Source organism: Schistocerca nitens, chromosome 6, assembly GCF_023898315.1.
Source record: "Schistocerca nitens isolate TAMUIC-IGC-003100 chromosome 6, iqSchNite1.1, whole genome shotgun sequence".
NCBI classification, from domain to species: domain Eukaryota; kingdom Metazoa; phylum Arthropoda; class Insecta; order Orthoptera; family Acrididae; genus Schistocerca; species Schistocerca nitens.
The window spans coordinates 306,529,296-306,601,384 of NC_064619.1; positions in this window are offsets into that span (position 1 = coordinate 306,529,296).

Sequence of the window (72,089 nt, forward strand, 5' to 3'; positions counted from 1 at the left end):
ACGCACGCTATCTGGCGGTGTCAGTACTACACAAATGTGTTTGGGTTTCCCTTAATTATAGGGCCAGCGTGTTTTCGGACGGCCGCAGCGCCCGGGGCGACCGACCCGTACCTGCCACCCCTCCAACTTCCCCCCACCCACCCCCACGCCCCGCCAGATAACGCGACCACTGCCGCCGTATCGCTTCGGGAGTACTGTAGCTACCGGCTCCACGACAGCCGCTATCAGCGGAAGATAACGGCGGGGCCCCCCGAGCAACTGTAGTTCACTCGCTGACCCTGACAATCGTCGAGGTCTTCAGCCGTCCTCATACGGGACGAGCTTGTCATCGGGAAGCACGCCAAACGTCAATCTTAACGTGCTTGGTGCGCTCAGAAACCTGCTCGTAAACCACATCACTCTTCATCGTGATTTGCGTGCTCAGCGTTCTTCGGCGGTAGTTGTCTGGTATATCTGATGCGCTGGTGCAGGGGCAAGTGTTTTGGAATACATAGTTCAGCGCACATTGTTGAATGTGGGGTTCCACAGCAGACGACTCCTATGTATTATTGATCCAACGACATCGTCATTTACGATTGTAGTGGGTACGTGATCGTCGATACTGGACCTTGGGTCGGTGCAAACGAGTGGCTTGGTCGGATGAATCTCGTTTCTTGCTACGCCAGGTCTCGTCGTTTCAAGATACGCTGTAATCGAGACGAGGGGCTGCTAGAAACGGACTCTGCACCACGGACATAGGTCTGATGCTATGAAGGACAATCACCTGGACTTCCAAGGGAGCTGTAGTACTAATCGAAGGTACGATGACTACTGTGGACCACCTGCATCCCTTCGTGCCGCATGTCTTCCCCGATGACCATAACACCTAGTGGCAAGATGTCACAAGGCCGAAATTGTACTACATTGGACTGAGGTACCTCAAAGAAACATGATAGTGGACGGATGTCTTAGCCGCTAAATTCATCTGCTCTGGTACCGATGAAACTCACATGAGGCACTTTCTGGAGCCAGCTTCCGTAACTTACAGGAGCAGTGTGCGTGACTTGTGCATAGCAGTCTGGTGGCACATGCATGTAAAATTCACGACACGCAGAGTCGCTCATTTTTAACTATGAAAGTGAGCACATGCAATGTCTAACAACGTGATAGTAGTTCCATGGTGACTGTTAACGTACACTACTGGCCATTAAAATTGCTACACCAAGAAGAAATGCAGATGATAAACGGGTATTCATTGGACAAATATATTATACTAGACCTGACATGTGATTACATCTTCACGCAATTTGGGTGCATAGATCTGAGAAATCAGTACCCGGAACAACCACCCCTGGAGAATATTCTGGCCAGGGCAGCAGTCGAACATTTTCTGTATCCAGAAAGGCCCGTATAGGACCTGCAACATGCGGTCGTGCATTATCCTGCTGAAATGTAGGGTTTCGCAGGGATCGAATGAAGGGTAGAGTCACGGGTCGTAACGCATCTGAACTGTAACGTCTACTGTTCAAAGTGCGGTCAATGCGAACAAGAGGTGACCGAGACGTGTAACCAATGGCACCCCATACCATCACGACGGGTGATACGCCAGTATGGCGATGACGAATACACGCTTCCAATGTGCGTTCACCGCGATGTCGCCAAACACGGATGTGACCATCATGATGCTGTAAACAGAACCTGGATTCATCCCAAAAAATGACGTTTTGCCATTCGTGCACCCAGATTCGTCGTTGAGTGCACCATCACAGGCACTCCTGTCTGTGATGCAGCGTCAAGGGTAACCACAGCCATGGTCTCCGAGATGATAGTCCATGCTGCTGCAAACGTCGTCGAACTGTTCGCGCAGACGGTTGTTGCCTTGCAAACGTCCCCATCTGTTGACTCAGGGATCGAGACGTGGCTGTACGATCCGTTACAGGCATGTGGATAAGATGCCTGGCATCTCGACTCCTAGTGATACGAGGCTGTTGGGATCCAGCACGGCTTTCCGTATTACCTTCCTAAACCCACCGATTCCCTATTCTGCTAACAGTCATTGGATCTCGACCAAGGCGAACAGAAATGTCGCGATACGACAAACTGCAATCGCGAAAGGCTACAATCCGACCTTTATCAAAGTCGGGAACGTGATGGTACGCATTTCTCCTCCTTAGTCGAGGCATCACGACAACATTTCACCAGGCAACGCCGGTCAACTGCTGTTTGTGTATGGGAAATCGGTTGTAAACTTTCCTCATGTCAGCACGTTGTAGGTGTCATCACCGGCGCCAACCTTGTGTGAGTATTGTGAAAAGCTAATCATTTGCATATCACAGCATCTTCTTCCTGTCGGTTAAATTTCGTGTCTGTAGCACGTCTTCTTCATGGTGTAGCAATTTTAATGGCCAGTAGTGTTAGGTAAACATTTTGTTTGAAATTTGACGTTTGCTTGTATATGTGCTCGTTTCCGGAACTGACATGTCCGATATTAAATATTCGGATATAGTGCGACATGCTGGTGACTGCAGCACTTGAGAATGGCCCGTAAGGCCGCAATTGGCCAATCGTGTGACACTAAACGAAATACAGAGGCCTACGTGTAAACAACAGCCGGAATACCACCATAATTATGACCTTCAGTTCTTTGAAACAATTCTTCCATCTCATCCGCGGAATTTCCACGGTGTCGCGCGAAGTCCCAGGCGAGTTGAAGCCAGAACCTGTGCGCTCTTAAGTAGTTCAATCAGAGAACGTGTTTCTCATCGTGAAGCACGTCATAAATTGTTTTCTTTGCGGTTGGTACAGGATGGTTACAATTACAGTGCAGCTACTGACAGAAGTCAGTTCTGGACTGTAATTAGCGTACGGCTGTGAAACTTGGCAGATACGCTAATGCGTTAACGCGTAATCGATTTACGCTGGAACTTTGGCCTCCAAGTGCAAAACTGGCGCAATGAATGCAAGAAAGAGATATAGAAATTTTTGCTAGTGTAATGAATTAGGAGTGGTGCGTGGGCAGAAAAGATCAAACAACTGAGAAAGGCACAATGTTGATTTTATTATTAACCGCTGCTTTCACAGTTTGTTCAGAATGACCATCGGAGACGTCGACAATATGCCGGATCCGTAAAACGGCTTGATAAACAGTTGCTCGCAGCCAAACTGAACTCCGTCCGAACAGGCCTTGGAAGGTCCAAAGGTACCGACTGGCCGCCGTGTCATCCTCAGCCCGCAGGCGTCACTGGAAGCGGATATGGAGGTGCATGTGGTCAGCACACCGCTCTCCTGGTCGTATGTCAGTTTACAAGGCCGCTTACAGCCGAAAGTCAGATGAATTTAGATCAGTTGATTTTGCAGGCCATGCATCTGGAAAGCGTCTGGCAGGTTCCATTACGTAGGTATTTCACTGAATGAGCAACGTGAAGTGTTCCCCATCTTACATGAAAAAAGGTTTCACGCAGTTGCGCTCTTCCAAGGCGGGAGTCACACGCCGCATGAGGCGGTCTAGATTACGTGCGGAAATCACGGTACACTTGACAGCTTCTTTGGGTGTATTCACTTCAAAGGACAACGCATCCACAATAAATGTGCTTGTGAAGCCACACCACATAGGCGCTACAGTCTGGAACCGCGCGACCGCTACGGTCGCAGGTTCGAATCCTGCCTCGGGCATGGATGTGTGTGATGTTATTAGGTTAGTTAGGTTTAAGTAGTTCTAAGTTCTAGGAGACTGATGACCTCAGAAGTTAAGTCCCATAGTGCTCAGACATTTGAACCTAACGTATGTGCCAAGTTTCGCTGACATACGACAATTACCGTCTACCCTAGTCCTCCGTGAGTAGCTGCTCTTTAATCATAGGCAACTGATACATCACACGGAACGTGTTTCGCATCATGATATGCGCCCGCAGCGCTATTCAGTTACAGTTGTCCGTATCTGACGCGTGAAACACACAGTTTATCCGGGAAAATGAACGAGCGTTGAATAGCTGTGTCTGCTTTCTTAGCGAACGTCAAATATGAGCAGAAAATCGCGACTAAGGATAGAAGAACGACGTTTTAGGCAAGTAAAAAAAAAACTACTTAGGCATTCCTTTGGAGCCGTTATTTACTTTCAAAATACGTGGAAATCATCTAGGCTAAACAACGCTTATTATCATAATAGTTACTTTTAACGTCATACAAGCACTGTTCGTTTTTCACAGAGGCTATTACGGCGTACGTTTGGTACATTGTCCAAATAGTAGCCACGTTATTCTGTCTGTGGTATACCCTGTAGTGAATCGCAGGAGATCAACTAGTGACTTAAACAGCAGTCTGGCATTTCGTTGTTCCATGTTCCCTGGTTCGTTCCCAAACTGGAACAAATTTACTTCTTTATATGTAACAGCAAACATTCCAGAACATACCAATATCAAATTAGTAAGAAAGTACCAGGACTTTTACAAAACGAAAGGGTGAGTAAAAATATATTTTAAGAAAGCAACAAACGTTATTTATGTCTTGGGTCTTACATGACCTGAGGGACTTAAGCACGGATATGTCATTAGTTATAACAAACCGTACCAAAATTAAAACGGTTTTGAGATACTCTCAATTCGCTGATGCTTCGAAACAGCAGTTATTCATTGTAGGAATTTATATTATAAAAACCACCGAATACAGGTATCAGCCGCAAACGACGTAATCCAATATGGCGTGTTCAAAGTTCTGCATCTGACGGGGACAGTAGTATTGCATTGCACAGGCCACGTTCCTTTCCACGAAGCAAAAATCGGACGTGTCTAATTCCGCGCTTGGGAATGTTCCGTAACGTGAACGCTCCGACAGCACAAAACTTTACCAGCTACACGTCCTTTCGTTTTCAAGCCCATTGTGAGGATGGCTATAAGGCCCCTTCACAACGAAGGCCGCTTACCCAGCTGCAGAAAGCCGAAGCGATTCACCTTACGATGGAGCTTATGCGTCCTTTCAGACGAGAAGAGCATAGCTTCGTCTTCAGCCGTCGATAGCTTCTCAAATACAAGAGGTCTTCAATACGTAGTGTAACACAATTCAGTTCTGAAAGGAGGCTGTTTATTCAGGATTCCATTACACCATATTTTCCCACTCTTTTGGCTACAAAACCCTTCTTTTCAACATAAGCTCCGTTCAGTGTGACGGCATTACGCCACCTTACTGGAAAGGCCTATATGCCCGCATGGTACCACTCTACTGATCGATGTCGGAGCCAACATCTTGCTGCATCAGTAACCTCCTAATTATCCCGTAGAATGAGTACTCCATTGGGCCAACAGATGGAAGTCGGAAGGTGGCTGTAGGGTAGATGAAGATGAACAGTCCAGTGGAGTCTGGTGAGCTCCTCTCGGGTGTGCAGAGAGAAGACTCTGATTTGCATATTTGTGGCGACGAAAACACTGAAATCGTTTCCTTAGTTTCCTGACAATAGCACAACACGAGGGTGGATATCAAACAGAATAACTTCTTCAGAGCCCCAGTAGACCCTCGGCAAGACTTTACTGGCTGAGACTGCGGCGATAAACCCATGTTTCATTTCCTGTAACTCTGTTCGACAAAAATTGTTACGTCAGTCTTGTAAAGTGCAAATGGTTCCACACAGATGATCCTTCGTTGCTCTATGAGGTCTTCCGTTAGGGTACGAGGAACCAAACGAGTACACACCTTTGAGTACCCCAACTGGTGGGCGAGTATGTCAGCACTACCAACAGAGACGTCCAGTTGAGAAGTAAGGTCTTCGATTCTGATCCATCGATCACCGCGAATGAGAGTGTCGGTACGTTTCAACATTGCAGGTGTCACAGCAGTGTGCGGCTGACCCGCACGCGGGAGGTCGGACAGGTTTACGCGAGTTTGTTGTGATGATGATAGACGCCTCGCCCAACGACTCACCATGCTTTTGTTCACTGCCAGGTCTTCGTAGACATTCTGCAGCGCCTATTTATATCGGCGACGCTCTGGTTTTCCGCCAAAAGGAACTTAACGACAGCTCTGCTTGGAACGCACCTCCATTACTGACGCCATTTTGAAGGCTGTGTATAGTGTCGCCATCAGTCGGAACTTCATGTAACTACAGTAGTTGAAACGGGAATATTCCATGAGGTCCCTCAAAAAATTTCACATAAAGTGGCGAAGAAAAAAAAACTATTGCATTATTTATTGAACGTCCCTCTTAAATCGCCGTTACTCGTTTACGCCGAACCAGGTGGGAGTCTGTAGGTGGCAGGTGGTAAGCTGCTTGCTGCCAGTCATATGCGCCACATTTCGCCCTGATGCGGTGTTTTCGGTGCACCCGTTTTGCTTCTGCTCATAGTCTACTGTCAATTGCAGTAAAGTTTAGTGAAGTGTTTCCCTGCATATCTCATTTTGGCGAAAATAGTGATTATATTCAACGTAGAGCGTTCCATTGCGGTAATGCGAAGTAGGTCAGTATTTCACGACTGTTATACACTTGACTATGCAAACGAATTAAAAAGATGATGATTGAAATGAAATATTTGGTATAAAAGGAATTTTGTAATGTTACCGCCAAAGGACAGAAAAATAATTGGTAAATATAGTAAAAAAACAATTAATCTGTAGCATGATATTTACCGGACGAACAGGCGTAAATGATATACTGCATTGCAATTATTTCCACGGTGAGTGACAACAAGTCACAAGTGTGTCAAGAGGTGTCAAATATAGATTGATAAATCGTTAAGGGTCTCTCTGAGGTGTCTCGTGAAGGCAAAGGCCAATTCCTAAACGTAAAACGATAAATAGTTACTCGACGACACCAAATTTTTTTCTCATTTTGCGTTTCTTCACAATGAAATCACTTGCAGAAACAATAACGATTTCCTCTGTGGGAGACATTTTGTGGGTGAGCAGTTCTATATCTCGCCTATAGGAGGCCGTTCAGATACCATAAGCGTGACTTCGGCTCTGTGCACCAAAAGCTGGGTGCAGGAAGCGTCTGATTACATCCAGATGCACAACCTACAGTGTGAAAGGGGCCTGCTGTCAATGTACAGCTCCTGAGACTGCAGTCCGACGTGGAAATTGCAAATGCTGGTCGTAGAAGCGAAAGCACTGCAGTTTATACGAGTATATGCATTAACGATCTAATACTTTCACAAGACGATCATGCACCCAGTATCTGTAATGCAAAATATTAAAGTCTCACCATCTTCCAGAGGTCAACATTATGAGCGGATGCTGAATCAGTTTTTGAGACAAAGACGTTGTAAGACATGGAGACGTAGCACAGGAGTGGCAGCGTGGTAGTGATCGTGAAGCCTTCTGTCAGTGTGTCTAGAGCGGCCAGTGATCCATGTTGAGAAAGGCAGTAAACAGGATATAACTATTTTACATGTTACTAAACTAAGTTGTTCCAAACAAGAGTTTTCATACACTATCTGTGAGTCGAATAAGTTAGTGCAGTTGTGAAGAAACTGACCGTAGATCCAGGAAGATGGTACTCATGATTTGACTGATTTTCCGCGGTTTTCCTAAACCATTTTAGACAAATGCCGCGATGGTTCCTTCAGCAAGGTGACGACCGACCACTGTCCTCGTTAAACACATCTGTATAAATTTATACTCATGTAAAAATGACATAAGAATGAAGTACACAAATCCTGTGAGATAGTACGAGTAATAATGAGCTCTAATCCTACATATTACGATATTACAGTCTCCTTAATCAATACGCCATATTTAACAAGGTTTCTGGTGCTCTTCATACCTGTCATACAAACGCCTTACGAACAGGCCTTGAAGGCCCAACGGTAACGACAGGCAGCCGTGTCAACCTCAGCCCTTAGGCGTCACCGTATGTGGATAGGGGGGCGCATGTAGTCAGTACACCACTATCCCGGTCGTTGTCAGTTTTGGTGACCGCTGCTGCTACTTCTCAATGAAGCAGCTCCTTAATTGGCCTCACAAGGGCTGAGCACATGCCGCTTGCCTACAGTACTCAGCAGACCTGGACGGTGACCCATCCAAGTACTGCAGCCATTTTGCGAGGTATGTTTGGTAGAAATCCTTATGTTCCCTGCCTCTTATATGGACGTTTTCCTTTGGAATTTTAATAGTAATTCTGTCCGTATGCATAACAGCTCTCTTCTGCCGACTGCCATTAGAATTTGAACAGCTCTCTTCTGCCGACTGCCATTAGAATTTGACATTATCCAAGTAAGCATATCGTGAAAGGTAACGCCCCTATAATCTTCACGTTCAGTAACCTCGAAGTTACTTTTACACCTGACGATTCCCCCCCCCCCTCCCCCACCCCCACTGACAACGACGTATTGGCTTCTGTCTGCTAGGGGGCCCCAAATCCAATGACTTATCTCGTTCGATAATCCGTAAGCTCAAATTACATTCACTAAGCGGAAGTGCGGAACTGTTTGTGTTTTGTTTTCTTTCTTTTCCTATCTGGTTTGATGTACCCGCCACGCAGTCCTCTCCTATGCCAACCCTTTCATCTCAGAGAAAGACTTCCAACCTATGTCCTCAACTATTTGCTGAATGAATTCAAAAATGGTTCAAATGGCTCTGAGCACTACTGGACTCAACATCTGAGGTCATCAGTCCCCTAGAACTTAGAACTACTTAAACCTAACTAACCTAAGGACATCACACACATCCATGTCGAAGGCAGGATTCGAACCTGCGACAGTATCAGTCGCGCGGTTCCGGACTGAAGCGCCTAGAACCGCTCGGCTGAATGAATTCAAACCTCTGTCTTCCTACACAGGATTTACCTACTACAGTTCCGTCTAGTACAATGCAAGTTATTCCCTGATGTCTGAACAAATGTCCGATCATCCTGTTCCTTTTTCTTGCCGTATTTTATATATATTTCTCTTCTCACCAATTCTCCGGGTACCTTCTCAGTCCTCATCTTATCAGTCCACCTAGTTTTCGACGTTCTTGTTCAGTACAACTTCTCAACTGCTTTGATTTCCTTTTGTTTCGGTTTTCTCACAGTCCACGTTCACTACCATAGGATACTGTGTTCTAAACGTACATTCTCAGTAATTTCTTCCGCAAATGAAGACCTGTGTTTGATACGAGTAGACTTTTCTTGACCAGGAATGCCCTTTCGCAACTGTTTGTCTACTTTTTATGTCCTCTTTGCTCCGTCGATCATGCGTTATTTTACTGCCTAAGTAGGAGAATTCCATGATTTCATCTACTTCGCCATCACCAATTCTGATATTAAGTTTCTCACTGTTCTCATTTCTCCCACTTCTCATTACTTTCGTCTTTCTTCGATTTACTCTCAATCCATATTCTGTACTGATTAGACTGTTCACTCCATTCAGCAGGTTATTTAATTCTTCTTCACTTTCACTGAAGATATCAACGTCATCAGTGAAACTTGTCACTGACGTCCTTTTACCCTGAAATTTGTTCCCACTCTTGAACCTTTCTTTTATTCCCGTCATTGCTTCTTCGATGTATAGCATTAGTATCTAGATTATTAGAACGTTATGATTTGCACGGTAAAAAGTCGTACCGAGCATACTCTTAAGATAGTGTACCTTATAAGCGGCATTAACATGGCGATCCCTATACGGTCAAATAATGAATATGATGTTCTTGACAAGTAACACGATGTACAGTGAAATTAATTACAGTAATTCCATGGTGATTTCCATATTGCGTTATCTTGCTGAAAGATAATGTGCGGGAGTCATTTAATGAACGGCGCAGCCGCCTGCCTCATCAGCTCAGTACCGTAACGGCTGCTGCGCAAATTACCGGCTATGTTCCCACAAGCTATATTATTGTGTACTTAACGGCACTTCACACTATCACACCAGCTGCTGGGCCACTGTAACAAAAATAAATGCAGTCTGGTATCGTTCGTTCTTGTCTGGGCTTCCAAACACGGATTTGTCCATCGTGAGGCTGTACGTAGAATTGGGACTAGTCTGAAGAAACGACGTGATGGCGCACCATTTGCGGTGTACCTCTCGCTCTGTTACCGCATGTACAGAATGGGCAACGATGGTGGCGGAATGGCGGTCCGTGGTGCTCCAGACGTCATCGCACTGTCTTGTGGGAGCTTGTACTGCTGCAAACAAGTCCATTTCCTGAGTCAAGGTACTTAACGTGACGCCGAGGGGAAGAGGACAATGTCTGTCCTCTCGGGCGCTAGTCTAGTGGATCCACTGAGATCCTGCATGACACTGAGTACGGCCCCCTGAACCCATGGACTCCACGTTCACGTGACAGTCGTAATAGCCCGACCTATGCGAGCAGCAATATCGCGGGACGATAAACCGTAATCTCGAAAAGCCACGATCCTGCATCCGTCGGATTCCTTTGTAGGCAGACGTTTCTCATTCTACAAGAGGCGTAACACGATCTTCGTACAAACAACCTACGCTGAAGTGAGATTTCTGAATGAGAAATCCGCTGCGTACTCTTTCCTTACAGATTTAGAAGACGTTATTTCCACTTATCTAGAGCGATTGCGCTAAACGCTAATCATTTGCATAGCCTATACAAGCATGCAATTCACTTCATGATAATTTTACGTTTGTTGCGTGCTGTCTCTATGGTGTTGCAGTTTAAATGGACATCACTGAAATTCAACAGTATGACCTCATTAAAAATTTAATTTATGTATTCAGCACTATGATTCATGTAACGTTCTATGTGTGTCTACACTGTAATGGTCTATGTGGCTGTGGACATCTGATTCCGTGTTTGCCATTCAAAAAATCGTTGGTCCGAAAACCGACATCCAGCGGTCTGTAAATAAGGTGTTCCGATGCTAAAGGGGCTAGGCGATTGTGTTTTCTGCTTCGTTAGGTAGTATGTGAACAGGGATTTTACCTGACAAGAGGGCTATCTCCAATGGCAGTTGATGTAGGTGCTACGAAGTCCAGTAGATGACATGAGAGGTAACTCCTACGGCTTGCTCATACTAAATGGGGTAAATGCAGAATGTGTTTCACCCAATGGCTATACTGGATATAGAGATTATATACTTTCGCTTGCTCCCTTCGTTTGGCAGCCCGTCTCTTCCGTTTCTTCATTGGCGATAGTATGGATAGTCGAGATAATATGAATAATTCAGCAAAGTACGTAACAGAAAAACTGGTAACGCTAAAAGGTGTCAGTTGTTGAAGAAAGAGCAAAGGTGGGGAAGCATCTTGTACCTGATATTGTAGTGAACAGCAGCTCACAATAAGCAACGTTTTAATGCTTTTCGGATAAGAAGCAGTTATTTAGTAGATTTTTCAGCAGGCAGCTGATATGATCACTAATACAACTAAGGTTAATATAAGTTCTGCCTCATGGATTAAAATCAGCACGCCTTGGTAATTCCGATAAAAAGACATTTGGTGAAATAGATAGGTGGGAAGTGATAAGGGTTTGGAAAAATGGTGGCGAAGTAAAGATCTCAATACGATCACATTCAGTAAGGTCACTGTTGCAAAAGAATCGTCTTCAGACAAAAGAGACCTCAAAGATACGGTATTATGGAATACCTACCAGAGGTGCACAAACTGTTTTACAGTCAGTTGCACCTAGTTTTAACAATAAAACGATTACTGGAAGTATAAATATTAGAAAACTAGTTTGATGGATGTAGCCCCTTTATCATTTCACTGCAGGTTTATTCAGAAGCGTCAGTGGTTACTTGGCATTTTTAGATCATGCCAAGTGATAACTTGCTATGCTGAAGTCAAAGAGTTAAAGCATATTTATGTTCAAGTTATTTTAATTAAATTTATTCTGTCTAAGCTAGAAACTATATTTTGTTGCTTTAGCCCCTTAGCATGATAATGCTAATGCAAATAAGCCCGTTCGTGCTGTTCCATCGGATCAGACGTTGGTGAAAACTTGCGAAAAATTATTTTCCAGTGATATAGCTTCAGCATCGTCCGTTTCCAGTTGGATTTTTACTTGAAGATTCATTTCTTATTTAACGGTAATAAAGAATATTTCTTGCTTAAAGTTGAATAGAAACAGCCACAACAAGCTAAAAAGGGTAGTTTTGATGCAAATTAATCTGAAAAATTCCGACGGAGACAAATGTATTGAACGAGAACGTTAACCTGTAACCGGTATGGTGAAGCTTTTGTTGCACTATCAGTATGGTGGCTTCACCAGGACACCAGTATTTCACATCAGAGCTAGGGGAGTGAAAATAAAACAAACAGTTACAATCATCTTAATCTTAACGGCTGATAATATTTCAAGGGAAGCACACTTAAAAAAAACCTGTATTAGAGCTTTACAGTGATCTTATAGAATACAGATCAAGATTTGTGTTAGGGTTGCAGCAGAATTCACTCTCTGCTTCACTAAGGACTGACTGTACCCATTCATCGAATTTAGGGTCACTTTCTTTGATTTCATTACAAGAACGTAAAGCCAACTCAAAGTAGGATGGCACAAAATATCTCATTAGAAAAAATCTGGTACTCGTTACGGCGGGGCCAGTCCCCAACAGGAGGAAAAATTGGTCTACGACCACAAACTTAAGTTCTATACACACAACCACTTGGTTCAACAACTCACAGCACACCGTCCGAAACGTAGTGAGACTTGCAGCGCTACAAACATTCAGACTGAACAAAACAGCTTTCCTCCGGTCGGCATGAGCACAACATACCATTTACGGTATAAACAAGGAGATATCAGTTTCCTCGTCAGATTACAAATTATTTGGAATTACCCCTCAACTTGCAATGCGGGGCAGCACGCTAATGTGAGATGAAATATGACCGAACATTTCAGCCTAAGTTGTGTTGTTAAGATACAGAAAATGAGTCAATATATAAAAGATAAATAGGTTCCTTCTCATTAATATATGTATATATTTTAAAATCAACTTTAGGTCTGTGATTTACAGTGTCGTGTATGAACACTTGAATCGAGGAAGCTATTGTTTCCGGCGGCTGCGACTGAAATACGAAACTGTTGGTTGCAGCTTATTGTCCCAACGCTATTACTTTTGTTGTATTTGTTACCCAATAGTGCATCTCTTGTTTCCAAACCATGGTCTTCCGTATCATCAATTAGCAATGTCGGCACAACCGTGAAGCTGTTTAGTCAGTGTGAACTGAACGGAAAATGTTCTGATTTCGGAGACAGATGACTTGTATCCGTTTCACGCTGTTCTCATTACAAAAAAGACAATTCGCTTAATTCAGTGCACTTATCCAGCATGTTTTGTTCAATAAATCGTGTATTTACACGAAAACGTTACATCCAGACCAACACGTCAGGACAAATTGGAATATTTGGTTCTCTTTGTTTTATTTCTACCGTTCAACGAATAAAATAGTACTCGATTTGCATTTCTACGGTCAGATTAGCTCTGAAAGTGATGATAGTCATTAATTTGTATTGGAAAATGTTTTGAGATGTACATTGTAAGTCATTTACAGTTCGATTAGTTTTTATTGCGTGTGGCTGGCTGCCGAATCGATTCATCACAGTACGGCGGAGCTGGTAATACATATATTTACTTCGGGTTTGGTAGTTAAAGGATTTAAGAAATGGGAGCAAGAGAGAGGCTTATCGAATAACTTCGAAAGAAATGACAGAGCCAACACCCATTTCAGAAAGTCGATTTGAGCTCGTTACGGCTAGGAACTTTATCGCAGCATTACACAGGGACAGGATAATTGTCAGCGTCCTCCTTACTCAACAGCGTAATATAAGAAGTGACAAATATGAAGTAACACGCGGCTAATATTTATCTCCGTAGGATGTCTCCAGTGCATTAATGCCCACTGGATTTCCTGGCACATCTTCCGTACCGCGTGTAGTAGCTCATTTTTCCGGAATTAAACAACCTACTGTACAAATTGACACTCTTCGTGGAACTATAGACTAAGAATATTGAATGATAAACCTTATAACACAATTTTACAGACAAACTATCAGAGGTGGTAGTGTGGACCTAAACAAGAGAAATTGCCTAGTGAGCTTTGGGTCTACGATAAATTGTTCCTTTTCTATACAGTGAAATAGAAATCTGCTGATGCAAGGTCTTTGCTTTCCGTATTTTTGGAGGGGGTAGTATGGACCAAAACAAGAAAACAATACCCAGTAAACATGGGTCCTAAAATGCAATATATATTAAAATCTATGAGCATGTGTATAGTAGCGAAGATGAACAAGTGCTCGTAGTTCTTAAGGAAGTCATTTCAGAACCCACGTTTACTAGACTTCTTTTTTCTTGTTTGGGACCAAGTTCGAAATGTATAGAAAAACTGGAACACCCAAAAAACATGGTCGAATGTCAGTGTAACCTCGTACACGCGCACATCTACATCTACATCTGCATCTACGTGGATACTCTGCAAATCAAATTTAAGTTCCTGGCAGAGGGTCCATCGAACCACATTCACAATTCTCTATTATTCCAGTCTCGTATAGCACGCTGAAAGAATGAACACCTATATCTTTCCGTACGAGCTCTGATTTCCCTTATTTTATCGTGGTGATCGTTCCTCCCTATATAGGTCGGTGTCTACACATTATTTTCGCATTCGAAGGAGAAAGTTGGTGATTGGAATTCCGTGAGAAGATTTCGTCGCAACGAAAAACGCCTTTCTTTTAATGATGTCCAGCCTAAATCCTGTATCATTTCTGTGACACTCTCCGATATTTCGCGACAATACAAAACGTGATGCCTTTCTTAGAACTTTTTCTATTTACTCTGTCAGTCCTATCTAGTAAGGATCCCACACCGGTCAGCAGTATTCTAAAAGAGGACGGACAAGGGTAGTGAAGGCAGTCTCCTTAGTAGGTCTGTTACATTTTCGAAGTGTCCTGCCAATAAAACGCAGCCTTTGGTTAGCCTTCCTCACAACATTTTCTATGTGTTCCTTCCAATTTAAGTTGTTCGTAATTGTAATACCTAGGTATTTAGTTGAATTTACGGCTTTTAAATTAGACTGATTTATCGTGTACCTGAAGTTTGACGAGTTCCTTTTAGCACTCATGTGGATGACTTCACACTTTTCGTTATTTAGGGTCAACTGCCACTTTTCGCACCATTCAGATATCTTTTCTAAATCGTTTTGCAGTTTGTTTTGATCTTCTGACGACTTTATTAGTCGATAAAAGACAACGTCATCTGCAAACAACCGAAGACGGCTGTTCAGATTGTCTCCCAAATCGTTTATATAGATAAGGAACAGCAAAGGACCTATAACACTACCTTGTGGAACGCCAGAAATCACTTCTGGTTTACTCGATGACTTTCCGTCAATTACTATGAACTGTGACCTCTCTGACAGGAAATCACAAATCCAGTCACATAACTGAGACGATATTCCATAAGCACGCAATTTCACTACGAGCCGCTTGTGTGACACATCCTCGGTGGGATTGTAAATGTTTGGAGATGCAATCCCCTGTGACGCCTAGATCAGCTACCAGAGTGAATTAGTGTTCGTGTTTAGTGTTGTTACCAGACGTGGTAGCATATATCAGAAGTGCGAACATCAGATTTTCAGTGGTTACTGTAAGTACGCGGTAATTCCGCGTACTCGTGTGAGACAGCATTGTTAGCACGTTAAAAAGTTTGAATTAAGGCCTATTGTTGGTCATCATTTTGCCTGCCGGTCGAATCTTGCTGTATTCAAATTAATGAAGCGCTCGGATGTGACAGTGGTCCGATGTTGGCTTCCATGGGAGCGCGAGGTCAGGAGTACTCGTTGTGAAGGTCCATGTCGACCACGTCTACAGCACGAGAGAGTACCGTCATACCGTGCACGAATCGCAACGTGAGTCCGCCACAACTGCGTCTGTCGTCCGAGAACAAGTAATAAATCCCAGCAACATTTTGCGTCATCCCGCACCATTGTCGTACACTTGTGCGAAACTCCGTTAACGAGCGCGTGACGGAGTTGAAAGGAGCTTCAGCGTGATTCTAGAATGACCGGTTGATCGGAATATGCAACATCTAGATATGTACGTCACACGGATGTGACAATGGCTCCATGTTGGACAGTAGAGGAACACAAGGAAAACCCCATGTGTTGTCAACGTTATGGTCGACATAGTCCGACCACTTCAAGGGAGGATGTTGGAATGCGTATCAAACCGTCATATCTAGCTGCAGTCAGACTAAGGTATTAGACCGGTGCGTACGCTGCCATTAACACCACACAACAAGTGGCTGCGTCTGGAGGGGTACGGTGACCGGGGGCCATGGACTGCTGATGAATGGCGTCGCATTGTGTTTATCGACGAATTAGGATTCCCCAACTCTTAGACGATCGAGTGCTGCTATTTTTCAATATCGTAATGCTTGATTACACATGGCATGTGTCACTACGAACAGTGTTCGACGTTGTGAAGTACTCCTGTGCCCAGAAATAGGCTCAGATCTGTCCCTAACAGAACATATTGCAGATGTCTGCGCTTCCCAGAATGAACTCAGTGGGCGTGAAAATCCCCACAGATTATTGCCCTGATAAAAATACTCCCTTTCCTCCACGTATGTTGACCCATATAATAATTCTGCAATGTGATCTGACTTCAAGTATAGTTTTAGCACAGATAAATGCACATAGCGCAACCGTTAATTTGTCATTGTTACTTTAAAGTGCATATATTCCTTTGCAGTGCAGATAAAACAAGTACATAATTCATTAGCTTCAGTGCATTATAGAAGTGCACGTAGCTCCATCTCCTTCAAACACATAGGTCACAAAAAATGTATTGTTGCACTTAATCTGCTTTGGGAACGACGTGTAAATACACTGAAGCGTCAAAGAAATTAGTATAGGAATGCATATGCAAATACAGAGAATAGTAAACAGGCAGAATACGGCGCTGCGGTCGGCAACGCCTATATAAGACAACAAGTGACTGGTGCGGTTCTTAGATCGGTTACTGCTACTACAATGGCATGTTACCAATATTTAAGTGACTTTGAACATGGTGTTATAGTCGGCGTACAGGCGATGGGACACAGGATCTCCGAGGCAGCGATGAAGTGGCGATTCTCCCGCACGACCATTTCACGAGTGCACCGTGAATATCAAGAACGCGGTAACAATCAAATCTCCAACATCCCTGCGGCCGGAAAAACTTCCTGCGAAAACGGGACTAACGACGACTGAAGGAATCGTTCAACGTGACAGAAGTGCAACCCTTCAGCAAATTTCTGTGGATTTCAATGCCGGACCATCAAAAAGTGTCAACGTGTGAACCATTCAACGAAACATCATCGATATGGGCTTTCCCAGCTGAAGACCCGCTCGTGTACCCTAGGTGACTGCACCACACAAAGCTTTACGCCTCGCCTGGGCCCGTCAACATCGACGTTGGACTGTTGATGACTGGAAACATGTTGCTTGGTCGGACGAGTCTCGTTTCAATTTGTATCGAGTGGATGGACGTGCACGGGTATGGAGACAACCTCATGAATCCATGGACCCTGCTGACCGCTGTGGCCGAGCGGTTCTAGTCACCTCAATCCGGAATTACGCTGCTGCTAGCTCGCAGGTTCGAAACCTGCTTCGCGAATGGATGTGTGTGATGTCCTTAGGTTAGTTAGGTATAAGTAGTTCTAAGTCTAGGGGACTGATGACCTCAGATGCTAAGTCCCATAGTGCTTAGGGGCATTCGAACCATAGACCTTGATTGTGAGCAGGTGACTGTTCAAGTTTGTGGAGGCTCTGTAATGGTGTGGGGCGGGTGCAGTTGGAGTGATATGGACCCCTGATACGTCGAGATCCGATTCTGACAGGTAACACATACGTAAGTATCCTGTCTGATCATCTACATCTATTCGTGTCCATTGTGCATTCCGACGGACTTGGACTATTCCAGGAGGGCAATGCGACATCCCACACGTCCAGAACTGTTTCAGAGTGGCTCCAGGAACACTCTTCTGACTTTAAACACTTCCGCTGGCCACCAAACTCCACAGACATGAACATTATTGAGCATATCCGGGATACCTTGCTACATGCAGTTCGGAAGATTTCTTCATCCCCTCGTATTCTTACAAATTTATGGACATTCTTGCAGGATTCATGGTGTCATTTCCCTCCAGCATTTCTTCAGACATTAGTAGGGTCCTTCTCACGTTGTGTTGCGGCACTCCTGCGTGGTCGAGGGGATCTTACACGATATTAGCCAGGTGTAATAGTATCTTTGGCTCTTCAGTCTAAACTAAAGAGATTTTGTGTTAACGAAATTAACTGAAAAGCCGCAAGATAAAAGTATTTTACAGGAATCATCGTAGTTAAAAAGACATAAGCCACATGTCATTTATGTGTATGAGCAAAGACTTCTACCACGAAGTAGTGTAAGTAGGCTGTTTAGGTTTTTTTGGTAACGCCACCTCTGTATGAAAATCACTGGCTGTGCTGTGTGCAGTCTGTGGCTGCTTTGCATTGTTGTAATACTCGCCATTGTAGTGTTAGGCAGCTGGCTCTGAACAGCGCGTAGCGTTGCCCAGTTGGAGGTGAGCCGCCAGCAGTGGTGGATGTGGGGAGAGAGATGGCGGAGTTTTGAAATTTGTCATGAACTGCTATATTTATATATGATGATATCAAGGTAAATACATTGTTTGTTCTCTATTAATATCTTTCATTTGCTAACTATCCCTATCAGTAGTTAGTGCCTTCCATAGTTTGAATCTTTTATTTAGCTGGCAGTAGTGGCGCTTGCTGTATTGCAGTAGTGGGAGAAACGAAGATTATTGTGAGGTAAGTGATTTAGTGATTTGTGAAAGGTATAGTTTAATGTTAGTCAGGGCCCATTCTTTTGTAGGGATTATTGAAAGTCAGATTGCGTTGCGCTAACAAAAAATTGTGTGTCAGGTTAAGCAGTCTTGTATAAATTTTTCAAAGGGGACGTTTCATATGTCGACCCTTAGCCGAGGATACCTCACTGGAATCTTCTGATTTTTTTCTTGTGGTTTGTGTAATTAGCGTAGCTTTTGTTTATTGCTAGCGCGTAATTATAGAGAGAATTTCCTTTGTAGTTGTAGTATTTCATTGTTGTACAGTAAAACAGTTGTGGCATGCATGTAGATTTGCAGCAAGTATTGCGCAGCTGCGCTTGCAATTAACTAGATATTATTTTAAGTGCTATGTTAATGTGTTCTCTTATTTTTGCTCTTCAAATTGTGCTTTTCTGTGTTATCGTGTGAAATATTGTGACAATAATGGCGTGTGAAAAACGTAACACTAGGCTCCAAAGTAAACTGAGAAATAATAGTGACGACGAGCGTAGCTTGCCAGCACCACTGTGTAATGAATTAACAGACATTCAAAGTAGTAATTTGGTAACTGTGCATAGGGAAATGGAGCGGGCGTCAAATAATGGGGTAGACAATGAAACAAGTAGTGAACAGGGAAGTATTATCGATCGATCGGTCGGCAATTACTCGCCTCAGGAATCCGAAATGACTCGACACGATCTCGCAAATACTGTAGATTCAAGTTTTGGATCCTCACCGTTTTCTCAAATAAGTCAAGACACATTTTCTGCTTGTCAAAATGTGAATGTTTCCGGTGCAAATTCACTGCCGAAAAGCACTGAGGAACATGTTCCAGACACCAGTGCATTGTTATTACAATTAATACAACAAATGGGACAAACACAACAAAAGCTTCAAAAGTTAGACACAATGGAACAAAATCTTCAAAAGTTAGACACAATGGAACAACACCAGAGACAAACACAGCAACAGTTAGACGCAATGGAACAAAATCTTCAAAAGTTAGACTCATTGGAGCAAACTCTTGAACAAACACGTGAGGATTTAACTAATGAGTTACATCACATTGAATCGAAATGTCAAAAAGTCTGCAATGACGTAAAAACACAAATTTGTGAGCATTTTCAACCTATTTTTTCGCGGCATGAAAATGCATTACAGAATCACGAAGCAGCCATAAAAGAACTGCAAACCATTGTTCATGAAAATCATGAGAACTTGTGGGCTAAAATTGACTCAGTTGCATCTACCGATTCGGTTACGCAACTTGCAAAAACTCAGGAAAACTTGAAGGACACAGTAGTTTCGATTTCAACACAAATGGACACTCTGAAACTTGGTTCAGAAAAACACACTGAGGAAATGTGTTCACTATCGGAGAAAGTAGCCGAACTTTCGGATCAGGTCACTAACTTATCTACAAAGGTAGATGATGATCTGAATGACACAAGACCTGTAGCCTTCACTGACACAGAAGAGTATGAACAAATTAGAAAATTCAAACCAAATCAAAATCAAATCAATACACAGTACAAAAGAGAAATCTGGGAAGTACAAGATCATTTGGCACAAGTAATACAAGAATTACATATTTCAGAGGACACTCGCGCTCCAGTACGGGAAGAGGGACATAGAAATACGGAACAGACACAAAATAACAACACAGGGCACTTCGGAAATTATGAAAGAAATTGGCAAGGTACACCGAATTTTGAGATGGAACCGCCGAAACGACGTAACAATGACCGACATGCGACTTGCCGACGTGATGATTTTGACTATAAGCTGTTCATTACTACACGTAAATTCAAAACATTTAAGAATTCTGGCAACGACATTCATCCACAAGCGTGGCTTCATCAATTCTCTCACTGTTTTCCTCCCAACTGGTCGTTAGAACACAGATTAGAATTTATGTGTGGCTACTTAGAGAATGAACCAGCTGTAAGAATGCGATCGGTCATTCACGATTGCCACAGTGAAGGAGAATTTTACCATGCCTTCCTCTCAGCATATTGGTCTCAAGCTACACAAGACCGAGTAAAACATAGCATCATGATGATGAAACACTTTGAACAATCTGAATTTTCCAGTCTTGTCAAATATTTTGAAGACATGTTGCATAAGAATCAGTATCTTTCAAACCCATACAGCCCCTCAGAACTCATCCGCATTTGCTTACTCAAATTGCCTGAACATCTACGACATATTATTTTAGCAGGACGTTGCAAAGACGACATTGAAGCTTTTCAGGGTCTGTTACAAGAATTGGAAATTGACACTGACAATCGCGGAACGCGGAAACAGGAACATAACAACTACAGGTCACATACGTCACAATTCCGTGACGACAGAAACAATAACTGGACACGACAAGGCTATTCTTACAATGCAAATGGTGACCAAAACAGACACCACCCATATGACAACCACTGGCAGAGTAATAATAGTTACAGAGACAGATCGCATTTCCGTAGTAATGAATGTGACAGAGATTACCTTAGAAACAGACAATATGGGAACCAAAATAAATATTATCAAGGGAGACAGAATAACTTTAGACGCAACGGTCCAGCGCGCAGTTACGATTCAGGGAGAAATTCTCCACCACTTAACCGACAAGAAAGAAACCACAGGAACTACCGACATGACGATAGACGATATGATCGTAACGACAGACCTGAATTGCATCAGAACTGGCGGGATTCTAACAGAGCTGGGTCCTCTCGGCAAGGCGAATTTGTAGAAGTTAGGTCTCCTAATCCCAATAACGGCGCGCGCCAACAAAGAGACAGACAATGACTCGCACAGCAGACAGCCACGTGCGCCCGCTGGCTCCGAGAAAAATAACATAAGACGCTAGCCTTGAGAAAAATTTTAGCATTCTTTACCGATGTATACAACATGATAATTGCGTTAAAGTTGAAACTCTGCGTACTAGGAAGAGTAAAGGTTTACACCACATTTCACATGTAAAACAGTTTATTGATTGATAATCTGCTGTTTAACTTAGTCTTTGCCATAAAACTTTTCACTCCACGCTACTAGTACAATTTGTCACTCTGAGAAACTGTTAACAGGCAACAATGTTTGAAGTTAAATATCCAGTCAAGAACCTAAGGAACATTTTTAAACAGAAATTACGAATGTATTGTTATAGTGAACAGACGACACAGTGTCGTTATTTGTACATCGTTGCTTGTTAGTTGCACGATTACGTACGACTATAAGGCTTACATACTTAGGACACATACTGGTACTGCTAATGAGATTCTAATGCAACATTTTGGTTTACTTGAAAATACATTCTGGGTTTAAAGTACTTTCTGTGAGATGCCAGATGACACATAGGTTAGTTTATGTGACAGCTACACGACTTTATCACGACGCTACTAATGAGTGACAGTTTACAATGTTGCTTTTGCGCTGTTATCTGTTTTATATCTGCACAGTTTTTCTATATTATTCTGAAAAGTAAAACATGTTTTAGTAGTAACTTTTGTGGTATAGCTACAATGAGACAGCCTTTTTCGTAGCACAACAATACGTTACATTATAGTACCTTCTTGATCACGGTAAGATACGTAATAACTACGATATCTATACACAAAGCATTTCACTTTTGTTTATCATGAGGTAAGTACATTGACTTCTGCAGAACTTAGCTTTTGTAGGACGATAAATACGAGATTTCCACAGATATTATGTTGCAACAAGACGCACATTTAGCGCTACAGGACACGTATTTGAGTGATTAATTTCGCACTTAAAACATTTACTTTTTTTTAAGTTATTTGAAGTACAATGATACAAGGGTTTTCCGTGATATATTTCATTCCATTGCTGTAATCTGTAACACCTGAGGGTATAATTACATTAATCCTCAGGGGGGGTACACGCCTACTTTGTGTACCATGTGTTTGGCAAGCACAAGGGGCCCTAGCTAATGTGGTATTTGCTTATACAACTTTACACATCGGTACCATATTTCTCTAACACATAAATTACACAGCTATCTGATTATTTAACAAAGAAACAAACATTTTTTTACTACCTCAGTGACAGATGTTTACGTAATTATACCGTTGGATAACTTCACACTTACGAAATTGTATTTTGTCTGTACTTTGTGAAATGCTCATATTTTTCTGGAACCATTGTGATACTATGAGAGCTTTGAATGATGTATTTGGTAAGGGAGCAAGATTCTAAAGTACGTTTGAGGTAGATGACACTATTTAAATGAGCAGAGAATATTTTTTAGGGTTTGAAATTATTGCAGAGAGCTACGACGTTTTTGAGATTTGACTTAGGTGTTATGATGTTATTTTTACGACGACGATGTGTATTATGCTGCTGAGGTATGTTTATGGTCAAGAAGCTGATGCTATATGAGGAATTTGATTATGTTTCGTATTTCATATGATGAAATATTAAAGAAGCGTTGACGAATATATATATGTGTAATAAGGTAAGGAGTAATGAATTAGGGACTCTGACTTGTAAAAAAGGATGTTGGAAACCAAGAATCGTACTTTAAGAGGTAGGAAATGTGTGTAAATGCGTGAATGTATCACAATGCCGGCGAAAATTTTTTGGACACTGTTATATTCATAAGATATTGTTTCTACACATTTGTAACCAAATTCTCAACCTGTGAATTTTTTTATATGAGACTGTCACTGTAGCGAAAACTGCTGTCGTCAATATTTCGGTATGAAAGGTAAGTGACCGTGACGTAATTCATTGTGAGCGGCCAGGTGTGCCAGCCGCCTTGAGAAAAAGCCATTAGGTGCTAGAAAAAAAAAAGGGGGGGAGGCCATTATCCTCGCTATTGACATTCCTTTGTAGAAAGCATCGTAAATACGACACGCTAATAATAACTTGGAAACATTTTTACATCTGCACACCTGATTATGACAAGCGTCTTTCTACGAGAGTTGAGAGATTTTCTGTACTACCTTATGAAATGCCCTATGGCTAATGAATGATGTTTTGTGCCTTCCTTTGTACATATTTACTCATTTTGTTTAATATCTAGTGTCTAGCTGCACTGCAGCATTGGTTAAAATAAAATTTAATATATGTACTAATATAGTTATTTTATGCCTACAGATCGAGTCAATAAGAAATTTATGATCTACTTCCAAGAAAACGAGGGCACATAAATAGACATTTCCCTTCACAGGAATTGCATAAATAATTTCTTTACGATTTGGTAACTTATCTGCTAGTGTAAGTTCTCGTGATGCATCACTCTAGTGTTAAGATGTGACATAGGTATTAGACATGGCCATTTTTAGTGTAATACTTTTTCTGCTTGAACTTTGTCATGTTTAGGTATAAGTTATGCTGTTTGCCAGGCATAGTGCTACTGAATTTTAATTTGTGTTACTCTGCTAAGCCAGATTTATTTTTCTTGTTTGCTGCACATTGCCTTATATTAGTCGTAATATTGCAATTGCTTCGCTAATTTCTAAAATGCTGCTTCCTTTGCAAATCTGCACTTTTTTGTCATTGCTGTTTGCGTTAATTGTGCTGCTGCATTGCCTCGTCCCTTAGTTTAGCATCTGAGCTCAGTAGATTTAAGTTAGCTTAAGAGGGGGTAGACTATATAAGAAACTAGTTGTGATGAATGGAAAGAAATGCATTGAAGGTATATGAAAACGTTTTGGGCCAAAATGAGTATTGTACAATGATCTGTAATTATTTTGAAAGAAATATGAACAGAGTAGAGAAAGCAGGTATTGATAGGACTTTCTGGAAATAATGAGGAACGAAGGGAGATCTCCGAGAAGTAAAGAAAGTTTTGTTTGCAAAATACTGCAGTAAAAGAAACCCTGTCCTTTCCTTGTGTTATCCCACTATGTGTTTGTGTACCCATGTGTATTTGTTTTCTTCCTGTCTCTGTGTACTGTTTCATAGAATTTTTTTTCTCTTCTAATACTAAGCTACATTCACTATGATGAGGAATACTGTTATCCTCAAATATAATTTGCATTAATAATATGTTATTTTCTTTGTAAAGATGTTTAGACATTATTTATTCTGTTTTGTTTTAATGCTCATGTGTGAAGTTGATGTTTCAAAATTTATTCTGATTTTTATGTATGTATTTATGTCATTATTTTTGTAACACTGATGTATATGTTTATTTCTATTCTATTGTAAAACCTGTACTACAAATGTTATCTGTATTGTTATGTTCTTTAATGATGTATTTTGTACCTTTGTAATTGTATTCTTATGTTATAAAATTGTAATTGACACCAGGTCATCAAATTAAGTAACTTGTAAGTTACATTTCACTGCACACGTTTCTATTGGTCATAGTATATGGACACTATGTGAGAAGTAGGGACTGTTAGTGTTTGCACGTGTGTTAATAATTCAGCAAGGGACTGGTTAACAGCATTGTTGGTTCTCAGGACAATTCAAAAACTTTGTGAGTGCACAAGTGGTGGTTATGGACTTGCTCTATTATCCGCAAGACTCTTCAATGGTGATTGTGCACCTGCATAGTCACAACAGATGGCTGCTGGCCACCTCTACAAGGACTACAGTGGGTCTGCATCTTTGATGACCCACCAGTACCATTATCTCTACAAGGACTACAGTGGGTCTACATCTTTGATGATCCATCAATACCATTATTTCTACAAGGACTGCAGTGGGTCTGCACCTCTGGTGGCCCACCAATACTGTAATCTCTACCAGGACTACAGTGGGTCTGCTCTGTGATGACCTACCCACCAATACTCTTCAAAACTTCGACTGACTCCGCTGTGGGTTTGCTCTGTTGTGGCCCATTACCTGTCAGCATGTCAAGAGTCAGCACTGTCTTTCCATTGGAAGGACAACGCTACTTCTTCAAGACTGCATGGAAATCCACTACTTCCGTGTGCATTTTCTTTTACTGCTCAGACTTTGAGAAAAACACTGCAATGTGATGAATGAACAGGACTGTCTTTATGGACTGTGAGAAAGTTTAGCTTTTGACCAACATTGTATCAATAAGTGTGTGCATTTGATTTCTTTGTTATTGTAATTACGATTATGAAAAATTTTAACAAATATGTATTGGCCAGTGCCCAAAAAAATTTGTAAATTTTTTTTGTGGGGAGCATGGGGGCTATGTAAGTAGGCTGTTGAGGTTTTTTTGGTAACGCCACCTCTGTATGAAAATCACTGGCTGTGCTGTGTGCAGTCTGTGGCTGCTTTGCATTGATGTAATACTCGCCATTGTAGTGTTAGGCAGCTGGCTCTGAACAGCGCGTAGCGTTGCCCAGTTGGAGGTGAGCCGCCAGCAGTGGTGGATGTGGGGAGAGAGATGGCGGAGTTTTGAAATTTGTCATGAACTGCTATATTTATATATGATGATATCAAGGTAAATACATTGTTTGTTCTCTATTAATATCTTTCATTTGCTAACTATCCCTATCAGTAGTTAGTGCCTTCCATAGTTTGAATCTTTTATTTAGCTGGCAGTAGTGGCGCTTGCTGTATTGCAGTAGTGGGAGAAACGAAGATTATTGTGAGGTAAGTGATTTAGTGATTTGTGAAAGGTATAGTTTAATGTTAGTCAGGGCCCATTCTTTTGTAGGGATTATTGAAAGTCAGATTGCGTTGCGCTAACAAAAATAGTGTGTGTCAGGTTAAGCACAATTGTATAAATTTTTTTAAAGGGGACGTTTCAGTAGTTATGAAACTAACAAAATGCTGGAAACCTTCGGTGCGTAAAAATCTATTCGCTCAACTTGATTCGGTTCAAACACCTCATGTAAATAGAACGGAAACTGCCTCGTATCAGTCATAACCTCGAAGCTTATTCAAGTAATTAACACTGCTTCAGCATACAAAAGATATTTTTTTTCCAATGTACCTTATCAAGTTCATAATCAGAGAAAAATATTACCTTGTCTTCCAGAGCCGGCAGATGGAGAAATATTGCATGAAGTTCACAAAACAACTTCACTTACACAAACCCAGGGGAGTGTTTATACGTCGCTCTCCTTCCTTTTCACTATAATTCAAAGCAGCGAGCCGGCCGGTGTGGCAGAGCGGTTCTAGGCTCTTCAGTCTGGAACCGCGCGACCGCTACGGTCGCAGGTTCGCTTCCTGCCTCGGGCATGGATGTGTGTGATGTCCTTAGGTTATATAGGTTTAAGTAGTTCTAAGTTCTAGGGGACTGATGACCTCAGATGTTAAGAACCATAGTGCTCAGAGCCATTTGAACCATCAAAGCAGCACATCTAACACACGTAAGCAAAGCTCACATTACCAACCACCAGAACAGAATCGGACAGCATAGGATGAAAAAAGCTTCAACGTGAAAGCGATGTGGAAAGTAACAGCGCTCTCAGTTAATTGTCAGTGGCTGAGCCTGTGCTCGCTCGAGAGACTTTACACAAGAGAAGCTTCTACAGTAGCAGCAGAAGCGACTACACGGGCAATATATCGTGGTAAAGACTGATCACAGGAAACAGTCGCGTAGAGCATAATACACTACGTCGAAGTAGGTAATTCACAGCAAACACATTTCAGTGTGTGGGACCAGCCCGGAAGTCAGCTCGACCCCAGTGCCAGTATCGAACATATCAAGGATCACTTGCAACTACTGCGGGCCAGCCTGCCTCAGCGGAAGATACAATGGATTCATGACACACTTACCAACCGAATCGAAGCACGCAACCAGGGCAGTTAGCGCGTAACATCATAGTGGTCAGTCGGCCATTCTTTAAAAATAGGGTTTGGTAGCCAAAGGAGATGAAATTATATGGTGTATTGCATACCTGAATAAACCAACCTGATTTCAGGAAAAAAGGTTTTGTATTACTTACTGAATTCCTCTTGAAGATCCCGTAAAGATACCAAACTGTCGACAAGTTTATTACTACCATTCACCCTCTGTTTCAAATAGCCGCAGCAGTTTCCTGTGGGATTAAAATGGGGGGTACCATAGGATGACTGAGTGTTCGTCTAACCAGGATCGTACTTGAACAATCCTGTGAAAATCGCTGTTGTCATCTTGGGAGACGAGAGTTCCCGTCATACCTCTCACGAAAATGTAGAAGAATGGAAAACACATATTAACCGAGAAATATGAAACAAAAATGTGGTTCACTGTATGCTGCATACGTCGGCAGTTATGACATCAAAAGCATCCCTCCTAACATTGCAGGTTAAAGACCACGTCGGTCCATCGGTGTCTCAACAGCCTGCATCATTTTAAAAGAGGCAAGATCAATACCGTGACTTTGCTACGTGCCTCCAATTGTGTACCAAACTTAAGGGTCCGCAACAGATACCACGAGAGTTGGTCCCCAAACATGTGCAACCACTCGGCTGGAGCCTCTCAGTTCCGAGCAGCAGTCTCCGATTGGAACTCACAAAGCCGGACCACTTTCTGCTTCCTGCACCATCTGTGCGTCGTACTCTGCCGGTAGTGTTGCCAGCTACCAGAGGGAGCGCATGCAATCGTGGACTACATTGCTCCGGTATTGTACTGGCGGAGATGAAAACCCGTCTTCCGACATGCACAGAACACTAAGCGATGCGGACACTAGCACATTTCCCAACCTGCACATTATCGAAATTGTTCCGATCCTGCAGGCAGTACGCTGCCGTTCAGTGCCTGCAAGCAGTGCAGCATGGCTGCTGCATTTACTCTTTGGAGCTCAATTCTAGGAGTTTCGTTAAGAAGGCAACATTCCAACTTAGCAGTTACTATTCATTTCTTAGAAGAAAGATTAAGAATAGGAAAACCTACGTTTCAAGCATTTGTAGACTTAGAGAAAGCTTTTGGCAACGTTAACTGGAATACTCTCTTTCAAATTCTTAAGGTGGCATGGGTAAAATACAATGAGCGAAAGGCTATTTACAATTTGTACAGAAACCAGATGGCAGTTATAAGAGTCGAGGGGCATGAAAGGGAAGCAGTGGTTGGGAAAGGACTGAGACAGGGTTGTAGCCTCTCCCCGATGTTATTCAATCTGTATATTGAGCAAGCAGTAAAGGAAACAAAAGAAAAATTCGGAGTAGGTATTAAAATTCATGGAGAAGAAGTAAAAACTTTGAGGTTCGCCGATGACGTAATTCTGTCAGAGACAGGAAAGGACTTGGAAGAGCAGTTGAACGGAATGGACAGTGTCTTGAAAGGAGGATATAAGATGAACATCAAGAAAAGCAAAACGAGGATAATGGAATGTAGTCAGATTAAATCTGGTGATGCTGAGGGGATTAGATAAGGAAATGAGACACTTAAAGTAGTAAAGGAGTTTTGCTATTTAGGGAGTAAAATAACTGATGATGGTCGAAGTAGAGAGGATATAAAATGTAGACTGGCAATGGCAAGGAAATCGTTTCTGAAGAAGAGAAATTTGTTAACATCGAGTATAGATTTAAGTGTCAGGAAGTCGTTTCTGAAAGTATTTGTATGGAGTGTAGCCATGTATGGAAGTGAAACATGGACGATAACCAGTTTGGACAAGAAGAGAATAGAAGCTTTCGAAATGTGGTGCTACAGAAGAATGCTGAAGACAAGGTGGGTAGATCACGTAACTAATGAGGAGGTATTGAATAGGATTGGGGAGAAGAGAAGTTTGTGGCACAACTTGACTAGAAGAAGGGATCGGTTGGTAGGACATGTTCTGAGGCATCAAGGGATCACCAATTTAGTATTGGAGGGCAGCGTGGAGGGTAAAAATCGTAGAGGGAGACCAAGAGATGAATACACTAAGCAGATTCAGAAGGATGTAGGTTGCAGTAGGTACTGGGAGACGAAGAAGCTTGCACAGGATAGAGTAGCGTGGAGAGCTGCATCAAACCAGTCTCAGGACTGAAGACCACAACAACAACAACAACATTTACAGAGTAATAAGGCTATCATGAGTGTCTGCGTAATTATATTCAGCAATTGTAACTATATGATAGGCCGTCAAGAGACAGCAAAATTATTCATATTTAAGATACTGTGAATAAGACACCAAGTGCCACGTATCAAGCTGTTCCAAAGTTAAAAAAAATGGCTCTGAGCACTATGGGACTTAACAGCTATGGTCATCAGTCCCCTAGAACTTAGAACTACTTAAACCTAACTAACCTAAGGACATCACACAACACCCAGCCATCACGAGGCAGAGAAAATCCCTGACCCCGCCGGGAATCGAACCCGGGAACCCGGGCGTGGGAAGCGAGAACGCTACCGCACGACCACGGGATGCGGGCGTTCCAAAGTTAATTACTATACTTACTATAATTGTCATTAAATGTTATAGGTAATTTCTTATTGTTGCCACATTTCTGTTCTAGTGCCGAAATGAAAAGCAAGCGTGCAATTTACAACAGCGTACAATTTGCCACCTTTTATTGAGCAATAGTAGGAAAAAACTATTGTGCTACAGGCTATGTTTTGTTTGAATTAACATCCAGTTACAAAATTCCTAACACCTACAGTTATCTTCTGTCCATTTTCTGTGTTGTTTGACCTACTGAGGGCGTAAAACCTTACTTACTGCTGTGAGGTAGGGAAATTTGCGAGGTACCCGATATGTGCATGCAGCTCCCTCCACAATGTATGCTCGGAAACTGGTTGAGATGCAGCTACTTTTACTGACAGCAGCAAATTCTGTCGGGTTTGAAACTGATTGTCATCGATAAGGCGCGAAGTTCGTCTCTGGTCCCTATCGGGTATTACGACCATCGTTCTTAAGCCGTGTAAAACGGCATGGTAGACAGTTGCCCTTGATACAGCAACAAATCGGGCAACATCATTCACGGTGTGATAGGCGACAGCTTCTGTCTCCCGTTGTGTCACGTCTCTGCGTATATCCATCTTAATGCGCTGCCTGTAGACAATCTACTGGCGCTACATACTACCTCACTGCCATGACGTGCGTCAGCAGTGGGAGGCCAAATCACTGCCTCGCAAGCGCTATTGCGTCCCAGAGCTACCAGAGTGCTTATTTAGTGGGGGAGATAGATATGGAATAGACATGTGGGGGGCTGCGGGACGTACGTGGTTTCTACGCTGGCAGTTGAGTACTGAAGCTTCCCCAGCACGTTCTTGAGAGATGCACGGCGTATTGCTTCCACTTAGGCCAGTTTTTGTCATTTCTGTCTCACTCTCTTGCCAGTTAAACAATTCTGCGGTCTCTCACGTTGTCCTTCTCCTATTGACAATATTTCCAAACCGGATAGTAATTATTCTTAACTCCGTGCAGGACGTATCTCTTTTAAATATTTTTAGCTTTAAAAAAGAGCGTTCATGGATTTAAAGGTTAGACTCGATTATACGATTCCAAAATGTAACCAGAAACAAGCAACGGCAGTAAGTTTTGGGAACTCACAGAAAGAAACAAAAAGAGACAGAGTTTCAGCAATGAACTAGCTGAGAATATAACATATAATTTTCCAACTTGACAGCGTAAGAAACGATGAAATAAGAGAACAGAGGCAAATCCATAATAGTATTACGGATGGAATAGAAGACGGACATCTTGGATGGTTATGACATGTCAAAAGCATGCAACAAGATGGTGAAATTTGGGGCGTCCACAGCAACCTCCTGAAAGAGAAACAAGAGGAAGACAATGGAATCGATGGCCCAGGAGCATTCAAAAAACGGAACGGGAAAGAACAGGGAAGAACGGTGAGATCGGGGCGTTTTGAGATAGAGATGTGGGATGCGGCGACAGCTATAGAACCCCCGAGCAAGAGAAAGAAAAAGGACGCTCAGCTTTTTCAACAGCCATGGGTTCTGTAAGGTACATAACGAAGCGTTTACATAAAGTTCGTATCAACGTTAGCTGCGCAAGAAACAGAAGAGAAATATCAAGAGAAAATGATAATGAGAAACTTAAGCACTTCATTTTTAACTACTGCATCACAGGCGGTAGATATGAAGTAAGTTTATTTTACTACTTACTCCTCTATAACATGCTTCATTCCTTAAAAGCAGGTATGAACCGCAAATATATGTTGTTTTTTGATCAGCCTCTTAGCCTCTCGAGTACCTTTAAGGACTGAATTTAAATTGTGACTTTATTCTTTTTCGCACATCATTTTATGTGCTACTCATGACCGATGTACCATCATACCCTTGACCGAAACACTTGCCCATATTTCATCTTAGCATTACCAGATCAGTCTTTCATTACTTTATAATAGTGGAAGACATTTCTTGAATGGTCGACGTTACTAAATTTCCAACTTTTCATTACCATTATAAGTTTTCCTTTTTTTTAAATTCCAGAAGCCTGATACCCTAGAGGAGGGGCACTTCCCCGCTTGTCACAGAGTAATTACGACCCTGCTATTATCATGGATAGTTCGATTATTTTCCTTGTATCGTCTAACCGTAAACAACAAATCACAGCTTCGCGCAGTTCTCAATAATACAGGCGTTTCTGCAGAGGCTCACACCGTTGCATATTATCAGTATGAGATGAGGAGGCTGACGAACAACATGAATGCCACCATTCCCAGTCAACAAAATCTTAAGGAAAACGGTGAAGTACTGTAAGAACACAGAGCAACGATAGCAGTCAGAACGTAAGCCACCTGATTTCCGCTAATCTGCGGTACCGAACTCACAGGTGTCAACTCTATTGCATTTTTTTTTTTTTTGTGAGTGCATAACATAAATTCTGACAGACATTGTGATGAGTAATTTGCAGCAGTGAGTATCAGTCGCACATGACCATTTACGCCACTTTGTACTCCCTGATATAAGACAAAAATAGCAGTTTACTCTCAGAGGACGCACGGAGCAGTAACTGATGGTCGTAGATGTTTCGATAGAAGTCGGAAGAGGTATATTTGAGTCCGGACAGATATCCACTTGTTACTGATCGGTATCAACCTAAACTTTCAATATTTTGTGTGAAGACCATTTTCATTGGGCTTAGAAATAGATTTAAGCAATTTCAAACACGATAACACCTAACATTTCCATGATCTTTAATTCTGCGTGTTTCGTCTGCTCACATTTACGATTTCAAAGATGCATTCAATACAGCATTGTCTACTAACTAAAGTTAACTAAATGATTCATTTGCCTTTACATCCTACCAATTTCCCAAACCAACTCCGCTTATTAATGTATAGAAAGATTTTGTGACATTGCTGTCTTATGTCGCTGTTCTTCTGAATGCTGAGTAAATTTTGCAGAAGCCAGATTGTGGCACGCTCCGCTGTCATTGTGTGAACAAAAGGCTGTGGTTTATCGATCATTGATACTGCTGCTCAACGTTGCCGGGATTCCATGAGATCCGTTCGGATATGAAATCGATAGATGTAGCGCGGGCCCTACCCAATGAGATGCAGGACCTCGGAGGTCCCATATGACAAGCAAGAATGAAGACAAGCAACAAGAATATGGGAAGCAAGAAGATTCTTGTAACGTCAATGTAGGCCTGTGCTGTAGTAGTGCCACGCCAAACAACAAGGGGTACAAGCCCTCTCCATGAAAATCACGACCACACCATAACACCACTGCCTCCGAATTTTACTGGTGGCAATACACACGCTGGCAGATGATGTTCACCGGGCATTCCCCATACCCACACCCTGACATCGGATCGCCACATTGTGTACCGTGTTTCGTCACTCCACACAACGTCTTTCCACTGTTCAATCGTGCAATGTTTACGCTCCTTACACCAAGAGAGGCGTCATTTGGCATTTACCAGCATGATGTGTGGCTTACGAGCAGCAGCTCGACCATGGAATCCAAATTTTCTCACCTCCGCCTAACTGTCATAGTACTTGTAGTGGATCCCGATGCAGTTTAGAAATCCCGTGTGATGATCTGGACAGATATCTGCCTATCACACATAACGACCCTCTTCAACTGTCGGCGGTTTCTGTCAGCCGACAGACGGCTCTGAGTACTATGGGACTCAACATCTTAGGTCATACGTCCCCTAGAACTTAGAACTACTTAAACCTAACTAACCTAAGGACATCACACACACCCATGCCCGAGGCAGGATTCGAACCTGCGACCGTAGCAGTCCCGCGGTGCCGGACTGCAGCGCCAGAACCGCTAGACCACCGCGGCCGGCCAGCCGACAGACGAGATCGGCCTGTACGCTTTTGTGCAGTACCTGTCCTTTCACGTTCCCACTTCACTATCACATCGAAAATGGTGCACCTAGGAATATTTAGGAGTGTTGAAATCTCATGTACTCACTATGACACAAGTGACACCCGACCACCTGACCACGTTCGAGGTCCGTGAGTTCCGCGGAGCGCCCCATTCTGCTCTCTCACGATGGCTAATGACTACTGGGGTCGCTGTTACGGAGTACCTGGCAGCACAATGCATCTAAAATTAAAAACTTATGTTTTTGGGGGTATCTGGATACTTTTGATCACATAGTGTACTTAGAGACAAACTTCAGATATTTCTTGCATCACCGATCATCTGCAGGTAGCAGATTCAGAATGGGTTTCGGAAAATAATTTTAAAACTTCCTTTGGCCTATACAGTCCAGGTAATGCTTCGTCTCTTACAGCAGGAAAGCAACTTGTCTCTACACCAACCTCATCTACTGTACTTACAACATTCTCTCCTTCATTCAGATTATTAATCTGTTCCATAACATTGTCATTCAAAGTCTACAAGTTCGCTAAATCGCTGGATTCTACAGTTAAGATTTTTGGTGTTACCATTCGAATTTTATTCGCGAGCTCTTGAGCTTTAGTGCGAAATGTTACTACGCTCTGATTAGAATTTGAGAGCTTTTTGTGAAGGTGTTGTTAAGATAGTTCGATCGAGTGCTCTATTTTTCTTAATGAGCCACATTGTGCAGCCGCGTGGTTTGAGGCGCCTTGTCACGGTCCGTGAGGCTCCCCCCGTCGGAGGTTCGAGTCCTCCCTCGGGCATGTGTGTGTATGTTGTCCATAGCGTATGTTAGTGTAAGTTAGATTGAGTAGTGTAGGCTTAGGGACCGATGATCTCTGCAGTTTGGTCCCATAAGACCTTACCACAAATTTCCAAATTGTTCCTCTTAAAGATAGGATCACAGATCTAACAACTATAGTTCAAGTTGACTGGCCCATCGAAAGTATCATTACTTTTATTTATGACATTTATTTACGACTGCGGAACGAGTGTGAGAATAGCTACATCAGGAATGACGAACTTGCTATTGGTGAAACATGAAAATTTGTGCCGGTCTCTGACTTGAACACGGATTTCCCGCTTATTTCGAGTAGTCGCCTTTGGCTGTCCGAGCACGCTTCCAGGACCAACCCTAACTTACACGTGTCGTACTGTGTGTCCTACAAGTGTGTTCAGGTAGCCGAGTTGGTTAAGGCTATTGCTCGCAACAAGCGGGAATTACGGGTTGGAATGCTGCTCAAGCCGAAATTTTCGTGTGTCACCAATAGGCAGACTATTCTTACTGCTGTACAGCGAATGCATAATTTAAATTTCGCTATTTGATACATTTACTGGTGTCCACATTTTAATGGCCAACAGGACAAAAAGTGACGTTTCTGTATGCAGGATTTTCCTTATATCCTACTTTGTATTCATTATGTTTTGGTTTCACAGCCGTAAACCCTACCTTCAATTAGACGTATTACTACCAACAGTCATTTTGGACTACTACTTATGTACAACATTTAAATCCTTTTGTAGCAAAAGAAGTAAAATTTTTATAAAATTGGTTATGCAGTATTCTTCTTCATGTGCAAAATTTAAATTAAATTCATATTATTTTCAGCTAAAACAATTGTGCGTACGGACTACTTTTTGTGCTTCCTATCTTTTTATGATGTATTGGGCAACTGAGGTCCGTCCTCCTGGCAATGCGATCATTCATTTTTCTGCTCTGCCCCCACAAAGTGGCCGCCTTTGCATATGCTGTCGTGTTGCTGGTTTCCTCTTCCCGACTGATGACCTCAGGTGTTAAGTCCCATAGTGCTCAGAGCCATTTGAATCATGTTCCCTTCCGCCTCTCCCCCCAGCCCCTGTCCCCCCCCCCCCCCCCCCCCCGCGGTCCGCCTCGATAGCTGAGTGGTCAGCGCGGTAGAATGCCATGCAAAGGGGCCCGGATTCGATTTCCAGCTGCGTCGGAGATTTTCTCCGCTCAAGGACTGGGTGTTGTGTTGTCTTCATCACCATCTCATCCCCGTCGACATGCAAGTTGCCAACCGCAAGACCGCTACGGTCGCAGGTTCGAATCCTGCCTCGGGCATGGATGTTTGTGATGTCCTTAGGTTAGTTAGGTTTAACTAGTTCTAAGTTCTAGGGGACTAATAACCTCAGCAGTTGAGTCCCATAGTGCTCAGAGCCATTTGAACCATTTTTTTTGCAAGTTGCCGAAGTGGCGCCAACTAAAAAGACTTGTAGCAGGCGACCAGTCTACCCGACGGGAGGGCCTAGCCACACACCATTTTGTTTCTCCCCTCTCCTCCCCCCCTCCCCCTGCCTCTCCTCCAATTACAAAAAAATGCACTCTTATAGGGTCGAGATTTTGCCGTGGTGGATTACATGGTGAATTCTTATTATTTGAGAGCTATGCACATGAACTTTTGCACCCTAATATCCGTTGTTCCGAAAAGTGTGGTAATGCAGTTGGGCAGTGAGGGCCTTTGTGCCCCATAGTATTCAGCAGATTTATCGTCCGATCTGTCCTGTCTTTTGAGTACTTCTTAATATTATATGGTTCACAAGTACACAGAGGGTTGCGTATCAGCCCAATCGAAGTCTTTAAAATGACCTTGGTTGGATTTCATTCGTGCAGGGATTGGCTAAAATTCTCTTGGTACCATTTGCTTCATATACCATTGAGCTGTCGGAATCACAAATTGTATCACTGTATAATGCTTCCATTCGTCTTTCGTTCTCAATCTCTATTCTTCGTTCCATTTCGTACGCATCGTCCTTTTAAGCCTGTGTATAAAAGCTGTATGCGTTACCTTTAGATGACATTGGATTTTTGAAGCTGCGCCTTGTTTAGACAGTTGATCGGCCTGTTCGTTACCGCGCTTGCAGATGCGACCCTAGACCCATGTTAATATGAATTTTTTGTTTGTTTTGTGTTTAGCCGATTTTGTAGCCTACTGACTTGCTGCATAATTTCATAAACGCCTGGGTTGCTGTTTCGCTGTGTAATATGCTTTTTCAAGATCATGACTGCTGCTCATAAGTCAGTGAGGATAATAATTTTGCCCCTAACGCAGTTTCCCGCGTACTTAAGTAATAAGAAGGTTACTAGCTCTACTATTATAATAGATGTTTCCACAGATAGGCCGAATTTACAACGTTCAGAAGCTTCTGTTGTCTGGTCTACGGCGCACATCCGATGCCTGGCCCCCTTTGTATGTAGTATTTTGGCGTCGGTTATGTGTCATAAGACTTCTTGTATCGCCATGATATGCTCTGAAGGGTTATCATAGGTATCATTCAAACTGCGAACTTTGATTTGTACGAGGGATACCTCATAACTCTTCCCGTAACACAGTAGAGCTGTAGCACATATGACTCTGCGCTAGAGTTCTTCTACAGGGTCGTTGTAATTAAACGTCCGCAACTTGAGAGGGCCTCCATGGAAAACGAATGATCGAAAGACCTTGAAACTTTATGAAACAAGCACATGCGGAAGATGTATAACAGATAAACCGTCGACAGAAAACTTTTTAATTTCAACACAGGAGCGTAACGTTTGTTAGTTGCATGCCATGTTTACGTTCTGGATTATAAACGTTGCTCAGAGTGACGATCATATGCATCTGCATCCACGATGGCCTGGAACTGCACTATAGATTGCTCTACTGCTGCCCGAAACAACGGTGGACCCATGAAATGTTCAGTAGTCGTGGCACAGCCCGTGCACTGATTGAAGGTCGCACATTGTATCCAGCATTCTAAGCCATGCCAACTGTAACTTCTTCAACAATTTGTGGCACATTGACCGTCGATCTCTCCTGGGATCAATTCCCAAATCGATACTTATTTCGTAATCCCAAATCACGTTCTTCAGCATCTGTGTGGAAAGAGAATATCTCCGTACGCCTTTTCTGCCTCGGTACTTGCGAAAAGCAGCAGCACTATAGCTTTTGCCCACCTTGTCCAGACCTATTTGACTGTCTGTAACTGTAATGCAAGCGTTTCAACCTCTAACGTTGCCGTACCGGTACCGGGGTAACTTCTGCTTATCTGAGCGAACAGTGGAGGTCATGTGTAGTATACTTGCATACTTGGGGAATAGCACGTTTAAATTCTTTATAAATGAAACTATATGTATAAAACTGTTGGTAGCAAGGCAGAACTCGCTGCCATGAATAAATGAGAGGGGGACGCACTTGAAATGCAATTTTAACTAAATTAGTCTTTATTAAGTATGAAAGGGAGGACTACTTGAAGAAGCTATTGAGGATGGTGGTTAGATCGATCACCTACAAATGAAACAACTCAGCTTGGATCCTCACAGCTTCTTAGATAGTTCTCTACGAATTCGCTTGAATCATCGTCAGTATGCAAATAACAACTTTATTGTACCAAGAGAATCGAATATACTTAAATAACTTGAGAGCTAATGTTCAAATTATCTAGCAGGGATGGACGATTGGAAAATAAAATGGAGAATCAAAGTTCAAAGACTATCATGAGCCCACACACGTGGTTTATTCACTCGTAGATCGACGATACAAAGTATAACTGAGTGCACATATGAAACAAAACAGGAATTGTTTCCGCTGATTAATCTATAGTACACAACACCGATCATGTGATAGGAACACGTTATCTTTAAGTGGTTTCTGTTTAGGAGGACGGCTAACACTACGAGCATAATCGTATTGACTGAGTCATTCGGCGTGAACATCCCATTATAGTTTTACGACGTGCAGTGTTACTACAAGTGATCAGAGAGGCACTACCACACAAACAAGTGGAAAGTTCTAAATTCCCGAAAATTATTACGTCTCAGAAAACCGCGAGTTTGAACATCACCTACCAGCGCATATGATTAATTAATGACCACGAAAGAGGAGCTTATACCATTGTTGATATTCTGAATGCAGGCGGATTTTTTGAGGGACATGTGGCCGCTCCTTGGTGTATTATCACGAAGAAACCCAATTAAAATCCTGATACAAAATGTACAGCAGCTCGAGTATTAGGTATGATTTGAATAAATAAAACTTTTTCTAATGACTTGTGGCGTCATGAAATTTAGTTTGAACTTCGATATACGTTAACCAGTAATCGTACAAAGACACGAATGATTTGAATTTCAAAGCTGAATAACATAAAAATAACTGTAAATTACGAACTCGCTTGAAGCACACTGGTTTGCGTTAGCTATTCCTGCAAACTGAGAAACGTCCGCTTCCTTTGCACAATCGCTACCCGTGGTCCAAAGGGCCACTAAAGACAGAAATAATGCGAATGCATCAATAGTTCTCTTAAATGTCTGGTTCGACTACTACATCAGAACAGCGAGACATCGTAAAAAATATGAGTACCGAAAGAAAACCGATTACGGAACCTCAAAAACTCGCTAAGATAAGAATATGAACAGCTACATAATACAGTGCAAAGAGAGAATCGTATGCACGTCCCTCTGATCTGGTCCCCGAGCCACAAGTGCCGTTACACAGCGATTTTCGCTCCTTAACCAACGGTAGTTGAGGAGGGTGAAAGGTGGCTCAAAGAAACTTCGTGTTGCCTGACCAGCGTCGCAAAACACCCTATGTCTAAAACTCCAACGAGTTGTGGGGGTAACTTCTCTATCCACGCACTTACATTTTAGGATTGTATACATGCGTTACCCTTTACCCAAAGAACAGACCCAACCTCATATTAAGATATATCATTTTCACACATACACGAGAGGTTGGAAACAGGAATGAAGGTACATTTATTCGCTCTATCATGTATTCAATCTGAGTGAAACACATTGTGGGGAGGGTAGGAGTAATGCTGAAACCCTGATTATAATCAGTGAAATGAACACATACGACACATTTATCCTTCCTCGAGGTCTATTACTGATGCAACTAAGTAACGAGGGGCTGATACATTGAAGAGCCAGAGAAACTTGTACGCCTACCTACTGTAGTGTAGGGTCCCTGCGAGCACTCATAAACGCCACAGCACGACGTGGGTTGGCCTTGACTGACGTCTGAAGTAGTGCTGGAGGGAATTGACACTATGAATTCTGCGGGGCCATCTATAAATCCATAAGAGCACGAGCGGGTGGAGATCTCTTCTGAACAACACTTTTCGAGGTATCCCAGATATGCTCAATAATATTCCTGTCCGGGGAGTCTGGTGGCCAGTGAAAGTTTTTATACTCAGAAGAGTGTTCCTGGAGCCACTCTGGAGCAGTTCGGGACATGTGGTGTGTCGCATTGTCCTGCTGGAATGCCCAATGGACATGAATGGGTGCAGTTGATCATACAGGACACTTACGTACGTGTCATCAGTCAGAGACATATCTAGACGTGTCAGGGGTCCCATATCACTCCAACTGCACACGCCCCGTACCGTTAGGAAGCCTCCACCAGCTTGAACAGTCCGACGCTGACATGCATGAGGGTTCATGGATTCATGAGGTTGTCTCCATACCCATACACGTCCATACGCTCGATACAATTTGAAACGAGACTAGTCCGACCAGGGAATGTATTTCCAGTTATCAACAATCCAACTCCAGCGTTGACGGGCCGAGGCGAGACGTAAAGCTTTGAGTCGTGCTTTCCTTGCCATTGCCAGTCTACATTTTATATCCTCTCTACTTCTACCATCATCAGTTATTTTGCTCCCCAAATAGCAAAACTCCTTTACTACTTTAAGTGTCTCATTTCCTAATCTAATACCCTCAACATCACCCGACTTAATTCGACTACATTCCATTATCCTCGTTTTGCTTTTGTTGATGTTCATCTTATATCCTCCCTTCAAGACACCATCCATTCCGTTCAACTGCTCTTCCAAGTCCTTTGCTGTCTCTGACAGAATTACAATGTCATCGGCGAACCTCAAGGTTTTTGTTTCTTCTCCCTGGATTTTAATACCTATTTCGAATTTTTCTTTTGTTTCCTTTACTGCTTGCTCAATATACAGATTGAATAACATCGGGGAGAGGCCACAACCCTGTCTTACTCCCTTCCCAACCACTGCTTCCCTTTCATGTCCCTCGACTCTTATAACTGCCATCTGGTTTCTGTACAAATTGTAAATAGCCTTTCGCTCCCTGTATTTTACCCCTGCCACCTTTAGAATTTGAAAGAGAGTATTCTAGTCAACATTGTCAAAAGCTTTCTCTAAATCTACAAATGCTAGAAACGTAGGTTTGCCTTTCCTTAATCTTTCTTCTAAGATAAGTCGTAAGGTCAGTATTGCCTCACGTGTTCCAGTATTTCTACGGAATCCAAACTGATCTTCCCCGAGGTCGGCTTCTACTAGTTTTTCCATTCGTCTGTAAAGAATTCGTGTTAGTATTTTGCATATGTGGCTTATTAAACTGATTGTTCGGTAATTCTCACATCTGTCAACAACTGCTTTCTTTGGGATTGGAATTATTATATTCTTTTTGAAGTCTGAGAGTCTTTCGCCTGTTTCATACATCTTGCTCACCAGATAGTAGAGTTTTGTCAGGACTGGCTCTCCCAAGGCCGTCAGTAGTTCCAATGGAATGTTGTCTACTCCGGGGGCCTTGTTTCAACTCAGGTCTTTCAGTGCTCTGTCAAACTCTTCACGCAGTATCGTATCTCCCATTTCATCTTCATCTACATCCTCTTCCATTTCCATAATATTGTCCTCAAGTGCATCGCCCTTGTATAGACCCTCTGTATACTCCTTCCACCTTTCTGCTTTCCCTTCTTTGCTTAGAACTGGGTTTCCATCTGAGCTCTTTATGTTCATACAAGTGGTTCTCTTATCTCCACAGGTCTCTTTAATTTTCCTGTAGGCAGTATGTATCTTACCCCTAGTGAGATAAGCCTGTAAATCCTTACATTTGTCCTCTAGCCATCCCTGCTTAGCCATTTTGCACTTCCTTTCGATCTCATTTTTGAGACGTTTGTATTCCTTTTTGCCTGCTTCATTTACTGCATTTTTATATTTTCTCCTTTCAGCAATTAAATTCAATATTTCTTCTGGTACCCAAGGATTTCTACTAGCCCTCGTCTTTTTACCTACTTGATCCTCTGCTGCCTTCACTACTTTATCCCTCAAAGCTACCCATTCTTCTTCTACTGTATTTCTTTCCCCCATTCCTGTCAATTGTTCCGTTATGCTCTCCCTGAAACTCTGTACAACCTCTGGTTCTTTCAGTTTATCCAGGTCCCATCTCCTTAAATTCCCACCTTTTTGCAGTTTCTTCAGTTTTAATCTACAGGTCATAACCAATAGATTGTGGTCAGAGTTCACATCTGCCCCTGGAAATGTCTTACAATTTAAAACCTGGTTCCTAAATCTCTGTCTTACCATTATATAATCTATCTGATACCTTTTAGTATCTCCAGGGTTCTTCCATGTATACAACCTTCTATCATGATTCTTAAACCAAGTGTTAGCTATGATTAAGTTGTGCTCTGTGCAAAATTCTGCCAGGCGGCTTCCTCTTTCATTTCTTAGCCCCAATCCATATTCACCTACTACGTTTCCTTCTCTCCCTTTTCCTACACTCGAATTCCACTCACCCATGACTATTAAATTTTCGTCTTCCTTCACTATCTGAATAATTTCTTTTATTTCATCATACATTTCTTCAATTTCTTCGTCATCTGCAGAGCTAGTTGGCATATAAACTTGTACTACTCTAGTAGGTGTGGGCTTCGTATCTATCTTGGCCACAATAATGCGTTCACTAAGCTGTTTGTAGCAGTTTACCCGCGTTTCTATTTTCCTATTCATTATTAAACCTACTCCTGCATTACCCCTATTTGACTTTGTGTTTATAGCCCTGTAGTCACCTGACCAAAAGTCTTGTTCCTCCTGCCACCGAACTTCACTAATTCCCACTATATCTAACTTTAACCTATCCATTTCCTTTTTTAAATTTTCTAACCTACCTGCCCGATTAAGGGACCTGACATTCCACGCTCCGATCCGTAGAACGCCAGTTTTCTTTCTCCTGATAACGACATCCTCTTGAGTAGTTCCCGCCCGGTCCGAATGGGGGACTATTTTACCTCCGGAATATTTTACCCAAGAGGACGCCATCATCATTTAATCATACAATAAAGCTGCATGCCCTCGGGAAAAATTACGGCCGTAGTGTCCCCTTGCTTTCAGCCGTTCGCAGTACCAGCACAGCAAGGCCGTTTTGGTTATTGTTACAAGGCCAGATCAGTCAATCATCCAGACTGTTGCCCTTGCAACTACTGAAAAGGCTGCTGCCCCTCTTCAGGAACCACACGTTTGTCTGGCCTCTCAACAGATACCCCTCCGTTGTGGTTGTACCTACGGTACGGCTATCTGTATCGCTGAGGCACGCAAGCGTCCCCACCAACGGCAAGGTCCATGGTTCATGGGGGGGGGGGGGGGGGGGGGGGGGGAGATTTGATATTTTACCAGATTCCTGATATTCATGGTACACTCGTGAAATGGTAGTACGGCAAAGTCCCCACTTCATCGCTACCTTGGAGATGCTGTGCCCCATTGCTCGTGCGCCGACTATAACACCACGTTCAAACTTACTTAAATCTTGATAACCTGCTATTTTAGCAGCGGTAACCGATCTAACAACTTCGCCAGACACTTGTCGTCTTATATAAGCTTTGGCGTCCGCAGCGCCGTATTCTGCCTGTATTTGAATACGCATGCCCAAGTTATTACAGACTACTAACAACGCAAATTCTGTAGTGCACAATCCGAACATCAGCCCGATAAAATTGGATGCCCATACGGTAAATAGTTTTCCGCCTACACTGGGTCCAGCAGCGAAAGTTTAATTATAGCAACCCTGCATTTCAAAGAAATTTAGAACATATGTCGGCTCCTCTTTGTTGATTCAATAGCGTCAGGTGAAATAGTCGATCGCCACTGTCCGTATATTCTGTATAACTAACGGCTGCTTACATCCTGCCAGCACTTTATTCGACCTAATCGAATGCTGTACGTCGCAAGTATCACCTCTCTCTCTCTCTCTCTCCCTCTCCGTCTCCCATACACACACACACACACACACACACTAATCATGGAAAGCAATACGACGTTCAGCGAGCGTTAGGTCTGCCTAGCAGCGGCCTCTACGTGACCAGGTGGTATAATGAATAAGCATGGGAAAGAACAGACTGCGGCGGCTTACGGACAGGAGGGGTGGGGGAGGGGGAGGAACAGTAACACGTTGCGTGTCTGACTCTCGCATGCCAGCGAGAATAAACACACGCGGCTGAGGCCACGCTAGCCATCATCTTCCGCGGCCGTGCCAGCGCCGGCTCCCGCTTGAATTAAATTAGAGGCTGGGGATTGGCACTGCAACTCCATTAGCAACTTCACACACACACACACACACACACACACACACACACCCGAGTACGCGCGCGGGTGCGCGCGCGCGCGCACGCACACACACACACACATTGCAGAAGCAGTCCTATTACCGCAGATACGACCTGTTCTCAGAGGGAATTGCTAATTTCGATCACGTGTGTATCGGTCTGTGAATTCCCGTCATTAACAGAATGCTAGGCGATTATCTGAGGTAAGACAGTAATGGGTTATTGTGACCATCGCTTCGATGCTTAATTAATCAGTTAGCACTATATTTACCTTCGAAATTTATTTATTTCATCGTATCAGTAGTTCTCCCGTCACATAGAAGATCTCCTCCGTGAATGGCATGACACGAGAAGTGTAATTACTTGTATATGTGCCACATAAGACATTACGCGGAGGCTCAGCAGCTTATTCGCTTTGATGTTAGAGCACTTACCACAAACAATTTTCTCGCGCTCTAGCCAACGTTCTCTTTCGCAAATTCTCTGCTTGATAAAATAATATGTGACACATATCCCTTGAATGTTAATGGTTGTTGAGGTCAATAATAATATGTTTCCACAGGAGCTACTGCAGTACCCAGGAGAGTCAAACACAAAACGCTGTGATACATCGCCGGCCGCGGTGGTCTCGCGGTTCTAGGCGCGCAGTCCGGAACCGTGGGACTGCTACGGTCGCAGGTTCGAATCCTGCCTCGGGCATGGATGTGTGTGCTGTCCTTAGATTAGTTAGGTTTAAGTAGTTCTAAGTTCTAGGGGACTGATAACCACAGCAGTTGAGTCCCATAGTGCTCAGAGCCATTTGAACCAATTTTTGCTGTGATACATCCTGTATGAGTTAAGTTACCTTGCATGAAGAAAATGCAGTTGCGGTCATGGCAAACGAGTAAATCAATTTTCAGGCGTCTCTGTCGAGCTGTGAAGCAAATGTGTGCCATGTACCTAGTAAATTAGCTTCAATCCACCATTAAGTAGTACGGAAATTATTCGCCGGTGTATTTTCTGGCGAATTAAAATAGCTGCGGCGCGAGAGGGAGGGGGTGGGGTGGTGGAAGTTCTAATTATTCTGCTAGTTCTCACCTAACGAACAAAGTCGAAATTCCTGTGTGCATGACCGAGAATGAATAGGGAGCGTGGGAGACGGCGGCGTGTGTCTGCTCATGTTGCCCATCTGCTACGCTACATGCCGTGATGAGTCACCTCTTACGGCGTCTCCATTCTCTGACGACGTGATAGAGATGAGCACACTCATCTGGGACGGAATCTTGCAGTGTCACTCGAACCCCAATCTGGCTGCCGTGATCTGTAGCAGCTGCGCCTGTGTCTCGTGGACGGTCGTTGAGCGCTCCGGCAACGGTGGCTGCGACAATAGTTTCCTCAAGTCTGTGTAGTAAAACTCAGTAGTCAATTGTTGGCAAAGTGCCCTGTCTCGTCCATACGCCAGGAACATGTGACGATCAGTTGGTATGGCGCAATGCATCTACCACCATATGGCGGAATAATAGGCAAGCCTCTTCCCAGAGAGCTCGTTTATTGTCGTTGCAGGGTCACGATGCAGGTGAAGGCGTTCTCGGTTGTGAAAGCGATGGGTCACAGCTTGGCACTGATAGTCGCTGCCCGGAGACCTCAGGAAATGTAAATACTGTCCCTCACCATTGTTTGAAGGGTTGGACATGGTACATTGTCAGGGATCTGATCCTCAGATACGTTACGTCCCATGGTGAACGCGTCGCCTCACACTGATGGCAAATATTGAATATCAACGGTCTTTCAGCCATTGCGTATTAGTATGGCCATACCACCACTACCATCGGTAGCTGTGTTGTCTTAAATTCTTAACCACAAAATCGAGGCAAAGATCAGGCCGTACCTCTTAAAGAAGCATGATATCAGTGTTCACCACCTGAATCATGTAACTTAACAGCTGGGGTTTGATCGTGAAGCAAATGCCTTTGACATTGATTGCACCTATCCGATATACCTGGGTCAGTGGTTAACAATAATGTATCCCAAAATCGTTTCAGCCAGTAAGTGCCACGTCACTCGTTTTAAAATGGCTCTGAGCACTATGGGACTTAACTGCTGAGGTCATCATTCCCCTAGAACTTAGAACTACTTAAACCTAACTAACCATTCCAGAGGCAGGATTCGAACCTGCAACCGTAGTGCACTCGTTTGACAATCCCTGTCACCGACAACAAGCATTTTAGTGATCGGCTATGACAAGATGTCTTTCCGGCGATCCACTGACTGTGAGCATCAGGTGGTCGCTCAAGTCTAACATCATTCTTTTCATCTTCACCCAATCACCTAGCTAGAGGTGTGGTACGTTAGGCGACAGATGACATTCATCTGATGTCTTAGCCACAATATCACCAAGGAGCTTGTCATTGCGTTGTGGCTTCTATGTCAGTGGAAGTTGCAAAGACACCAAAGAAACAGTGTAGAGTTTTCTTGTTTGGGAAAGGAAATGAAACTGTCATTAATGAATATCTTCATAGTGAGCTCCAAGCACTCACCGCGGGACACAAAGATATCGAGCATTTTTGGTTGGAATTTAAAGGTATTTTCCACCACGTGCTAGAGAAGTTTCTGCCTAGCAAAAAGATAGGGGAGGGAAAGGATCCACCTTGGTGCAACAAACATATTAGGAAGTTGCTGAGAAAGTAAAGAATTTTGCGCAGTCGTTTTAAACGTAGTCACTGCCCCACTGACAAACAGTAATTATGCGAAATGAAAGCATGTGTCAAAAGGTCAATGAGAGATCCTTTTAACGAATTTGAAAGCAATATTTTATCTGTAGATTCTAAAAATAAACCCAAAAAATTTTGGTCGTACGTAAAATCTATGAACACTACAAATAATTCAATACCTTCTGTTGTTGACAGTACGGGTAATGTAACGGATGATGATAAACAGAAGGCCGAAATTCTAAACATAGCTATCAAAAACTCGTTTACGGTAGAGGACTGCAGCAGCGTGGTTTTAGGAAACAGCTGTAATGCGAGACACAGCCGGCCCTCTTTGTGCATCATACACAACAGGCTCTAGACACCGGCTCCAAGGTTGATGCCGTATTTCTCGACTTTCGAAAGGCGTTGGACTCAGTTCCTCACTGTCGCTTGCTCCAAAAAGTGCACGCTTAAGGTCTTTCAGATGACATATGCGGTTGGATAGAAAGTTTTCTAACAGACAGGGAGCAGTATGTCGCCATGAACGGAGTGACTTCAACAGAAACAAGCGTAACTTCAGGTGTGCCCCAGGGCTGCGTAATAGGTCCGCTGCTTTTTACGATTTACATAAGCGATCTGGTTGATGGTATTGACAGCGGCATTTGACTGTTTGCCGATGATTCTGTAGTCTACAGGAAGGTCGTATCACACGAAATTTGTGAACAATTCAATGAAGATTTGCAGAAAATAAATGCGTGGTGTAATGACTGGCGGCTACCTCTCAATATTAGTAAATGTAACCCACTGCGTAAAACAAGGCGAAAATCTCAATTAATGTACGAATACAAAACAAATTTAATTTTAATTTTAATAACCAACAGCCTCAGTTGCAACGTTTACCTAGATTTACCTAGGTTTCAGTCAGGATAACCCAACCTTCTTCAGAATAAAAGTAACTACCATTTGTCCATAGTGCACATCGTCAAGCTAAAATTACAATTCCATAAATTATTAGCTTGACAATGTCCACTATGGATAAACGGTAGTTACTTTTATTCTGAAGAAGTTTGGGTTATCCCGTCTGAATCCTAGGTAAATATAGGTAAACGTTGCAACGAAGGCTGTTGGTTATTAAAATTAAAATTAATATTTATACAGTTGCTGACAGGGCCACGAAATGTTGAAAATATTTGCAAAACAAATGTCCAGTCTTTGAAAGCGGTAACATCCGACAAGTATCTGGGTGTGACTATTCGAAATGATCTCAAATGGAATGATCAGATTACACAAGTTACGGGCAAGGCGAACTCTAGATTGCGGTTTATTGGAAGAATTCTGATGTGTAATGACTGCTTCAACAAAGGGAATTGCTTATAATACGTTAGTTCCTCCAGTCTTCGAGTATTGTTCGTCTGTATGGGACTCTAACCAGTTGGGCCTGATTCAAGAGATTGAGAAGGTCCAAATAAGAGCAGCAAGATTCGTGACTGGTACATTTAGCCATCGCGTGAGCGTTACAAATCTCATAGGAAGTTTGAAGTGGGACACACTTGCAGATAGAAGACGCGCTAAACGGAAGAGGCTGCTCACTAAATTCAGAAATACCATCTTCGCCGAGGATGTAGAGCACATATTATTACCACCAACTTTCAAATCGCGTAATGATCACCATTCAAAGATAAGGGAAATCAGAGCTCGTACTGAAGCGTTCAGACAGTCATTTTTCCCTCGCGCGATCCGCGAGTGGAACAGAGGGGTGGAAATATGACTTTGGCGCGAATTGAGTCCTCTGCACCGCTTGGTGGCTGCTGTTGTTGTTGTTGTGGTCTTCAGTCCTGAGACTGGTTTGATGCAGCTCTCCATGCTACTCTACCCTGTGCAAGCTTCTTCATCTCCCAGTACCTACTGCAACCTACATCCTTCTGAATCTGCTTAGTGTATTCATCTCTTGGTCTCCCTCTACGATTTTTACCCTCCACGCTGCCCTCCAATACTAAATTGGTGATCCCTTGATGCCTCAGAACATGTCCTACCAACCGATCCCTTCTTCTGGTCGTGCCACAAGCGTCTCTTCTCCCCAATCCTATTCAATACTTCCTCATTAGTTATGTGATCTACCCATCTAATCTTCAGCATTCTTCTGTAGCACCACATTTCGAAAGCTTCTATTCTCTTCTTGTCCAAACTATTTATCATCCATGTTTCACTTCCATACATGGCTACACTCCATACAAATACTTTCAAAAATTACTTCCTGACACTTAAATCTATACTCGATGTTAACAAATTTCTCTTCTTCAGAAACGCTTTCCTTGCCATTGCCAGTCTACATTTTATATCCTCTCTACTTCGACCATCATCAGTTATTTTACTCCCTAAATAGCAAAACTCCTTTACTACTTTAAGTGTCTCATTTCCTAATCTAATTCCCTCAGCATCACCCGACTTAATTCGACAACATTCCATTATCCTCGTTTTGCTTTTGTTGATGTTCATCTTATATCCTCCTTTCAAGACGCTATCCATTCCATTCAACTGCTCTTCCAAGTCCTTTGCTGTCTCTGACAGAATTACAATGTCATCGGCGAACCTCAAAGTTTTTATTTCTTCTCCATGGATTTTAATACCTACTCCGAATTTGTATTTTGTTTCCTTTACTGCTTGCTCAATATGCAGATTGAATAACATCGGGGAGAGGCTACAACCCTGTCTTACTCCCTTCCCAACAACTGCCTCCCTTTCATGTCCCTCGACTCTTATAACTGCCATCTGGTTTCTGTACAAATTGTAAATAGCCTTTCGCTCCCTGTATTTTACCCCTGCCACTTTTAGAATTTGAAAGAGAGTATTCCAGTCAACATTGTCAAAAGCTTTCTCTAAGTCTACAAATGCTAGAAACGTAGGTTTGCCTAGCTTGGTGGCTAGCGGAGTATGTATGTAGATGTAGAAACTGTCTTTGTACTTGGCCGGCCGCGGTGGTCTCGCGGTTCTAGGCGCGCAGTCCGCAACCGTGCGACTGCTACGGTCGCAGGTTCGAATCCTGCCTCGGGCATGGCTGTGTGTGATGTCCTTAGGTTAGTTAGGTTTAAGTAGTTCTAAGTTCTAGGGGACTGATGACCACAGCAGTTGAGTCCCATAGTGCTCAGAGCCATTTGAACCATTTTTTTGTCTTTGTACTTAGGCGGCATTGCCAGCAGTGAACCAAGAACTACTGGAGCAGGGTCCATTTCCTGGGCCACAGAGGAATTATCGTCATCTTCCTGCAACGGATCGCCTCTTTGCGGGACGTTTCTTGTGGGCATCCTCCTCATCTTTCGGCGTTTGGACGACTTCTGCTTGCGAAAACGCGTGTCTACGTCCGGTGAATCACGTCACATCTTTGTGTCCGAGCTTGAATCGACTTTCAGGTGCTCGCCTTCTTCACATGGGTGAAGTGTAGATGCAGTCGCTGCTGTCGACAGTTACGATGCATGACGTGACATCAGGGGTAAGGAGACTGGACCTGCGGGGATCAGGGACTAGAGTGAAACAATGTCCACTTCCATCATGTTCCTCGCTGCTTCAGGGTAGATTATAGGCAGCGACGCCGATTGCGATGCAAGTGTCATGCCAGCATGAGGTATCTGGATGAGGTGTCTCTGCAGACGTTCAGAGCAAACAAACCCCTCCTGCCCACACCTGTAACAACTCAATGGTTGACCTTCATAAATGACGATCGCTCAACAGCCACCAATGGCCATGCACCGTGCGATGTGTTTGCGCTGCTCAGTTCCCATCTGATGTACTTCGTTCAGAGCAGGATACGTATTCAATGTGTGCCACTTTTCTCCCACATGACTTAGTAGCTCCCCTTAGGGTTGCAGCATGTCCATAACGTACATGGTAGGAACTAAAAGTAGCAGCTTAAAGATGGTAGAGCAGTTTCCCATGACAGGCAAAGGTCCCGAGTTTAAGTATCGATCTGGCACTCAGTTTTAATCTGCCAGGAAGTTTCATATCAGCGCACACTCCGCTGCAGAGTGAAAATCTCATTATGTTACTGTATATTTGACGTAATGTACACGTCACGTTGCAAAGATATTCCCTATTCTGCCCTAAATGGTCCGCCACATGCTACCAGCATTGGGATCGTAGTTCACCACGGCTTGCTGTTTAGGCTCACCAGCCTGTTGATCGAGACCCTTGCTCCACACTTTCTCTCTCAGCCCCTACCTAGCTTCCCGACGTCCTGCTGCCCTTCTTATATTTCCGCGTGTTTTTCCTCGAACTGAGTTACGTCTGTAATGCGATATCGCAACCACGCTTGATGCCCATGAAGGAAACCTATGTATTTCTTCATCCGAGCAGGATGCCGAATGTGTTCGAGGGGAAGCGAGTGTAATCTAGCAATCGATGTGCGCTCCTTATCTTTCCACTAACGTCCAGTCTTTATTGTAACTTATGGTCAACGGGAAGCAAGTATGAAAGTCATGCCTACATGGGATTCACCTTGCAGACACCCCAGTGTGTGTCACCTGTGAGGGTCTGGACATAGACAAGTATCGGCGAGTGTATGGATCGGTGATAGGTGTCTGGTTCTTGGTGAAACAGATGCTGACGCTTATTAGCCTTACAACTTCTATATACCCACATTGTCCTCGCCCTTCCATTTGGGCGCTGTGAAGGTTCAACTGGAAAAAACATTGCTCAGTCGATAGAGCACTTTCCTTGGTAAGGCAAAGAAAGGTCTCAGGTTCAAGCCCCGATCCGACACACAGATTAATGTTACACAAGCTGTTTCTGATCCAGGACCGGAACAAGAGGGCGGATTCCTTGACTGTGAGATGAATCCAAAAACTGGAAAAAATGCCGCATAAAAAAATGTGGCGTTTAATTGGAATATTTGCAGCAGGTTGTTGTGCCAAATGTCATTTTTTTTTGGATGGCAGACGTTTCAGGAGATGTGACACTGAGCTACATGAAACCGAAACTACAGGGCCAAATTAGCTGGAGCTACAAATGAACTACATATACGAAAATGTGTGAAATATGTGGAAATTTTAAGACCGAAAATAATTTATTGGACTCACCAAAACTAAACAATAATCCAATCTCCTAAAAGAACAACAGACTCGATCCCAACTGCGGATTGTCATAAACATACAATAGCAAATTATAATAGGAAAGACCCGACTGTACACCGGGAGAGATCTCAGTCAACTAATTTTATAATGTCAAGATGTTCATTGACTATACCAAGTTTATCTGTAAGAGATCGGCCAGCTAGAAGAGGTGTTTTGCTGTGGCTGCCGGGATAGTAGCTCGGTATACTTACAAGTGGTGCATCGAACTGCCCTTTGCCAGCCGTGCGCCGCCTTATAAAGCCCGTTTGGCGCATGTAACTGCCGGAACTATTTGTGATTACGTGCCTAGCGTATCAAAGTAGTTCCTGGACTAGCTTCGACCTCTGCTGAAGCTCTTCTGCAGGCTCCTCGAACGGGTAGCGGTTCCTGGCGGACGTTGGTGGAGACCTGGTATTGTGTTGTGGCCGCCAGTAAATATTTCTGTTAACAACACAGACGACGTAGTTTTTCCTGGTGAATATATGCCCTGTGATGCAGGCATCCCATGTTGGTTGGACGTGAAGTTGGATGCCGGTGCAGTAGACGCTATGATGTCTGAAGTGGGAGGCTACAGCAAAATATGTGTGACATGTGCGTATGCAGGCAAAGCCACTGATAAAAAGCTCCTCCTAAACCCTTGGATCGATTTCAGCCAACTTTGGTATACACATTACTTACTATATGGAAAGAATTTTTGCACAGGAAGGAGGGAGAAGGAGATGGACAAAGGGAAGAGGTGGAAGAAATGGGCCGAGTGATGGGGAAAGAGAAGATGAACAGAGCGAGGGAGAAGCAGGAGATGGGCATAGAAAGGGGGAGCAGAAGATGGACAGAAAGGGTGGAGGAGGACACGAACAGAGAGAGTAGGAAGGAGAAGATTGTTGGGGAGAAAGATATGAAGGAGATTGTCTTACTGGTGAGGAGATGGACAGAGGTGAAAGGAGCAGATGAACAGAGGTGAAGCAGCAGATGGACAAAGGAACTATGAGTAGGTTGACAGAGAGAGGTGGAGGAAGAGTTGTAAAGAGAGAGGGCGGAGGAGGAGATGGACAGAGAGACAAGAGGAGGAAATACACAGGGAGAAGAAAGAGAAGGAGATGGGCAGAGAGAGGGGAAGGTTGAGATGGGTAAGGAAATGAAAGAGTAGGAGATGAACAGAGAGAGCAGGAGGAGGAGATAGACAGTGACAGTGGAGAGAAGATGGACAAAGAGATGGGAGGAGGAAATAGACAGGAAGAGAAGGCAATTGACTTACAAGGGGAGAAGGAGGAGATGGACACAGGAGGAGAAGCAGATGAATAGAGAGAAGCGAAGGAGGAGGTATTTAGAGAGATGGGAGGTAGAAATCGACATAGAGAGGTGGAAGGAGCAGATGGACTAATAGAAGACTGGAAGAAATATGTACCAGGGCAACGGCGGGTATGCAGCTAGCATAAAGTAAAATTGCTGCACGAGAGTGAGGTGGGCAGTGAACAGCAAACTTGACTAGCACATGGTACCAGCGGGCGCTCAAAACTAGATTTGCATTTTACATGGTTTCTTTCAGTAGTTTAAGATAAATACCAAGATGCTTGATGAATATCGTTTTCGATAATTTCCTGAAATTGTCATCCATATACATTAATGCACAACTGGCAATTGCACGCTAATGACTGTGTAAGACATACAAAAGAACCAAGTATTTCACAAACAATGGCTTCAGTTTCAGCCAAATGGGTAACCAGCTCTTATGGTGTCTTTGTTGTTGTGTCACACACCTAACACTTATCCACCACCCTAGAAAAAGAAACCCATAGGACTGAGTTCGGGGAGACGTGCTGGCTATTGTTCTGGGCAACCCCTTCTATTCTAATAATTGGCGAAAACATTGACTAAATGTTGTGCGACGTCAGCGGAAGAGTGTGGCAGGGCCTCCTCATGCTGAAGCTAGAATCGTTGAACTGCCGCTAGTGGGACATCCTCAAAAGGAGAAAGACTTGGTAATCTCTTCGACTAAGTATCTCAGGCATAAGATATGGCACTGTGGCGCTGTCAGATGATAGCCAATTATACCAGCTCAAAAATTTATGGTAAATCTCTGTTTATGATGGATCACAAGAACTGCTTCAGGATTTTCCAATTCCTAGACATGGCCATTGTGGCTGTTGCATATCCTCCCTTGCGAAGGCAGCCTCGTCAGTAAGCAAAACAAACGTTTGAAAGTCAGGCATGTTTACAATCTGGTGTAGATACCAACAGCAAAATTATGCACACTGGCGAAATCGTTGGCTGAAAGAACTTGTACCTTCTGATACTTGAGGGAGGGTTAGGTTGATTTGGGGAAGGAGACCAAACTGCGAGGTCATCGGTCTCATCCGATTAGGGAAGGATGGGGAAGGAAATCGGCCGTGCCCTTTCAAAGGAACCATCCCGGCATTTGCCTGAAGCGATTTAGGGAAATCACGGAAAACCTAAATCAGGATGGCCGGAAGCGGGATTGGACCGTCGTAGTCCCGAATGCGAGTCCATTATGCTAACTACTGCGCCACCTTGCTTGGTGATGCTTGAGGGAGTGCGTGCACATCTCGTGCAGGACTTTCTACGCTTTGGGTATTTAGTTTCTTCGCTGTAGAGTATGTGTTGGTGCTGGGTTGTCTTCAGTTCGCTGTAACACAGGTTCTTCAAACTGAACAGTTCGCACACTGTGAGATCTACCAGTTTCCCGTTGGTCTCGTCCAAGGGATCCCGTTTCATGGTTCAAATGGCTCTAAGCACTATGGGATTTAACATCTGAGGTCATCAGTCCCCTAGACTTAGAAACTACTTAAACCTAACTAACCTAAGGACATCACACACATCCATGCCCGAGGCAGGATTCGAACCTGCGACCGCAGCAGGCGTGCGGTTCCGGACTGAAGCGCCTAGAACCGCTCGACCACCGATCCCGTTTCATGAAGGCGGCCATCAAGTCTGAGATGTGGTATGATTTGGTATTCCCCTTCCTTGAAATCTGAGCTGTGCTCTCTCCCAGCTTTGCGTTTTCTTGAACTTCGCTATCTGTGTTTGGTTTCCCGCCCTTGTCGCGGTTACGTCGTGGTTCTTCTTCCTTCTACGTATGGCAACAGTGATGTGTATCGATATTTGCGCCGTGTACCATCTTTGGTTTGGTGCATATAGTTTCTGGCAAGGGGGCTGGAGGGAGTCAGTCTGTTGTTTCGGACGAGGGAAGTTATCTCCGCGCCATGTAGTCGGCTGGGGTCGCTGGCAGCCCCTTCTCAGTGTCGGAGTGTCAAAGTTGAGTAGTGGTTTCAACTACCCGAGCCACGTCTATTCATGTTGTGGTGGTTCGCTTCGGTGGTTTGCTGTTGGGGAGGTTTTCCGGTGAGCAACACCGAGTGGTCCTACTGCTGAGATATAGCCGCCATGCGGAGTATTAACTATTTTGGTCGACTACGATTTGAGTGGATCAGTGGAATTTTCTGCCTAGTGGCCGTTAGTGTTCTGGTTACCTGCCCTGGGCACTAACGTAAATTCAGGCAGTGTTCTTTCCTCACCTGTTGTCGCTGTCCAAAATAGTGTGTACATAATTCATTGTGGATTATCACGTTTGTAATATTGCCGGTTTGAGTTCTCATGTACTGATTGACGGGAAGCTAGTCTTTGAGTCGGTCGGTCCGTGGCTGTCCTCTGGTTGGGTTCCGACTGATCAAGTATAGTTGGGCTCACCTAAGTGAACGAGGGCAGACCGACCTCCCTGGAGGCCTTCTGAGTGCCACCGGTGTTTAATTATCTGTTGTCAGCTATTTTAATTTTTAGGGTGAAGGTTATTTGTTTTGTTTTCTTAAAATTTTTGCAAAATAGTTTTTAAATTTATCTTTTAAGCTTAAACACTGCAGCCTTCTGCCTTTAAAGATTATGGTCATATATTTTTAAATTTAGAAGTTTACTTGTGGCCGTCAGCCATTTGTGTTGGATCTTGCATGTGATGCTTTTTGGGTTTTAAGTTATTTTTTGCTATCTTAATTGGATTTTGATCTTGTTAAGATTTCTTGTTGGAGGCCTTCAGCCGTGAAAGAGTTGCATTCGGTAAAGATCCGGCTATGTGCCGTTTTGGTTTTAAAGGTTGTTAAATTACAATAAGTGACAGTTAGAAGCAGAAACTGACCTCAACCCTTGGCACTATCCACAATTCTATGACATGTTCTTCCCAGCGGGTTTAGCGGGCGTTTCAAAATCTTTCTGAATATCGACTCCTCGCTGTTCCACTATTGCAACGTGCTTTTCCTTAAATAAGGTGGGTGTCAGCTACCTCTATTAGAGTGGAATCGCCGGCCGGGGTGGCCAAGCGGTTCTAGGCGCTACAGTTTGGAACCGCGCGACCGCTACAGTCGCAAGTTCGAATCCTGCCTCGGGCATGGATGTGTGTGATATCCTTAGGTTAGTTACGTTTAAGCAGTTCTAAGTTCTAGGGGACTGATGACCTCAGAAATTAAGTCCCACAGTGCTCAGAGCCATTTTTTTTTAGAGTAGAATCAGCCATCAATATCCTGTATCATTTGTGGAAACTTCCAAGTATGCACAATATAAAATAAACAATAATAATGTAATCGTTTTTCCAAGGACATGGACACAGCTAGTAGCAATGAAAACTTACCTTTAGAAACAGTACAATGTAATTCCAGTGTCAATGTGTTGTATACGAAGCAGTGAAAACGATTGTGAACATTCTGCTAGGGCAAGTCCATTGTCACACTCTTCAAGTATTCCCAGTAGGCAAATGGTGAATCTGTGACATGTTTGTCACTTAACGAAAGTGTTTCTTTTTTGTCCTCTAATAAATTTACAATTTTTATAGGGTGTCTCAAAAGATACAGTGCATTTTTAATGTGTTAAATGGCATCCTAACATAACTAAGACATTCGCTGTGCTTAACACTTCACACCACGTTTGGCCTTATGTGACACACTATATTACAGTTCCTATGCCATTCAATCAATTTTACCGTGTGCACCTTTGGTAGGAGACACAACATCCAGGCTGTATTCAACTTCTATCCACATACAGCTCAACATATCGACATCAGTTGTGGCAATGGCAGTAACGATTCGGTTCTTTAAGTCACTGATGTGGCTGACGGCTGTTTGACAGACTCTGTCCTTGGCATACGTCCATACAAATATGTCCATCGGTATAATGTTAGACAACCTGGGAGGTCAGGGAATTAGACTACCCCTGCCAATCCAGCAGTCTGAAAACATCTGGCTTAGAACAGCTTATACAATCTGAACCCAGTGTGGCGGTGCTCCTCCTGGTCGGAAAACAACTATGTCTTGGCGGTCAGCCATTTGTGATCAGCTCCAGTGTATTAAGATAACTGCTAGAATTAACTGACGTTTCTGAAAAAAAAATGGTTCCACAATGCGACCAACCATCAAACAATACCATAAATTCACTTTCTAACTGTCACGTATCTGTTTGGTCACAGTAAGCGGATTGGTTGTGTCTCAGCTACGAGCTTTGATTACTTTAACACACACGTGGAATGTTGCTTCGTCATAAAGTGCTAGGTTGTTTAGAAAATCTCCACCCACCTCTACAAGGTGAAGATCAACCACAGAGAACTGCATACGTTGTGACTTATCGTCTAGTTTCAACGCGTACAAAAGCTGCAATCTATACGGAAACGGCAGCAAACTTTTTCGAAGGACGCGGAGCGCGGTCTTCCTATGGCTCTGCAGCTCCTGCGACGCCCTCCGAACGGACATCAGCGGTGAACGTCGGAAAGCCATCCGCATCCGTTCTATACCCGCTTCGATTCTTCCAGGTTGTCCGGTACGATACACCGTATCAACGCTTCCCGTCTGCATAAAACTCCTGTAAAACCTGAGTATCGACGTCCGCAAGGATGAGTGTTTTCTATAGCGTGTTTGGAAGTTCCTTTGAAGCTGTGCGTCTGATTTGGCCTGAACAATTCATTCCACACACTTATATTTTCCTTGAACCGTTGTCATTATTCTTCACTCTCAACAACGTGGAACACATATAAACGAAACATTTTGTCTCTCACATCAGACAAACATGTTGCTATGGTTTGGGTCCTACAACACTTTGAAGTTACAGCGAATCTTTTGAGACGCCCTGTATGTGTAATTTTTTTTACACAATGTAGAGTGAGTCCTTTCTTAAACAGGAAAACACGAAGCAATTACAAGTGCTGTGCCTTCACAACAATGTGGTTTAGTAATCAATCATATCTTACAGTAATTCAGTTAAGATTGACATTAATCTGTCATTTATAGTTCACGTATCTGCTCCCCTGTGTTCGTAAGTCCCTTGCTGAATCTCAATAAGTTTAATTACTTGGAAGCATACACTTTTTTCACTATTGTTCTTCGCTCGTTCAAATCTTAATTTTCTTAGATTCGCTGCCAAGAAAAACTCAAGTCATCACTTTCGTTCTACTCACTGTCCTTCAACTATCCAGTCCTCCGATTTTCCACAGCATAAGAAAACGACTATTTGTACGCGACAGGCTCAACCATGTATAAACTCGACGGCAGTTTTGTTGCATTGAAAGTCATTTACAGATATCTTTCGTTATCACTCTACTTGTGGTATCGTAAGCCAAGTATCTTACACTGACATGTCTTGATAAGTATGTCGTGGCTACTGTTACCTGTTATTGAATATTACTGTTCATGCACGACGGTATTGATATGACTATCCACATTTTATGATCGGCGTTTACTATTCGAATGTGACTGCAAGGTAGGTTATTTACCCGTCTGTGACATGTAAGCCACGAACACTTTTAAGTTGTGTTCTTCATCTGCCGAAAATTTCTTCGCGTATGCAAGAGCATTCAGTTTTTTGTTGGCATCAGAAGTGTTGCGTCGATATCTTCTTGCGGCAATTTTGCAGATAAATGATTTACTAAAATAAGAGATGCCATTTAGTAATATCAGCTATTATTTCGAGTGATATTTTTCGAAAAACTATTATCATACCGCATATTACCCACTGCAGCACATGTGCTCCCTACACAGCACTACATCAAAATTATAAACTTGCTCGAGCAATTTTATATTCGATATTCAGCGGTGACTTCCACTTTTAACATTCTGTCTCAACGCGATTAATTACACCATTCTTTTATCTAGTCTAGAAACTTTTGTTCACTGGTCTCCACTCTCCCTCCGTCCGCATCTACCTTCGTGCATGTTCCACACGTCTATGCCTGTGCTTGGCACCATGTCGCCGAGTATATCTTTCCGGTTTGTGACCTAGAGTAACGTCCCTTCGTCATTTGCGCCACTTGTCACGCATTACACCATGTTTTCATTTACAATGTATGGACCATAAAAAGGTTTCCGTCTGAGGGCGTTGCTGCAGTGTAAATGCAACCCAGCGCGACTCCGCTTCGGATATACACTCCTGGAAATTGAAATAAGAACACCGTGAATTCATTGTCCCAGGAAGGGGAAACTTTATTGACACGTTCCTGGGGTCAGATACATCACATGATCACACTGACAGAACCACAGGCACATAGACACAGGCAACAGAGCATGCACAATGTCGGCACTAGTACAGTGTATATCCATCTTTCGCAGCAATGCAGGCTGCTATTCTCCCATGGAGACGATCGTAGAGATGCTGGATGTAGTCCTGTGGAACGGCTTGCCATGCCATTTCCACCTGGCGCCTCAGTTGGACCAGCGTTCGTGCTGGACGTGCAAACCGCGTGAGACGACGCTTCATCCACTCCCAAACATGCTCAATGGGGGACAGATCCGGAGATCTTGCTGGCCAGGGTAGTTGACTTACACCTTCTAGAGCACGTTGGGTGGCACGGGATACATGCGGACGTGCATTGTCCTGTTGGAACAGCAAGTTCCCTTGCCGGTCTAGGAATGGTAGAACGATGGGTTCGATGACGGTTTGGATGTACCGTGCACTATTCAGTGTCCCCTCGACGATCACCAGTGGTGTACGGCCAGTGTAGGAGATCGCTCCCCACACCATGATGCCGGGTGTTGGCCCTGTGTGCCTCGGTCGTATGCAGTCCTAATTGTGGCGCTCACCTGCACGGCGCCAAACACGCATACGACCATCATTGGCACCAAGGCAGAAGCGACTCTCATCGCTGAAAACGACACGTCTCCATTCGTCCCTCCATTCACGCCTGTCGCGACACCACTGGAGGCGGGCTGCACGATGTTGGGGCGTGAGCGGAAGACGGCCTAACGATGTGCGGGACCGTAGCCCAGCTTCATGGAGACGGTTGCGAATGGTCCTCGCCGATACCCCAGGAGCAACAGTGTCCCTAATTTGCTGGGAAGTGGCGGTGCGGTCCCCTACGGCACTGCGTAGGATCCTACGGTCTTGGCGTGCATCCGTGCGTCGCTGCGGTCCGGTCCCAGGTCGACGGGCACGTGCACCTTCCGCCGACCACTGGCGACAACATCGATGTACTGTGGAGACCTCACGCCCCACGTGTTGAGCAATTCGGCGGTACGTCCACCCGGCCTCCCGCATGCCCACTATACGCCCTCGCTCAAAGTCCGTCAACTGCACATAGGGTTCACGTCCACGCTGTCGCGGCATGCTACCAGTGTTAAAGACTGCGATGGAGCTCCGTATGCCACGGCAAACTGGCTGACACTGACGGCGGCTGTGCACAAATGCTGCGCAGCTAGCGCCATTCGACGGCCAACACCGCGGTTCCTGGTGTGTCCGCTGTGCCGTGCGTGTGATCATTGCTTGTACAGCCCTCTCGCAGTGTCCGGAGCAAGTATGGTGGGTCTGACACACCGGTGTCAATGTGTTCTTTTTTCCATTTCCAGGAGTGTATAATCGTGCAGTTAAGGCGAAACGTCTGGGAAAAACACAAGGGCCACTGCTGCTTCTTGATAACGCACGTCCCCCTGTCGCAAATATAATGCAGATGTTACGCCAGGTCAAGTTACAGACACTCTAACATCCGCTCTATAGCTCTGAGCCTCCCTTAATTAAATCCTCGAAGGGTCGACGATTCCGGACTACGATGTGCATGAGGCAGTCTTCACCCAGCAGGACACAGTATTTTACCAAATGGGTATCTTCAACCTGGTGTGTCGGTGGCATTGTTGCCTCAATATTCACGGTTCTGTTTCCTAGGTGACATACTGATTGTGATTTGAACGGAAAGTATTTGATCGCTTCTTAGACAACAAAGACTGCATTACTCTTCGAATGGTTTCGTTTTGTGATTGGTGCTGTGTGCTAATCGAACTAGTACATATTGTGGAGTTCGAGTTCATAGTTCTTCTATCTGTTATCATACGGTTACTGAGTTCAGGTATTTGTTCAAATGATTCATATGGCTCTGAGCACTATGGGACTTAACTGCTGAGGTCATCAGTCCCCTAGAAATCAGAACTACTTAAACCTAACTAACCTAAGGACATCACACACTCATCCATGCCCGAGGCAGGATTCGAACTTGCGACCGTAGCGGTCGCGCGGTTCCAGACTGTGGCGCCTAGAACCGCTCGACCACTCAGGCCGGCAATTATTTGTCACTAAAAAAAAAAAAAGAAAGAAAGATGTCGTGTGACGACGGTCTCCCGTCGGGTAGACAGTGGGCCTGGTGCAAGTGTCGATTTGACGCCACTTAGGCGACTTGCGCGTCGATGGGGATGAAATGATGATGATTAGGGCAACACAACACCCAGTCCCTGAGCGGATAAAGTCTCCGACCCAGCCGGGAATCGAACCCGGGCCCTTAGGATTCACAGTCCGTCGCGCTGACCACATTTTTTTTTAATCTCATTTTGCTCGTTTTCGTTAGTTGTAACTGCTCGTGGCGGATGTCGCTAAACGTCCGTTTCAGGTCGTCGTTGATCCATTAACTCAGCTTTTTTGTTACGGAGGGCAGCTAACCCTCTGACCGAACACGCTGAGTTACCGCGCCGGCTACCACTCAGCTACCGGGGACGGACTATTTGTCACTGGATCAAATGGAAGATGGCGGTGGACTGTATTGCGTCCACGTGATCACACTTAAACACCTGACCTACTGCCCAGGGGAACATAAGCATTAATGGCTTGCTCTTGCCATGTGCTCGTGAAAGGTACTAACCAACGGGTAACATAGTACTCCTAATAGCTATAAATATTAGACTGAAAATGAAAAAATACAGACGTAATGTTTTTCAGTACCGCACACAGTTGTCAGTCACCAACAAAAATATCTCTACTTATACCTGTCACACCCTGTAAGTTCTGGCAACATAGGTAATATTAACTAAATAAAATGTGGGAAAGAAAGAAATAAACGCTCCAGTAAAAACTCGTGACATGTGGATTTGGAATTCACCCTGTCTTAGGCCTTCGGAGTTTCAACGTCTAAACGCTGTGCTGCCGAGTGCGAGACCCGCAGAGCCGCCGCAGCCGGAGCCGCCACCGGGGCCTAAGTGTGCCATCTCATGACGGTCGGTAATTACCCCGTCCGTTTCCTACCGGCGCTTGCCGACAATGGGCCTCCACGCCAACTTTTTCGCACCCTCAATATTTTACCGCCTCCTCCCCTAATATTATTCGTCCGCCGCCCTCCTCGACCTTTTATTCTCGCTTTCAATATAGCCCGGGAACATGCCAAGTTATGACGGACAATGAGAATAAAGGGGTTCGTCTAGGAGGAGCTTATTTCTTTCTTTTGTTTCCTCCACTCCGCTGCCTTTTCTTTCCGCCGTTCGGTGAATTCATAATGGAAGCGGCGCCCGCCACGGCTCGCACCTACTCCCCCGCCTGCCCGGGGGTTGGGCGCCGCCGGTCCGTGTGCTCGCGAGGGTGAGCCGGTTTAATATTAATCACGCCGCGGCGGATCAATCGTCTGGCCCGGTTTCCGTGCCGGGGGGCGGGGGCGGGGGCGGGCAGAGGAGGCCTCTCATTGTCGAGACGGGGCTGCGTGACCGGCCGGCGGATGGACGGACGCCGGCAGTTCTTCTGCCACTTCCAGATTCGCACGGTATCAGCTGCCGCGCGCTGCCGCTTCTATTGTCTGCCAAAGCGCCGCCCCACCATCTCGTGACTCGAACCGGCGAATCTACTGTCACCTCGTGTGCTTGCCGTGACGTTTATGGACGTGTTAATCAAGACGTATGCAGATTGGATTCCTGTCTCGCAGACAATGTGTGATTAGTTTCGTGCACTTGTAATTAGTATGTTTCTGGAGCAAGGGAGGAAGGTTTGCACTTATACACTACTGGCCATTAAAATTGCTACACGAAGAAGAAATGCAGATGATAAACGGGTATTCATTGGACGAATATATTATACTAGAACTGACGTGTGATTACATTTTCACACAATTTGGGTGCATAGATCATGAGAAATCAATACCCAGAACAACCACCTCTAGCCGTAATAACGGCCTTGATACGCCTGGGCATTAAGGCAAACAGAGCTTGGATGGCGTGTACAGGTACAGCTGCTCATGCAGCTTCATTCGATACCACAGTTCATCAAGAGTAGTGACTAGCGCATTGTGACGGGCCGGCCGCGGTGGTCTCGCGGTTCTAGGCGCGCAGTCCGGAACCGTGCGACTGCTACGGTCGCAGGTTCGAATCCTGCCTCGGGCATGGATGTGTGTGATGTCCTTAGGTTAGTTAGGTTTAAGTAGTTCTAAGTTCTAGGGGACTGATGACCACAGCAGTTGAGTCCCATAGTGCTCAGAGCCATTTGAGCATTGTGACGAGCCAGTTGCTCGGCCACCATTGACCAGACGTTTTCAATTGGTGAGAGATATGCAGAATGTGCTGGCCAGGGCAGCAGTCGAACATTTTCTGTATCCAGAAAGGCCCGTACAGGACCTGCAACATGCGGTCGTGCATTATCCTGCTGAAATATAGGGTTTCGCAGGGGTCCAATGAAGGGTAGAGCCACGGGTCGTAACACATCTGAAATGTAACATCCACTGTTCAAAGTGCAGTCAATACGAACAAGAGGTGACCGAGACGTGTAACCAATGGCACCCCATACCATCACGACGGGTGATACGCCAGTATGGCGATGACGAATACACGCTTCAAATGTGCGTTTACCGCAATGTCGCGAAACACGAATGCGACCATCATGATGCTGTAAACAGAACCTGGATTCTGTGATGCAGTGGCTCTGAGCACTATGCGACTTAACATCTTAGGTCATCAGTCGCCTAGAACTTAGAAGTAATTAAACCTAACTAACCTAAGGACATCACACAGATCCATGCCCGAGGCAGGATTCGAACCCGCGACCGTAGCAGCAGCGCGGTTCCGGACTGAAGCGCCTAGAACTGCTCTTCTACAGCAGCCGGCCGAGGGCCTAAAGACTACACCCCTGTCTTACACTCTTTTTAATCCGAGCGCTTCAATCTTGGTCATCCAATCTTGTTGTTCTAAGTTCTTTTATATATTGTATTTCACACCCCCTCCCCTATAGCTCAGCCCTATTTTTCTTAAAGCTTCAATCATTTCTTCGAGAGTAAAATTGATTAATTTAGCTGGCCACTAGAAGTGTCAAACCACGGGCATATGAGTATAATTTTGTGAAGGCAGCTGTTGCATTTTGGAAGACGTAAGTATCCGAAATATACTCATCATGAAGACGAAGAGGAAAGCAACATTTGTTTCCCGAGAACGTTGAAATAAACATCCTAGTTAATATTCACAGTAACCCCATTGAGAAACAGCTGCTAATGTCGAGACTGAAGCCGATTGTCATTTACAGGATGTGACAGTTGCTCCAGTTCCTGTCAGTTTGGATCTTTTCGCGATGATTTCTAATGCCGTGTCGGCTACACAATTCCTTGTAGACGTCTGGACAAGTGATAAACCAGCCCTTGTAAACTCGTTGGACGAGTGATACAGCAGTCCTTCTAGGCACGATGGATATGACAGAGCCTACACCATTCCTTGTAGACACGGTAGGCCAGTCATACACCATTCCTTGTAAACACGTTGGACGGTCCGCCATGATACAGCAGTAAATCGGGCAACTTAATTCACGTTACGCTCATGGGCACCTGGAAACGCGATAGCTGTTTTCTGACCCTGTCACGCCTCCTCGTCGAGTAATCTTACTGCGCAACTCGATACAACCGATTGACATATACGCACCAAACGACTAGGTCAGCGGTGGGGAGTCACCTCAGCTCCTGATACAAGCACTGCCCACTTACAGCAATCCTAAGTGACCAGTGTGCTCTTATTAGGGGCTGAAGAATGATTTCTCCGGTGAGGATACTACATCAGCTGAACTCCATTTTGCCACTCGCGGTTTAACGAAACTTCCCTCTTTGTTGCTGGACAGGAAGCTACATTGCACCTTACAAGAAGAAGTGCACGGATGACCTAAAAACCTTGCGGCCACTGCCCAGCGAGAGACTGAATACCACCTTGAAGCGTGCTACTCTCTTGAGCCTCTATGAAAAGTGGCTGAAGGTCTTGAAACCACGAGTAGGTGAAAGATGTTGACACCCACACCTCATCAGAAAACTGAATTTTTTCAGCTTTCAGTTAAGCAAGATGCAGTATGGTGATGCAGCTGTTACGGAATAGAACCACCGATACAAAACTGTGGAAACGGCGCGGGAAATACACATTTGAATATAAATGCAGGTGCTACTCAGGCCCGCAGGTTGTGCTGTCACATCTGATCAGGGGAGCCCATATGCAATATCCTTATTACGTTGCAAGTGCCAGTCGTGGCCAGAATACTGCTTTATGTAGTTGTTAGTGCATCATGTCGTGGTAAAATTGTTGGTGGTCGTACGGTGAGTACTTCTGTAACCAAGGTAACCGATGTGTTTGGTATTTCAAGAGGCACCTTATCGAAATTTATACCTCGGACAGGGAAAGTGGAAAATCATCATCGTCTAAGACATAACGCGGGCGAAAGTGTGTTGAATGGTCCTGACATACGATCATTGAAGAGAACTGGGCCGAAAAACTTGAGTACGACAGCTTCAAATCACTGCAGAACTGAACGTCGCACTCGGGAACTCTGTCAGTACTAAAACAAAACGGAGCGTACTCCACAAACAGGGAGTTGCAGGACGAGTTGAAATTCCAAAACCACTCACCAGTGGTACAAATACCCGCAACAGGAAAGCGTGGTACAGAAGCCGTAAAAACAGGGGAAGAAAATCAACTGGTCGGATAGTCTTGTTTCACATTATTTCCAAATTCAGGCAGAGTTTACGCCCCAAGAGTGAAACATGTCGTGGTTTCGGTTACGATTTAGGCAGCCTTATCGTTATATCCCATGAGCGTCACGAATATTCTTCAAGGTCGCATTATTGCCACGGATTATGTGACCATCGTGGCTGATCAGCCATCCCATGTTACAATGGTTGTTCGCCAATAGTGATGCTTTTTCGAAGACAATAAGGCCTCTATTCTTGCAGCTCACATCATGAGAATTAGTTTTGTAAGTACGAGGATGAACTTCAGTATCTCACCTCGCCACGACAGTCATTAGATCTCAGTAGTATAGGGACTTCATGCTTCACTCGGGACAGAAGGGTAAGTGATTGCTATCCACGTTCATCATCATTGCCTGATCTTGCCATTATTTTGCAGGAACAATGGTGTAAGACTTTCTTTTAAAACCATAAAGGACATGTACTTAACCATTCAGAGAAGACCAGGCTGTTTTGAATGCCAACAGTTCTCCAACATAGTAGCAGACAGGGTAATGTGTTGCATTTGTGGTCTTTAGTTAGTTTTGTCCAATTCCGGGTAGCACCGTTACCAAATTAATTAATTTAAATTAATCGAGGAAAAATCTCATTTACTTGAATTTCTTGCCCGTGGATTAGAAAGTACTAATACCCTTAATGGTCCTGGAAGGACTGAATTCGCTTTCAGTTCACAGTTAGCAAAACCAGACAGAATCGTCATATATTGCCCCCCAAACTAATCAAGCAGCTTCTGAGAGCCAGGATGGAACATCCTGCATAGGGCTACAAATGTAGTACATACTAGCTGGGCAATTCAAGATGCAGTCAGTCTGTTCTACACTTTGTTGACGTGTTTCACTTTTGAAATATAGCAAGTGATTTTCTCTTAAGTAATTGATGTCTAGTTGCTTCAATGGAAATTATTTTGCTTACGGTACATTTTACTTGGTGAAACAGAGTTAATCATTAAGTGCAAACATTCGCATTGCTTATGACAAGTCAATGAATAGTAGAGGAAGTAAAACAGAGTAAAAATTTCTACTTTCAACTGTCTAACAGTACCTTTCTTTCTAATTTTTTTCTGTGGTTTCTTCAAACTAAAATAGCGAATAGACAATTGAGCGAAAAACGATAGAAGGTGAAGTAGTATTCTTGCCGAAATATGTCGCATATACACTGTCGAGGCTCCCTGAATTGCAACAGACCCCAGTATATTGCTCTACCAACGTTAAAAACTCCTCCCAGTATCGGTAATAGTTCCCATCATTACAAGAGTCTAAAGAATAAACAGAACGCATATGGATTGGAAAATAACGTATACACAGATCTTAAAAAATAAGAAAAACGCTTCCAAAACATCTCGATTCCGCCTGTTTGTATTGTGCTCAACAGCTGTATTTGGTAACTTATGTTTCAGAGTTCAGATTACACTTTAAAAAACTGCCCTTCCCGTGTTGCAGCAACTACGTATACTTAATTGCCGTCTGGTGTATTTCGACTGCTTTCTGCCATATAATTTTCGTATACTGTGTTTCTCATTGAGAAATATCGACTCGAAGGTAGAGGTTCGTATGACCGCAAGAAGACTGTTTTCGTGACTTCTGCCATTTTTTCATCCAGACAATTTTTATTGTCCGCTCTTGATTTTTGCAAAAGGAAAAATGTGGAGAGCATGGATAAATAACGAAGGTCTACAATGACGCTAGAAAGAAATGTGTGCTCAGGTGGGGATCCAAAAGTTCGGTTCTTTTGGGTTCACTGTTTGTTACATTGAGGCCCCCACTCACCCCCTCTCCCTCCCACAAATATACTTGTGGCCAACCACACATTTACTGTGCCATTATGCCTACGATTATACTAACAATAATAATGACGTCTCATGGTTCAACGGTCTGGAGCAAGACTTTCAATTGGGCGACCCTTATAGCGACTTGCCTATCACTGCGTGTTCACAGGCAGTCACCCATCGAAGCGCTAACCGTGAATGACGTTACTTAACTTCGGTGATCGGGCGATAAACCGTGTATCCAACGTGACAAGACCATTGTCAATAGTAAAAATTCAGTAAGCAAAATGTGTTAACATTATAATAAAAATAATAACCTGAAACTTCCTAACAGATTAAATCTGCGTGTAAGACTGGGACACGAACCTGGGATCTTTGCCACCGCCGCGAAGTGCTCTGCCGACCGAGCTATCCTAGCACGATTCACGGCCCCGAGGGCGAGTCGTCAGTCGTGTTCGGATAGCTCGGTGGTGGTGGCACGATAGCTTTGCTTCTTCCCTCAAAGGAATGGCCACCTTCTGTAAGTAAAATACAAAAAATTAAAGAAAACTGAGTGAAATTTTCATCAATCAACTAGAAGACGTGTCATCCAACATCCACGCGTATCTAATGACGAAAAGTGGCGAAGAAACAATATAACGAAAACAGAAGTCGGTACAACATTTGCCCGTGAAAGACAAAGGCCCTAAGTTCGAGTCCAGGTCCGGCACACAATTTTAATATGCCAGGAAGTTTCAAATTAGCCCATGCTGCGCTGCAGAGTGAAACTTGAAGACGTGTCATCCAACATCGACGCGTATCTAATGACGAAAAGTGGCGAAGAAACAATATAACGAAAACAGAAGTCGGTACAACATTTGCCCGTGAAAGACAAAGGCCCTAAGTTCGAGTCCAGGTCCGGCACACAATTTTAATATGCCAGGAAGTTTCAAATTAGCCCATGCTGCGCTGCAGAGTGAAAATTCATTCTGCGTAATAACAATTTGTTTCAATCAGTACTTAGCGCATTTGTTTGGCGTAAGATCCATAAAACTGCTGGTCAGAGAACTACGTCACTTTAAAAGCATTCGTCCGAGAATTTAAGATCTGCATCTATCATGAAATTAATTTAAGTACTATAACAGCAACAAAACTCTCACAACTTTGATATGATAATAACTTACGCAACGGAACACAGAAGTAAGTCCTCATCACTCAGTATGCTACTTAGCATTACGACTGTGAACCCAGGTCTGAACACTGTGGCTAGAGGAGCGTGTCGATGTCGGAGAATACAACTTCTTTCATCCGTTTCCACGCAAATTCGGAAAGGCAATGTTTCTACTTTTTTCCTTCCTTAGTGGAGGTTAGACGTTTAGCGAGCCACCACGGGCCGCATGGGAGCAGTCGCAGGCGGGCTGCATAGATCCAGTCGGAGAACTTGTGACCCAAAAGAAAATAAAAATTTAAAAAAAACTAAAAAAATGGTTACCTCCGACACCAAATTGGCGCAACCGACAGCAACGTATGTTTGATTAACGGCAGTCTATAATAACCCAAGAAATGAATGGTTGATAAAGGGCAAGAAAGCACTGCACTAGAAGAGAATGCGCGTGGAGTGACGGCTACGGAAGTACTGCACTGGCGCACAGGGCACCGTTGCGGCTGCTTCATTAGCGGTGCACGGCGACAGGCTGACTTGCGGTTGAAAAATTGCGCAGTTTCTTTGCGCAATTACTGTGTCGTCACCTAACAGCGCTGCTGCGCCCGTGCTGGCACAACAGATGAGCTGCACACGATGAAGACGTATACTGTCATTTGCAAAGCTATTGTACTGGGCAGCAGTCTTGCAGCAGCTTCCTCGTGGTGCCAGGTGTACAGTATTAAACAGAAACAAAAAACTCCGGAGTGACAATCATTCCTCAGACACCTGCTAATGAAGATGTAAGCATTCATTTTTCTTTTGGGATTAACACAGTGCTAACGCCCATCATGGCAACGAAGCACCCGTCATGACTACTCCGCGCATTTTCTCAAAACCACCTTAACTGAAATTTTTTCTGCCTGTCGCTGTAAGTTTGCTCAGATCAATCTTCGCAGCTAATGAAGCCACAATCAGATAAATGTGAAAACTAGGTACCGGTGGACGCACTGTTTAGTGGACAAAAGCAGCAACCTCGGTCACAAAACAAGATAACCAAGATCTCGTGATCACAGTTAAAAGTAAATCGCTTTTAAAATGTTTCTGCAGTGCAGAAAACTGTCGTCAGCCAACCGTGGATCTGACCGCGGTTAGCTCTGGTTATTGCAATGGAAGACGGATTGGAGATTCAAAGATGTTAATAGAGATATGAATTTGCACAAAGTCCCTACATACCTTAGTTTTCTAGACACTCGCTGGTGAGTGACGTCATAGTCACATGCTGTCACTTTCGTCAACAAGCAGAAATTTATTTGTACCTTGTTACTAGTCCGTTCGTTTACGTTTGGCGAAATGGAAAACAAAAGAAGACCATCAAATTAATTGAAATACGAAATAGATATACTTCTCGAATTTCTCGTGCGAAAGCATGAGTTCTTGACAATAACAGAACTGACGGCTACAGAAAAAAGAAGAAATGTACGTTTTTTCGTCTTAGTCATTATCTTTTTTTGTTTCTTTACCGTTCAATTCGAATAGCTACGTCATTAAAATACGTATATGCTAATTATCGCATGTAATTGTTATCGTTATGAAAAATGCACATCTTCTTACTTCTAATATATATTGCACAAAAATCTCCTGTTTCCGTTGCTAATAAAAATTCGTGATTACCGAATTTCATGTAAGATTGTTAATGAAGACAATGTAATTGGAAGCCACACATTAATTTTTCTATCTTTTTGTGTATTCAAATATACGAATCAAAGTGGAATCGAATAGCTAGCAAGCACTTCACCATAGAGCTACACTGCATCTCGATTTTTAAAAAAATCTACCTTATTTTAGCATGTTAAAGATGGCAGGTAAACTTGGACGTCAATTTTCTTGAGAATTTTTGAGAGTTGCATCCAACTGCTTTGGGAGAGATACATATCAGTTTTGAACTTCACACGCCATAAATATAAGAATTACAAAAATCAATTCTCGTGTGGTACACTCGTAAATGAAAACCAGTGTGCTCACATGTGGCGGGATAATTTACTTATACTCATGCTAAGTTTTATTAATAAATTAATAAAATCTCTGGGTTCATCTTTAGTGTGGGTTCCGGTCAGGGTGCAATTTGTGCTTTTACCAGTGGGGGGGGGGATGTCTTAGGGGGTTAGTAGAATTATATATGTTACTAGCTTGGACCGTGGCGTTACGCATGGTTAAAGAGCTATTTATAAATAGATGTTAATGCGGAAACTCACAATTCACGGGTATGCACTATCAGAAAAGCCATCCCTTGTTATATCTTTAAAAGTACATTATAGGTAAAGCTTATTTACAAAACCATCTACATACAGGTATACGAGGGGAATTCAAAAAGTAAAGGCACATTTGTGAAAAGCTGTACTTCTTCTGATGATAGAAAACTGAAACATATTAATAGTATTAATAGTAAGACTTATTAAAAACTTTCAGAGTTCGGCTCCACAAATTTAAATTATATGTAAAGTTTTACTCCAGTGAGTGGGAAATAAACATCCCAGGTTGGGATGCATAAACTATAACCAGAGGAGGGGATGGTCTGATGCAGAGGGGGGAAATTCCCCCCATCCCCCCCCCCCCCTGCAAATCGCACACTGGTTACGGTACAGCATTCCTTGAATCCGTGTCAGTATACCCAAACATGCGCGCCATCGTATTACCGTAAATTTATAAAACCCTAGTCATCTCATGAAAACCGGACGTGAGCCACGGTCAAGTATAACCGTGGTCAACTCCTTCTTTTAACTTAGATCGACGTCGGTGCACCAGAATTTTAAGTAGAACGGGTTTAAATGCCGACTTTGCAGCGGTTACCCTTTAATCGAGGTTGGTTCTCTCGGCCATAAGACTTGTATTCCTGAAGAAAACGGATAATATTTCAGTCTGGCCACTACATCGTTGATTTCCCATGCTTTTTCTTAGTCATTTTACTCGAATGAGAGGAAGATTCTTTAAAGGAAATCACTGTTGTAAGAACTCCCCTGTAACAATTAGTCCTTTCGTCTACCTTAAAGG